The sequence below is a fragment of the Bidens hawaiensis genome, unplaced genomic scaffold, assembly GCF_021521415.1.
Source record: "Bidens hawaiensis isolate Kalapana, Puna unplaced genomic scaffold, B.hawaiensis_p1.1 tig00032814_1, whole genome shotgun sequence".
Taxonomy (NCBI): domain Eukaryota; kingdom Viridiplantae; phylum Streptophyta; class Magnoliopsida; order Asterales; family Asteraceae; genus Bidens; species Bidens hawaiensis.
Window position 1 is genome coordinate 73492 of NW_027495608.1, and position 72089 is coordinate 145580.

At 41.4% G+C, this 72089-nt stretch overlaps 3 protein-coding genes and 3 non-coding genes across 6 annotated transcripts; 3 read left to right on the forward strand and 3 right to left on the reverse strand.

Annotated features, from left to right (window-relative positions):
* Positions 1-8566: 8566 nt before the first annotated feature.
* LOC143584135 (putative WRKY transcription factor 26) lies at positions 8567-23763 on the reverse strand. The gene is made up of 6 exons (XM_077066250.1): positions 23564-23763; positions 22691-22834; positions 22235-22614; positions 21730-21891; positions 8869-8996; positions 8567-8802 (listed from the first exon to the last, which is right to left on the reverse strand). The coding sequence occupies exons 1-6, from the start codon at positions 23732-23734 to the stop codon at positions 8567-8569; spliced, it is 1221 nt and encodes a 406-aa protein (XP_076922365.1). The 5' UTR covers positions 23735-23763.
* A 6175-nt stretch (positions 23764-29938) lies between these two features.
* Positions 29939-31474, reverse strand: LOC143584128 (uncharacterized). The gene is made up of 4 exons (XM_077066244.1): positions 31365-31474; positions 30791-30902; positions 30605-30676; positions 29939-29956 (listed from the first exon to the last, which is right to left on the reverse strand). Exons 1-4 carry the CDS (start codon positions 31472-31474, stop codon positions 29939-29941), a joined length of 312 nt encoding a protein of 103 aa, XP_076922359.1.
* Positions 31475-31749: 275 nt separating this feature from the next.
* LOC143584139 (U6 spliceosomal RNA) lies at positions 31750-31855 on the forward strand. The gene has a single exon (XR_013144304.1). It is a non-coding gene; the product is annotated as a U6 spliceosomal RNA (small nuclear RNA).
* Positions 31856-33818: 1963 nt separating this feature from the next.
* On the forward strand, positions 33819-33921 carry LOC143584141 (U6 spliceosomal RNA). Its single transcript, XR_013144305.1, has one exon. It is a non-coding gene; the product is annotated as a U6 spliceosomal RNA (small nuclear RNA).
* Positions 33922-34315: 394 nt separating this feature from the next.
* Positions 34316-34418, reverse strand: LOC143584138 (U6 spliceosomal RNA). Its single transcript, XR_013144303.1, has one exon. It is a non-coding gene; the product is annotated as a U6 spliceosomal RNA (small nuclear RNA).
* Positions 34419-42867: 8449 nt separating this feature from the next.
* Positions 42868-43299, forward strand: LOC143584130 (uncharacterized). The gene has a single exon (XM_077066245.1). The coding sequence runs from the start codon at positions 42868-42870 to the stop codon at positions 43297-43299; it is 432 nt and encodes a 143-aa protein (XP_076922360.1).
* Positions 43300-72089: the final 28790 nt, after the last annotated feature.

A 72089-nucleotide genomic window follows, 5' to 3' on the forward strand; every position in this document is an offset into this window, starting at 1 on the left:
ATACCTAGAAACCCAACTACACAAACCTACATTTATAAAGGAAAATTTTCGAAATTAAATTTGCACCGAGATTTCCAATCACTCTTGTGCTCTTTAGATTCCAAATTCCACCCGTTTTCCTTTCCTCCCATGCACCTCTGATGTTATAAGATAACATATTCATAGTTTACCCTAAACTCGTGTTCCTCAATAATCATCCCGCGGATTATATCTTCTTGCCCCATAACCAGACAACCTAAAATTTCCCCGACTTCAATCGTTTTCAAGACCTCCCTTTCGATCTCTTCCTTGGATTTCCTTTTATTAATCATAGACTGTTCTTGCAAGCTGTCCGTTTCGCTGCCATCATTAAAATCAAGTCTTGAAATAAGACGAGTTGATGAGATCGATTTGTTAACCCAAAATTTGTCTTTGAGTTTCAACGAAATCGGGTGTGCTTTTCTTTTACTATTCAGCTCTTTAGTCTGCTTCTTTTTTCTTGATGTGTTCGAAACCGATTCGGAGGATACCTCCTTGTTTAGATCAAGTAAAACCTCTTCTCTACCCACATGTTCAATTAATTCCATTAAATTAAACGGGTCACTATCAACTTGCAGTACCGGATCAATCATAATTTGAGCCTTTGGAGTTAGAGGGAGTAGCCCATTTGAATAAAATAATGTACTCAAGGCCCAATCATCCCCTATCAAATCCTCTTGTAACCCATTTGTGTTAGGAGGCCCACCTTTACGTGGAGGAGATGTAAGAAGTGGATCCTCCTCTAGACCACACACATGATCTTCCACATTAACCCTAAGATGGGACCCATCCAACTTAGGTGGTGGGGTCATTCGTATCATTCAAATTTTTTTGGGGTTCCTTCAAGCCATTGACCTTGACAAACCCTGCCCCATTATCTTGAAAAGTCCCATCTTCCTGACTTGACATATCCCCTTTTTCATCAGACGTATCACCTGCCGTAGCTACCAGCTTTTCCGACTTTCCAAGTGCCGAGACCTCTGACTCTACCATCCTTTCATTGACCACAAGATTTACCGGCGAAGCCGACTCCGGTGATAACAACTTCGAAAATACATAAGGAATATTTGAATTCTGAGAGTCAACTTCCTCTCTAGCCTGGTTATCTGACTTCGAGCATGACATGCCACCGGACGAGTCACCAGAACAAGAGGAGACTGTTACCCCAACGAAGTTTGGAAGCCATGATTTTATTTCCTCCACAACCCAAACTGGATGAATCTTCCCATTCCACTTATAAAGACATGGTGTTTAGTGGTGCTTTTTTGTTATGTAATGTTTAATCATGTTTTTAATTTTATGTAAAATGTTGTTTTGGTCAATGAGGTTTGTTCAGAATTGTTGTTTTGGTCGTATTTCTTTCGCCTAAAATACATCGCCTTTTTAATCTCAAGCATTAAGTCCAATGTACAAGATATATGTCTGGCCAAGATATATGTGTCTTGCCTTAGTGTCTATGAAGCGTGAGAGTCACCATGAGTTGTCACATGTACGAAGGAAAATGGTAAAAACATATTATTTATAAAAATTAAAAAATCACGGAATTTTGACTCCCTGTTGTAATTGTAGATGCCCTATTGTATACATAATTTTGGACACGGGACGCCTCATTGTCAAAGATTCTAATGCCCCATTGATTGCACCCGGTACAAACATGCTTAAATTTTTATAAAATTTATAGTAATGCTATAGTTAAATTAACCTTAAATTTTTATAATACATATAGCAACACAATATGTTGATAAAAGTTAACAGTGATAAACTTTTCCATTTTTCCCCTATGTCCTGTTTTGAACGTCCACATCACCTCCAATCAAGCATTCAATCAAGTTAACAACGGCCTTGCTCTTTTGTTTATTTGCACTATTGTTGCAATATATGACATTATACTTTCTATCAAGTTTAACAACGGTCTTGTTCTGTGATTCTTTTGAAAGACGGGTTTATAAAAACATTAGACCTAACAACATGTTAGGACTAGAGAAAAATTACATTTTGCTTCTACGAATATATGAATGGTACATGATAACCTGAAATACAAAATATCGTCATATATCAAATGTTTCTTATGTCTAATTCAGTCTAAATTTCTTGAATGCCACATCGTTCCTTAAATACTAAAGTTCTCAAAACTTTGTTGTATTTTATTTGAATAATTTGTTTTCTTATAAATTTTCAGTTTGATTTGTTTTTATATATTTTGAGATTTTGGACGTATGGTATAATTACAAATTTGACCTTGACTAACGTGTTCACCAAGCTATATTTGACTCATTCAATACCCAAGTTTTCTTTCGTATGTAATCGTACTACGTTAGCAATGACGTAGGTATAATCAATAACTTATCCTCCAAATGTTTTTTTGCCAACAAAGTCAACCACGTGCTGCACACTTCGTGGTCACGTGAGTACAACTTATCAATATATGCCGTTTATTGGAATATCCGCATCATACAACATGACTTGAGACATTGACTTTGTTTTATTGCGTTTTTTTATCAGCTCAGTTAATACAAATTGCAGATAATTTCATAATAAAGGAGGTTTTTTTAACATTTTAATAAGTATTTTGTCCGTGTGTTGCAGGGAGCGGGTTAGATGTATTACAAGTTCAGAAGATAGCTACCGGTAATTGGTATGTAGCGGGAAGTCAACAGGTATCGGTTTGATTTGTTATGTTAAAATTTTGGTAGCAAAAGTTTTATTATTAAAGTAGAAAGCCGAAAAAGTAAATATGCAAGTAGAAATAGCATAATTCTCATTAACAAAGTTGAGAGACCAAAAAAATAAATATGTGAGACTAAAGTTAAGTTAAACTTTTGTGACAACGGTTTAATAAACCAAATTTTGCAATTAAACTTGAGGGTTCAAAAAGTAAACATATGAAAGTTTTGTAAAATTGAAAATTTTAAGAAAGTATAGTTTACAACTTATAGCAAGTATTAGTAACACGTTTAATAAACAATTAAACACCACGCATATTAGTTGAGTTACTAAAATTTTAATTTTAAAAGTTATATAAACCATAAATTGAACCACTATATGACCTTTTTAACATGACAAACAATCAGTTTATGACTTGTTTAACTAACTTACGACCATCCAACTTGTTTGACACAGTCGTTTAGATAAACACGTTATACGTGACTTATCCAGGTTGCATAGCTTAGATGTGTCTAGGTTAAAGCTAATGTCTTTAACACAAATAAATATCTGAGTCGAATTTGAGTTGATAATATCAACATGCAATACGACATAGTTGACCAACCCTATAATAATATACTTTGAACAACTCTTACCAACTTATATGTTATCGGATGATCGAAAAATAGTTTGTTATCAGTTAGTTGACATGGTCCATTTATTTAAAATGATGCTATCAACACGATTTGATAACACAATATATATAAGTTAATAAATTAATGATGTCTTGTTAATATTACATGTAGACTTCATAGTTCATACAGTATATTATTTTTGAAATTGATATTTTTTATATGAAATTTTAAAAGACTTAAAAATTAAAAAAAGGGTTGAAGAGAATAATTTGTCAATTAAAAATGTTAAAGGTAATAAAAGTTTAAAAAGGAATTACGTTTAGACCATGTGTAGTCATAAAGTTCCACATCCAGGGGTTATGCGTCACGTGACGCCCAGTCAGAGTTATGGTTTTGTACAAAAACAGGCTGTAGTCATAACTCTCCACATCCAGAGGTTATGCGCCGCGTGGCGCCCAGTCACTTTTACAGTTTTTGTTTTTAATTTTTAATAAGAATAATCAAATAACAATAATATTTTATTAAATAAATATTACAAGAATAAAAAAAAACTATTCGTCGTTGTTGTCGTCGTCGTCTTCGCCCTCTTCGTCGTCGTCCTCGTCGTCGTTTTCATCGTCTTCGCCATCGTCGTCGTTGTCTTCATCATCGTGTAAGGCCCCGAACCCGGTGACCCTACTTTAGCGTCGGATTTACTCATAAACACAGTTCTTCAAATCAGAGTTTATTAAAACTTTTCGCGGAATATAAAACATCAATCATTTGTTACAAAACATTAAATCTTTTCTTTGATACCATAACACAAAACTTTATATTTAAAACATCTTTACTTCTTTCTTCAGATGCCAGCCGTTCAATCCATGCCGTGTGTCATTCTCATGCTAACTCTATAATCAGCTCACCTGCGTGCATACTAAAAGTCAGCTACGCTGAGTGAGTTCTAGTTAATCAGGCAACATACAATTTTATTCTCATATATTTCTTAACGTATCCAAAGACACATATTTCTACCTTAACCTCGTATAAATATCCATAGGAGGATCATCACGTAATATCTATTAAAAGAACCTTTACCATTACCATACTATATAGAATTTCCATAGGAGGAACACTCTGTATACTTTCCATAGAAGGAACACTTTACTATCCATAGAAGGAACCCTATACTTTCCATAGAAAGAACCCTATACTTTCCATAGAAGGAACCCTATACTTTCCATAGAAGGAACACTATACTTTCCATAGAAGGAACACTATACTTTCCATAGAAGGAACACTATACTTTCCATAGAAGGAACTCTATATATATCCATATAAGGAACACTATCTATAAGTTATTATTTAATATCCATGTAAGGAGCTAATCACTTCCCTTGACGATACGTGCAATATCCGAAGATCGTTCACGTACCGACAAGCTTTCATTCATAATGTTTATACATCATCCTCACATTACATACCATATTAATATCTTTATTTACATCCTGACAGTACGGGCAATATCCGAAGATCGTTCACGTACCGTCATGCAATCAATCACATCTATCACATATATCATACATGACATACACATAAGATTATATCCTTTCATTCATACTTTCTTACTTCCATACTTTCTTACTTTCTTTTGTATTAACTTACTTTCATATCTTACGTTATAAAGAGCATTACGCCCTACATTCCTCGAGTATTATTAGGGCTCGGTACCCTCCTTCCTCGAGTATTATTATGGCTCGGTACCCTCTTTCCTCGAGTATTATTAGGGCTCGGTACCCTCCTTCCTCGAGTATTATTAGGGCTCGGTACCCTCTTTCCTCGAATATTAGTAGGGTTCGGTTCCCTAGTTCTCGAATATTAGTAGGGTTCGATTCCCTCTTCGTTACCATACAACCATACATTATCATTTCTTCCTTTTATTATCTTTATCACGTTCATACACATAAACATACATATCATACTTACCTTACACATAGCGTTACACCCTGACAGTACGTGCAATATCCGAAGATCGTTCACGTACCATCAAGCAATCATTCATACATATCATATCATTCACATAAGGCATACACTTATCTCTTAGGATAAGCGTATTAACAAACATATTGAGTATGCACACAGCCCCGAAAACATAACACATAAATGGGGCTAGAAACTCACCTGAACACGGTTACGTTCTCCGTTGATCGTAATCCCTTTCTTCAGTTGTGCACGGCTGACTGTATATCAAGTATACATATCAATTAACTATCACTTCTCATAATGTATCTCTATCTTTATGTGACCCACAACGAACGGGGGTCCGGGGGCAGCGCCCCTGGCAGCGGGGTCTAGGGGCGGCAGCCCCTAGCAGGGTCCAAGGGGCAGAGCCCCTGGCTGGGGTCGAGCTGCCAGGTCAGCTTGGAAAAATTTTATTTCCATTAACTGTCTTAACACATTTTCCATTAGGTTTTTAATTTATTTTCTAAACGAACTTCACTTCAGGCGAAGTTAAACCTCGGGCGAACTTGGCTTCAGGCGAAGTTAAACCTCGGGCGAACTTGGCTTCAGGCGAAGTTAAACCTTAGGCGAACTTGGCTTCAGGCGAAGTTAAACCTTAGGCGAACTTGGCTTCAGGCGAAGTTATCCTTAGGCGAACTTGGCTTCAGGCGAAGTTATCCTTAGGCGAACTTCAGGCGAAGTTACGCTTGAAGGCGAAGTTACGCTTGAAGGCGAAGTTCATCAGGCGAACTTAATCTTGCAGGCGAAGTTATCGCGCTGCAGATCTGTTTGCCCATAAATCCTTCGTTTCTTAGCCAAATAACTCGATTTTGGTACCCACGGAATCGTATGATCGGCGCCTACAAATCCCAACCATCAAATCGGCCTAAAATCGATGTTTTAGGGGTCCGATTTGGGCAGTTTGGGTTTCGGGTCCGGTTAACCCATCCAATCCTAACCATTTTCAGTAATATTAGCTTTGTTGGATTTGTTCTTACCTTACCAACTCAGATCTATCAACAAAATCTCGGGTCTCGGCTTCGAATCTTGATCGGTTAGAATGTGTGTGTTTTGAGTGTGTGAAGAAATAGATGTAAATGAAGATATTTTTGGGATTTTGGGGGTATTTATATCCCTGAAATCCCATTCTTATTTAACCCATCTCAATTAATCCACGTCCAAGACCCGCTCCTTCCCCGACATTAATCAATTACGCGAAATCACTAAACATAACTTCCTTTATTCATCATTAAAATTTTAGGATGTTACACATCGTCTTCATTGTTACCCTCGTTTTGATCATCGTTTTCACCAGGCAGGGGCCGATACATCCAAAGATGTTGGACCAAATCCTCCTTTGGTGCGTTATGTATCTCTTGACCGCACGGAATCCGAGTTTTTGAGTCGTTGCTCCATACTTGCCGGAGTCCGTGGTGGATCCGGGTCCGGTATGAAAGTTGGACATATTGCTTTTCCCTCGTCCTCGATGATCATGTTATGCATCATGATACACGCATACATAGCACATCTCATTCTTTCTAAAGACCACAGACGACAAGGATTTTTAACATAATGTCATCGTTGTTGAAAAACACCAAAACACCTCTCGATATCCTTTCTCGCAGACTCTTGCACTTTCTTAAAATACTGTCTTTTTTCATCCATCGGGTCTCTGAATGTTTTAACAATTATCGCGAACTCTGGATATATTCCATCACCCAGATAGTACCCATGATCGTAGAAGTTATCGTTAGCCCAAAACGAAGCGACAGGAACGGTCCTAGATATGTAACTCTCCATCACAGGAGACTGCTCTAAGACGGTTATGTCATTGTTGGAACCGGGAACACCAAAGAATGCCGACCAAATCCAAAGGTCGTATGAAGCGATCGATTGAAGGCTGACCGTTGGTCCCTTTTGGTCACCTCGTGTGAATTGACCTCGCCATGCAGTTGGACAATTAGCACATTCCCAATGCATGCAATCTACACTTCCTATCATGCTGGGGAAACCATGCACCCTTGTATGTGCCTCGTAAAGACGTAGATCGTTAACGTTGGGCTCTCTCAGATAATGTGGTCTATATAGTTTAAATATTCCTATATTTTACAAAATTTTTATAAAATAAATGATCACAGTAAACAAGTGATAAACTATTTAAAAAAAAACAAAATGTACTGTAACAAAAATACTCTAAGGTGTCCCGGGTTGTTTTTTCGGCCATCTTTAAATAATCGTCGTTGATGTCGGTCGTGTTTCCGTAGGCGAGCACGCGCACGGCTGACGTAACCTTCTGAATAGCCGTGAATCCTAGCGTCCCTCGAGCGTCAGGCTTTTGCTTAAAGTAATCAAACTCACGCTCCAAATCATTGGTGATGCGCATAAATAAATTTTTAGACATCCGAAAACGGCGCCTAAAGGTCTTCGGGTTCTTGTATCTCGGCGTGTCGCAGAAGTAATCCGCCATCAACCGGTTGTTGGCTTCGGCACGATCTCGTTCGATATATGCTCTTGTTGAAACGGGGGGTGGAGAGCTAATTGCACCCGTAACGGAACTCATACACTGTGTCGCGAGCATAATCGCACTCGTAACCGCCTGTTCCTCCTCCACGTCCTCGGCTTGTTGGTCGGGTCCGAAAAACTGTTTATATATAGATGGAGGATCCATATATAGTGAATTTGGTGTAAAGGAATTTTTATAGAGTTGAAAGAGAATTTTTATAAATTTGATGAGGTTTGATTGGGAATGAAATGGTTTAATATATAGGAAATATTTTTTTTTAATTATCCAACGATCAAATGGTTTAAAAAAAACGGTCAAATTTTGATTTACGTGCCATTCCTCAGCGTTTTATATACAACGCACACAAAATGGAAATCAACATAACGCAGGGGGGGCGGTGTACCCCCCGCGTTTTTCTTCACAACGCTAGGGCCAAAGCCACCACTACGGGTGGTCTTAGTAAGGAGGGGGTACGTTTAATTTACCCCTTCAATTATAAACTAATTAGAATTATAACTTTTATAGTTAGATTAATTTGATAAAACCCTCATAATAGTAAATTATGTAATTTTCTATTATTCTTTTTTTTAATCAAATGAGTATGTGATTATGTGAATAGTCTAGTATTTTAATATATGACTTCAGGGAAAATAAATTTACAAGACTAATAAAAAGATTAATACAATACAATAAACAAAAAATGAAAAGAATCCTACTAATAAATATTTTTAAAAGAGATCCCCCATATATATGAATTTGAACAAGTCAGGCCCATTCAAAGAAATCCATCTCAGTATAGCAAGGATTCCAAAAAGCTATCATCATTTGGTTCATCTTTAGCTATATAAAACATGTTATTTGGTTTTTGATTCTTGTAAGTAGATCGTACTGGGTTCTCAAATCCGGTTAACCCAAAACCTCCTTCGCTTTGCAACATATCTAGTGTGAACTTTGTATCTAATGTTGACAAATTGGAGCCACGAGCTATATTGACCATAGAGTTGTTAGGATGTTGAGAAGACGAGTCTGATGAATTTATTCTCACGATGTTTATGTTGTTGCATGAGTTGGTGGCTTGTGATGACCGAGCACAACGAGCCACAGGCACAACATGGTTGTGCTTTCCTTCATAGGTTGTTAGTACTGATCTTGTGTCATGGGATGCTCGCTCCACATGTTTCCTCATTGAACAACCAGGGGTGGTGCACTTGTAGTAGCTCCTACAAGAATCACACAGTGAGGTCAACTTTTTATATTTTAATAAAATTGCATATGATTATTGAAGAGGTAGGTCCCAGCAGAGACCAGTTGGTCCCGCAAGACTCACCTTGAATAGGGACGTCTGCGCAAAGGCCATCTACTCCCGCAGGACCCACCATGCTCATAGAATCTTACGCGCAGTACGCAAGCTGTACACGCAGGGAAAGCCTCCCAATGGTGAAGTACCCCGCCTGTTCCCGCAGTTGCGGATACAAGCCATCAGGGAAGGCTACCCGCAGACAGCAGGGCTACACGCACAAGGCAATAGCTACTTCAGTAGTCACATGAAGGAATAAGCAAGGCGGGAACAATCCCGCCAAAATGAGCCAGTCCGTATGATTCTGAAAGATCTTTTGTACTATACCTACCAAGGTATGGATAGGACAGACGATCTGACCAGAACAACCCATGAGCCAATCACAGGGTGACAGCTCACCGCAACAGTACGAGGAGGAGCACCCTCTAGTACTGTTTGTCACTATTAGCCGCTGCCTACTCACCAACTCTTACTGAGGGGCGTGCGTAGCCTACAGTTGGTAGAATAGTGTTACTGTTGGCCGTAACCTATTCACCAACCAGCATGGCCTGCGTTTAATCCACAGTAGGTGGGACGTGCATAATCTACAGTTGGTGGAATAGTGCAGCCGACTTTGTTACTGTTGGCCGTAACCTATCCACCAACCAGTATGGCCTGTGCATAATCCACTGTTGGTAGAACAGGAATACTATTCAGCCGGCTGTACCTTCTAGGAAACCTACCTTCGGCTATAAATACTCCAACATCTTGGAATGGTAAGATCATCTGCTATCCAGTTATCTAGCAATCTCTTAATATACACTTATATTCAGAGCAATCTAGTCTGATTCTCACGCCGGAGGGTGGTCACAAGGAGGAACCCCCCCCCCCCTTCTCAGTGACGAGCTTACGGTGTTTGTTTTGCAGGTCTCCTGAAGAACAGCCTTCTCAGCTAGATCTCATCCGTGGGAAACATTACTTAACCCCCAGATTATCTATAATCTGTCCAGGGTTCACTTAGTGTTTCTTCATTGGCGCCATCCGTGCATAAAAGCTAGAACTATTTTAGTTTTTTCACAATTTCTGAAGAAATGGTTAACGTTACTCCGGTCCAAAGGCTAGTAACCGACCAAGAAACCCCGGTAACAACCCCAGCAACTGGGGGGAACACCGGCGGTTATACAATCCTTACGAACACTACCCCGACTACCCAAGCCGGGGCAAGTGCAGTAAATATTCCACTGGGGTTCACCGATACCCAGCTGGAAAAACGAACGAAGGTCCCTCGCCAAACACTAGATCAAGTGAAGGCGTGGGCCGAAGCACGGCAAAGAGAATTCCAAGCCGAATTGGATGAACGCTTGCGTTCAGTTCAACAGGCTGACGAATTCGCCAGTACTCGCCAACACCTCAATATGAGCAGTGACTGCGAGTACTCAGACGACGAGTTGGAGTCCGATACCGACGCAAACCCTCGCCATAAGGCGAAAGGGAAGCGTAAGGAAACGGACGTCCAACCAAAAAGGAATTTTGGGGAAGCTTTTAAACCAATCGCGGAGAGAAACCCGCGTGACTTCTCCAAAACCTTTAGACCAACTGCTACAAATGCAGGAAAGTCAAAATTCGCAAGGGACATTGCGGAAGCAATCGCCCCGAGAAGTGCCAAACAAATGTCCAACATTGGCACTTATGATGGTCTATCCGACCCAGACGACCATTTGAACAGGTTCATTGCGGGGGCTACCGTCAGCAACTGGACGGAACCCACGTGGTGCTACATGTTCCAGATGACTCTGGTCGGAGCGGCCAGGGCATGGTTCGATCGTTTACCGATCCACCACATATATGACTGGGCGGACTTTCAGAACAAGTTCAGCCAGCACTTCAGCCAACAGAGGAAGTACACTGAAGAGAAGTGGACGATCCTCAACTGCGTGAGAGAGGAGGATGAATCTTTACTAGACTTCATCACTCGCTTCAACTCCAAAAAGCTAAGTCTCGGCAACATAAGTGAGGACCTGGTTCGCGCCGCCTTCATCCAAGGCGCCGAATACCCAGAACTTATCCGCACATTGACGGGTAAGGATGGCATGCCATCAACATGGGATGCCATCATGACGGCGGCAAAGCGCTTTGCCGAGACGGAAAAGCAACTGGGAAGGGATCTTCCCCAGAGTACACACCTCTACACGCAGAGGACAAGAGAAAACAATGTCCGGATCGCCCGGCAGAACAAAAAGAGGAGGCTAGGTATTTGGCAGTCAAGGGTAAACTTTGACACCTCATCCAGCTCTCGCCCTCTTGTTGGCGGAAGGGACAACACACACCCTTCAAACCGAAAACACCGGTGGACGCCACTCACGAAGAGCGTCACGGAGATATTTGCCACGGAAAAATTGCCATGGCCAAAAGCCCCATTGATCCGGCAGAAACCTAATGCGGATCAAAGCAAATCCTGTGATTTCCACGGGACAAAGGGTCATGGTACTGAAGAGTGCACATCCTTGAAGGATATTATTGAGACATTTGTCAAGGATGGAAGACTTGCACATCTCGTGGCATCAATCAGGAAGGGAGGAAGGAATGACAACCGGTACAGAGGTAACGGACGAAAGCCCGTCGACATCAGCATCAACATGGTTCATGGCAAGGTCAGAGGAAGAAAAAGACGAGTGACAGAACCATGCGCGTGGAAGGAAGCTGAGGTGCGCTTCCCGCGAGTGCCAGGAGGCCCCAGCAAAGAAGGCCCCATCGTCATCAGAAGCCAGCTGGGGCATTACATCACTTCCCGCACTCTTGCTGACAACGGCGCTTCGTCGACAGTGATGTACAGGCAGTTCTTTGATAAGCTGGATGATGAAGACAAAGAACGCTTGGAAACGGTCTACGCTTCAATGGAAGGGTTTGACGGCAGTACAGAAACCCCCATGGGTATCCTATCTTTCCCCGTTACTCTTACTGATGGGAATCATTCACGCACAGAAGACGTGGATTTTGTCGTGATGAAAAAGCCACACCACACGTACGACATCCTATTCGGAAGAGACGGGATGGCAAGATTCAACGCCGTGGTATCTTCAGTCCACGGCATGATGGGATGGCCAACAGCTGAGGGTGTAGCGATGATCACTGGAATTCCCCAGGTATGCATCGCATCTGTCTCATCTAAACCCAAACCGAAAAAGGCTAAACCAACCATCACCGAACCGGAAAAATGGGCCTTCAATGGCAAATACCCCGACCAGGCCGTTACCATTGGACCAACAATCGTTGATCCCACCCGCACCCTACTCAAACGCTTACTGCAGAAAAACGCTGACATCTTTGCGTGGGCACCAGCTGACATGACTGGTGTACCCCGAAGTAAGGCGGAGCATAAGCTCAAGTGCGATCCGGCTGTTACGCCAGTCGTACAAAAGCGCAGAGTAATGGGGCCTGAACAAACTAACGCGTGTAGAACCCAAGTCAAGGAACTCCTTGACGCAGGCATCGTACGCGTTAGCAGATATCAAACATGGGTTGCAAATCCCGTAATGGTACCGAAGAATGACAAACAATGGCGCATGTGCATATATTTCAAAGATTTGAACAAAGCATGCCCCAAAGATTGTTATCCGTTACCAGAAATTGATCTTAAGGTTGATTCGTTGGTACCATTTCGCCTTAAATGCTTCTTGGATGCGTATAAGGGGTACCATCAAATCCACATGGCCGTAGATGATCAGGACAAAACCGCATTTCGGACGCCCGATGGTACATTTTGTTATAAAATGATGCCATTCGGACTTAAGAATGCAGGGTCCAGGTACCAACGACTGATGGACAAAGAGTTTCATGCCCAAATCGGGAGAAACTTGGAAGTCTATATGGATGATTTGGTCATCAAAAGCCCCGAGCCAGAAGCGATGTTGAAAGACATTGAAGAAACTTTCAACACGCTCAGAAAGATAAACATGAAGCTCAACCCGAGCAAGTGTTCATTTGGGATGGAAGAAGGGAAGTTCTTGGGAGTCATTGTTACTAAAGATGGCTTCAGAGCGAACCCTGAAAAGGTCGAAGCCATTATTAAAATGGAATCACCTACCACCATCAAACAGGCTCAGACACTGAATGGACGACTAGTCGCACTTAATCGCTTTTTGGCAAACCATGCGGATAAGTCGTTTCCTTTCGTGTCAACATTGAGAAACTGCTTAAAGAAAACGCACTTCCGCTGGACACCAGAAGCGGAAGCAGCTTTTCAGGATATTCGGTCACGCCTGATCGAACTCCCAACACTTACAGCACCACAAGCGGGAGAGGAGTTAATCCTATACCTTTCCGCAACAGATAGAGCAACCGGGGCAGTCCTGCTAATAGAACGAAAAGGCATCCAGATGCCAATCTATTATGTTAGCCGTGTACTAACAGACGTAGAAACCCGGTACTCTACCCTCGAAAAATTGGTCTTAGCACTCATACACGCTTCACGCAGGTTAAGACGATATTTCCAGGGCCACCCAATCACCATTCTCACCAACTTCAAACTCTCAAACGTTCTAGGCAAACCCGAATTATCGGGACGTCTAGCCAAATGGGCAATTGAATTGGGAGAATATGCAATTAAGTACAAGCCAAGACCAGCCATAAAGGGCCAGGTCCTGGCCGATTTTATTGCAGAAGTCCCCGCTTCGCGGGAGAAAGAGTGCCAGGAGGAGGCTCAACCCTCCCCAGAACAGGACATCAATGATGTCTGGCGACTCTACACTGATGGAGCAGCCAGTAACGAGGGTTCAGGCGCAGGGTTAAAATTAACCAACCCAGCAGGCCAAGAATATACTTACGCTATTCGGTTGGATTTTCCAAGTACGAATAACGAAGCCGAATATGAAGCATTCTTGGCCGGTTTGAGAATTGCGCGTAAGATGGGAGTGAAAAACTTGGAAGCCCACGTGGATTCCATGCTGGTGGCCAACCAAATAAATGGGACGTACACGGCTGTGAACGACACAATGGCCCTGTACCTCGCCCAGGCAAAAACCCTTATGCGTGATTTTAGTGATTGTAAAGTCATACACGTCAAGCGCAGCGAAAACAAATCTGCGGATGCGTTAAGCAAGCTTGCATCACTAGCCTTCACCCACTTGGGAAAGGACATCCGCATTGAACTCCTCGAAGCACCATCAGTCCCGCACAAGGAAATTTGTGTCATCCAAACCGGTACAGAAACGTGGATGACACCAATAATAAATTACCTTGCAGCAGGAACACTACCAGAGTCAAAAACACAGGCAAGAAAACTACGCTGTAAAGCACTGAATTATCAGCTCGTCAACGACATCCTTTACAGACGTAACTTTCTTGGCCCACTCTTGAGATGCGTGGACAACCAAGATGCTGACTACCTCCTAAGGGAAGTACACGAAGGCATCTGTGGAGTACACGCAGGTCCTCGCGCTGTTGTAGCCAAGCTAAACAACGCGGGATACTTTTGGCCGGGGATGCATACGGATGCACTGGCATACATCAGAAAATGCAGGTCTTGCCAGCTTTACGCACCCAACACGCACCGCCCGAAGAATGAACTTGTTCCAGTCACTTCTTCATGGCCATTTCAGAAGTGGGCCATCGATGTGACAGGCCCATTTCCTACAGCAGCAGGAAATGTTCAGTTCCTAGTGGTAGCCATCGACTACTTCACCAAGTGGATAGAAGCAAAACCTTTAGCCCAAACAACTGCGAAACATATCAAAAAATTTATTTGGGAATTTATTATTTGTCGTTTTGGACTTCCACAGAATTTGGTGAGCGATAACGGCACCAACTTTGCTGACAAGAAGCTACAACAGTGGCTAAAAGAACTTCAAATCACCCACACCTTTACCTCAGTGGCACACCCGCAAGGTAATGGTGAGGTGGAAAGAGCAAATAAGAGCATCGTCGAAGGCATCAAGAAGAGGCTATCGGAACACAGATCCGGCTGGGTGGACGAGCTTCCGCACGTCCTTTGGGCAAACAGAACGCTGAAGAAGGCCAGTACGGGAGAAACCCCGTTCAGCCTCACTTATGGCACTGAAGCCATGGTCCCGGTCGAAATTGGTCTACCCTCGCCAAGGGTCTTGATTCAGCCAGAAGACAATGATGCGGAAAGACGGTTGGATCTTATGCTAACCGAGGAACGCAGAGACTTAGCCGCAGTGCGTGAAGAGAACTACAAACGACAAATGCAAAAGTACTACAACACGCGGGTAAAACTCTGCAACTTCAAGATAGGAGACTACATACTGCGTAACAACGAGGCTTCAAACCAAGAGCGCCCGGGAAAGCTGGCCCCGGTTTGGGAAGGGCCATACATTATCAAAGAAGTCCTGGGAAAGGGCGCATACCGGCTCGAAAGGCTCGATGGCACTCCCATCCCAAGAACATGGAATGGAGCTCAATTACGCAAATGTTATATGTAGATCAATTCCAAAACTTGTAAAGAAAAGGCCTAGAGCCACTTCTAATGGAAATGATTCTCCTTTCATAATGTGTTTACCTTTATACTTATGAACTTCCCACTGATACCGGTATTCACCGCATAAACGGGAAGAAGTAAGTCGTTACGTGTGGAAGGCGGAAAAAACCCGCGTAAACACAACGTTAATAAGGGAAACCTACACGCAGGTATGATGTAAGTAAAGTTTAGCCATCCTTGTAAGTGCAAGTGACGGTCTTACCCGCACAATCACGAACAAGGAAGCAAAACTTCAACCTATCATCTACCACGTTCAAAGGTTATCCTAAAAAAAAAATAAAAAAAAAATAAAAAATAAAAAAGATGAGGAAAACCTACACGCAGGTCAGATATGGGTAAAGTTTAGCCATCCTACTAAGTGCAAGTGACGGTCATACCCGCACAATCACGAAAGAGGAAGCAAAACTTCACACCTATTATCTACCACGTTCAAAGGTTAACTTATCCTCAAATAAGGTAAACCTACACGCAGGTCAGATGGTAAAGTTTAGCCATCCTACTACGTGCAAGTGACGGTCCTACCCGCACAATCACGGAAGAGGAAGCAAAACTTCACACCTATCTACCACGTTCAAAGGTTAACTTATTCTAAACACTTGGAAAATTGCTAATTTAAACTTAAGTATGTAAGTCATATAACGTTTATAAAGCAAGGAATCCAATGAATCAAGCGGTCTTAGCCGCGCAAAGATTTACATTTCATAAATATTCGTTACAAGAATGGCCGGGTAACTACCCGCCTACAAGAAAGTAAATCTATACAAACTAAATCTATCCTAGTAGCGGGAAGGGATCTTCAGGATCAGGCTTCAGGGCCACTTCCACTTGGACCAGCGCCGTCAGTAGAGCGTGGCTGTTCAAGGTAAGCCTTAAGGATAGGTAGCCCGTCATCAGCAGCAGCAATTTCATTCACCTTCTCCACCACCGGATGCGGGAAGGCGGCGTATTGATTTACTGCTTGGTCATATATGGCTTCGGTATCTACATTATACAAAGGGAAGTTGGATGGCGGGACGCCTTTCTCAACAAACCCTAGACCAAGCAGGAAGCCGACCCGTTCCCCATCCTCGTGAGAAGCGTTGAGGGCTGCGCTCATTGCATCGTCGTAGGATGTCTCTGAGAAGACCCGATGCACAACCTACATAAGAAAATATACAAGTGTCAGCACCCTATCTACAAAGAAAAGCGTGAAGACATGAAGATAGACTTACCTGAGACAACGCTTCTCGAAGAAGCCATTCCTTGGCAACCAGAGCTTCTTGAAGGGCGGCTTGAGCTTGGGTGCAGGCGCGTTCGGCTTCGCTTTTGTTAAGATTGGCAAGTAGAACTTCCTTTGCGGCAGCCTCTTCGACGCCCTTAAGCTTCCGCTCGGTATGGTCAAGCACGCCCCTCTGGTCCAAGATCTCCTGGAGCTTCTTGGCATCTTCCATCGCCAAGGCATCATGAGCACGTTGGAGAGCCTCTAATTTGGCCTTGAGCTCCTCATTCTCCACACGCAAAGGCTCAGCAACGGCTTCAGCCTTGGTGGCCCTCTCGGTTGCGTTCCTCGCAGTCTCCTTAGCCAGCCGAAGCTGTTCGTTAACAGCTTGGGCAGCCTTGGAGCGGGCCTCGAGTCGCGCTTGAACCTCAACCTCGAGGGCCTTGAAAGCCTTCTCCTTCTCCGCAGCAGCTGCGGACAGCTTTTGGTTCTCCTCCCGAAGAGCCCGCGCTTGGGATACTTCCTTGGCGCGAGCTGCTTTCAACTTGTCGTTTTCACGACAAAGCAGCTCGACGCGCGGCTGCATCCGGGCTTGGAGAACTCGAAGCTCGTTGGTTAGCCTACCCTCCTGGTAGCTAGCCATGGCTTCCCCCAACGCACCATGGGGAGCAGCGTGGCGAGCCCATTCCACGCACTCCACAGGGGTACGAAGGGTTGTTCCTCGGCGTATGTTCCATCGCGGAACATACACTTCATTGGAATCCGAAACTGCAGAAAACAAAAAGCAGTTAGGAAAAGATGATAAAATATATAAGTGAAAAAGGGCCAAAGGAACCCTACGCACCTGTAGGGTCAATTACAGGCCGATAGCCGCCGAACCCATCACCTGAACCTAATGGAAATCCATCCAAGAGGTCAGGCAGATGGGAAGGTGGCGGAAAGATGCGAGAAGCCCCACGCGTACCTGAGGGACCGGCCGTCGTTGCCGGGGGCATGGTAGCAGCCGCCGTGGTCGCCGCCGCGGTCGCTGCCGCAGAATCCGCGGCAAAAGTAACCGCCGGCTCTGTGAAGGATGCTGTAAAAATCGCACTCACAGCCGGCGGTGACGTCATCTCGGCTGGAACAGTCGGCTCAGAATGAGCAACTGAACCAGCGGAAGCAGGCGCAGGCGCTTGGGTCGACGCCTCAGGTAGGCTGACCAAGCCTACCGTCATTGGCGGAGAGGTAGTACTCGGCCCCTCACCCTGGAATGCGCCAACATCCACACCTGCGTAAAGAAGAAAAGTGTTAAAAAGACTTGAAGATTAAACTACGAAGATAAAAGCTAAGAGAGTTGTACTTACGGGTTTTCTTGAGCTTGAACGTACGGACGGGCGGGGACGAACCCGATAGAGCCGGTCTCTTGATGCCGGTCACCGTCGTCGTCATTGGTTCTCCGGAGGTAACAGTCGTAGCCTCCGGAACAGTGGTCTTCTCACCACCGGGGTTCCCCGCCACCTCTTCACTATCTGACTCAGTGTCAGATAGGAGCACTGGATCGGCTGTGGAGGCCGCCTTCTCCTTCCCTTTCCCGCCGGCAGCCCTCTTCTTCCGCACTAACGGAGGACCATCTGCGGATTCCTCAGAAGAAGACAGGATGTAAGGAATTCCAGCAGCGGGTACAGCACTGAGGGGTGGAGGAGAGAATAACGCCTTACCTGGCCGCCGGTGGCTCAGGATCTCGTGGCCCAGCGGATAGACCTCCACAAACCGATCCGCTGTTTGCTCCAGGATGGGCAACTCGTTCTCGTCAAGAGCACGAGTACCCACCCGCACAGGATCGTCAGCTTCCCGCGGGTACAGGAGCGACTCCAAATTGTTCCCCTCTGAAAGAAAAGAAACAGTTAGAAGACAAACTCATATCAGCAAGAAAGACAAGACATACCATAAGGAGTAGAGTTCAAACCGTATTCGAGAAGGATGGGAACCTGAGACGCCTCCTTCCATACCCGGCTCATCCCCAGCATCACCATCCCGGACTCCGCAAACCGGTAAACCGGAGATTGGACCCGGGATATCTTTGCAAACCATTCCGCCTCCTGGTAGTTGGTGGCGTGGTGGCTCGGAATTGCTTGGCCATTTTTAAACTTCATGGCAATGGGGATGGCGCGGGCAGAAATGTAGAAGAACTCCCGCTTCCACGATCGGAGACTGCGCTCGGTCGCGCAAATCTTCAAACCCTTGATCCGGGTTGTCAGGGTGTACCACCCCTGGATGCACCTCCAAGTATAGAAGGTCATCAGGCGGTCCACATAGGGCTCAATGCCCAGAATCCGGCACACCCACTCGAAATGGCGAATCTTGGCGATCGCCATGGGGTGCAACTCGGTCAGATGAACACCGTGCCTCTCAAGGACACGGTAAACAAACTTTGTCAATGGGAACCTAAGATTCCCATAGACAAAGAATGCTGCATAAACCCCGATCTTGCCTCTGGGGGCATCGTACACGGTCTGATGGGGTTCAGGAAACTCAGGCTCGAAAGGATCGAGCATGAACTTCCTAACAACATACCGGTACTGATCGCCGGGCAGAGCACACTGGCACTCACCAGCAGTACTCCTGTCATCGGTGGTAGACTCGAGATCATGTGAAGACATCTTGCAGAAAGAAAGCGATTTCGGGAAAATGCTTGCCTGAAAAGGGGAGTATTTGCCGGAAATCGCTAAGAAGAAGAGAAGGGTGAAGGTGTGAATTAAAAAGGACCCTCTCCACCTTTATATACTAATCGCAATTAATGCGGTGAATTTAATGCGGAGGAGAGAGAAATCGAGGGTGCAATGAAACTATGACGCGTGGCAAAAAGCAAGCTGGCAACAGCTGTAAAAAGGACGCGTGCCAGAAATTTCGCGGCCACGCGCCCGAAAAATCGCGCCCACGCGCCTGAAAAAGCGTCTGGAATGACCATGTACTGTCACGTCACCATAACTTCCTGCACGTCCTGACACAGTCAGAAGAAACCGTCGCACGACGTTTCAGATGTTTGGACTGTTCTTATCCTCACCAACCTTTCGAATTTCAAAATTCAAAATTCAAAAAGATTCAAAAGTAAGCGGGAAAATACCCCTTACCTTGGCAACCAAGTAACCATAAGACGGATGCGGGTACAGTGTTAAGGAAAAACCCTTCACATACCTAGCACCCGCAGGAAATTGAAGCCAAGAATACCCCGGCAACAAAGTAACTATAAGACGGGTGCGGGTACAGTGTTAAGGCAAAACCCTTCACATACCTAGCACCCGCAGGGAATTGACGCCAGGGGTACCTTGAAAGTAAAGTAACCGTAAGACGAGCGCGGGTACAGTGTTAAGGCAAAACCCTTCACATACCTAGCGCTCCGCAGGGAATTGAAACCAAGAAGGATCTTCTGGGCAATGCTTGCGGAAACGGAAATAACATCCCCGCATAGCGGGAACGTCGAGAACTACATTGTTTGAGGCTCCAGGATGGAATTGGTGGTTTAAACATAATTGATCACTATGTTCAAAACCACTAAAACCTCAAGGAGAATCCACACAAGTGAGACTCAACGCTCCTGACTTGCGAGAAGGTTACATACCTACCCGCATCATACCCAAAGATCAAGCAAAAAAATCGGGAATTTTTGCAAGTGACATTAGGAAACCCGCGGGAAGAATCCCCACGGAGAACCTTAAAACTAAAAACCCTTTTCAAAACCCCTTGCTTAAAGTCCAAAAGTTCACCTCACTTTATTAAACATTCATGAGAAGAACATTGGACTGGGGGGACTTGAAGAGGTAGGTCCCAGCAGAGACCAGTTGGTCCCGCAAGACTCACCTTGAATAGGGACGTCTGCGCAAAGGCCATCTACTCCCGCAGGACCCACCATGCTCATAGAATCTTACGCGCAGTACGCAAGCTGTACACGCAGGGAAAGCCTCCCAATGGTGAAGTACCCCGCCTGTTCCCGCAGTTGCGGATACAAGCCATCAGGGAAGGCTACCCGCAGACAGCAGGGCTACACGCACAAGGCAATAGCTACTTCAGTAGTCACATGAAGGAATGAGCAAGGCGGGAACAATCCCGCCAAAATGAGCCAGTCCGTATGATTCTGAAAGATCTTTTGTACTATACCTACCAAGGTATGGATAGGACAGACGATCTGACCAGAACAACCCATGAGCCAATCACAGGGTGACAGCTCACCGACAACAGTACGAGGAGGAGCACCCTCTAGTACTGTTTGTCACTATTAGCCGCTGCCTACTCACCAACTCTTACTGAGGGGCGTGCGTAGCCTACAGTTGGTAGAATAGTGTTACTGTTGGCCGTAACCTATTCACCAACCAGCATGGCCTGCGTTTAATCCACAGTAGGTGGGACGTGCATAATCTACAGTTGGTGGAATAGTGCAGCCGACTTTGTTACTGTTGGCCGTAACCTATCCACCAACCAGTATGGCCTGTGCATAATCCACTGTTGGTAGAACAGGAATACTATTCAGCCGGCTGTACCTTCTAGGAAACCTACCTTCGGCTATAAATACTCCAACATCTTGGAATGGTAAGATCATCTGCTATCCAGTTATCTAGCAATCTCTTAATATACACTTATATCAGAGCAATCTAGTCTGATTCTCACGCCGGAGGGTGGTCACAAGGAGGAACCCCCCCTTCTCAGTGACGAGCTTACGGTGTTTGTTTTGCAGGTCTCCTGAAGAACAGCCTTCTCAGCTAGATCTCATCCGTGGGAAACATTACTTAACCCCCAGATTATCTATAATCTGTCCAGGGTTCACTTAGTGTTTCTTCAATTATAAACACAAATACAAACACTTAAACGGAAAGAATTCCCCGTCTAGGTTAATTCAAGAAAACTTCACATGAAGTACTATAATTATAAAGTTAGGTTTGTATACGATCCAATATATAGACACACTATGGCAAAATAATAAAAAAGGAGAAAAACATAATTCTTTTTCACCTCGGATTAAGATTCCCTTTGACAACCTTTTGACCATATTTTCTCCATCTATACCCATCATCAAGTATATCAATCTCGCTTACCGTCTGAATCACAACTCTCGACTCTCTTACCGTCCTACTTCTCTTCATTGACATCCCTTCGTTTTCACCCTCAGACTTCCTATAATCAACAAAGTAAAAAAAAAGTTACTCAAAATACACAAGCATCACTTATCCAACTTAAAACTAGAGGTGTGCATGAAATTGGAAATACGAACCAAGCTTTTATATTGACTTTTAAATAATTTATAATAATCTAATACATACTTTTGTTCTAATGTTTAGCTCAAATGTATAGCAATCTATTAATTATTAACTAAATTAGTTTTGGCCAACCTTTTTATGGCCGAAAATTTTCAAGTTAAACGGCAAAACTGAACCTAAACCAAAACCGAATGACTTTAAAAAACCAAAAATTACAGTTTTGAGCCAACAAAACTGTAATATGAACAAGAGGAACTCACAATCTTTTAGCCTGAGCTCCATCTTCAGCAAACTCATCATGTCCAATCGAAACCGATGAACCATAAGACTGATTAACTGGAAGTGAACTGTTTGAAGCCGTTTGTTTAGTTGATTGCGGTTTTGGATGACTATGATTTCCCTTATAAACAATCTCTACAATATCCCCATCCGAAGTTGTTTCCACCTTCTTCCTCATCGAACAATTTCGATAAGTGCATTTGTAATAACTTCTAGGATTTTCACTAGCTTTCACTTGCTTCTGCCCATATTTTCTCCAACTATATCCATCATTGGTTATTGATTTATTATTATTAGAATTCAATTGCATGCTCTGTTTCTGAATTGGGTACTCTGTTTTCCCCAAATTTCCATAAATTTCCTGAAATTTTTATAATTATGTAAAATTGTTGGAATGAAAATCGTTGCTTGATGATGAAATTTGGAGGAAAACTTACTGTTGAAGGATCTGATTGGGATTGAAATTGGAAATCGGTGAAATTGTATTGTTCTGTTTTTATGCTCTGTTCTTGATTTTGATTGTTGGAGTTCCAATTGAAGGCATTGAAATGGAAAGAACCAGTGGTTGGAGATGGTAAATTCTACAAAAATTTACTAAATAAATTTAGATACTTTATTTTGATAAATTTATTATTGAAATTGATAGGAGTGTGCATGAACCAAAATAGCTAAATTGAGAATTCGAACCGAAGCAAAAACCAACATCTTGGTTTTATGTTCGTATTAAAACATAATTTACGGTCTAGTTTTAGTTTTGCATATAATAAAACCAAAATAAAAGAAACGATTCTTTTTTTTTCATATTGTACTTTATACTAATCAGATTTTATTCATAAGATTCTATTTATAAATTATGAAAGTTTTATAAAAAAAAACGAGAAAAAATAAGGGGAAATTACCTAAACTTTAGATTTTCATGTTTTATAATTTATTTTAAATAATTTATAAAAAAAATATTAATCATGCAATTCAAATATTGTACTATTTTAGCTTAATTGTAAAATAATCAATTAGGTATTAGTTAACATAATTATATAGGCTAAAAACCATTACTTTTAAGTCATTTTTCTTTTGGCCCAAATATTAAACTCAAATGGAAAACCAAAAAAACTAAAATCACAAAAAAAAAACTGAAAACGAACGATTTTATAAATTCAAAAACTAAAAGTTTTGTATTTAACACAAAACTAACCCAAACCGAATTATGCACGCCATTAAAAACCGGTGATAAATTAAAAACAGAACTTGTAAGATGTCTTTTTTTATTAATTTCTTGAAAATCCCAGTTGTTTTAGAGCAATAATACTTACATGGGAAGAGGAGAGGAGAAGAGGGGAGTCAAGGAAATCGGTGCCGGAGATATTAAACATGGAGGAGGGTGAAGAGATAGCAAATGAAGGTGGGTGGAGTGATTTGAATTTGGGTACACCGGTGGCGGTGGATGGTGGTGGTGATTCAAAAGTGCTACCGGAAGAAGACATGAGTAGATAGATTGATTAGAGAGGTATACTGTTATTCTGAGGATGTACGGATGTGGGAGGGCATATAAGTCATAAGGTTGAAGTCATGAAGTGTACGGTGTGTACCTTCCTAAGATACAGGAAATTTACACACAATTTCACTTTGACACACTCTACAAGCAACACGTTTTATTTTATTTTATTGGATTAATTATATAGAACTTTTAAATAGTTTATGATGTGATATGGTTTATAAAAACATTATTCAAACATTTATAGTTAATAATGCCCATTGATCTAGAATAATACTATGATTTAGGACACGTTCATTTCAACACAAATAATATGTTAAAAACCGTGTAATCTACTTATACATAACACATAGAAGATACTCTTGACCCGGCCCACGTTGGAAACCTCCTTGACCCGGCCCACGTTGCAAACCTCCTTGACCCGGCCCATGTTGCAAACCTCCTTGACCCGGCCCATGTTGCAAACCTCCTTGACCCGGCCCATGTTGCAAACCTCCTTGACCCATGATCGCGAACTCCAAAACACCTCTCGATATCCTTTCTCGCAGACTCTTGCACTTTCTTAAAATACTGTCTTTTTTCATCCATCGGGTCTCTGAATGTTTTAACAATTATCGCGAACTCTGGATATATTCCATCACCCAGATAGTACCCATGATCGTTGGAAACATCTAGTATAAATATAAAGCTAAGGGATGCCATATTTCAATCCAAGAAGAAATGTTTTACTAGTTCTGTAACAGAATCATTTAAAATTCAATAGTAGAAGATGACACATCACATACTAAATGAGATGTTTAATCTCTACAGCACTTGCAAAGAGATTAGCTAATTTTCAAAACATCCAACTCAAAAAATGTTTATGGCAGTAAATTATCATTTAACTCCAGACTAGCCGGGCTAGCGGTACACCTAGTTACATCAGCAATACAACCAGCCACAGGTACAACTTACACTCGTGGTTGAACTAATCCAAAATGGCCATTCTAAAGAAATGAATAAAATTATGTTATGATTCAATTGTAATTGCGTGTTAGTAACAATGAATTTAATTTAAATTACTTTATTTAGTATAATTCTCTTATAACTCTTATATGCTAATTATATCATTTAGATAATACTATTTCTTTTTAATAAAAATATCAATTGCAAGTTAATAATCCAGTATGCTAACACATGACTTTATTAAATAAAACAATTCCACAAAATAAATGTTACTACAAACAAAAAAAACAGAACTGGTTTTTTCAAAAGAATTGATTTTTTTTGGTAACAAGCATTAAGAGAATCCTATTTCAAACAATCATACCATCATATGTTCTATAGCATGCTGCATATAACGAATGTGTACAAAATCAAGTCTTTACAAAAAGTAATTTCAATACAGCAAGGATAACAAAACGTTATCATTTTTGGGTTCCATCTTTATCTTCAGGGAACATTTGTTGTTGATTCATGTCCGGACCTTGTATCCCAGAACCTCCTTGGCCTGACCCATGTGTAGAACCTCCTTGGTCGGGTCCATGTATAAAACCTCCTCGGCCGGTCCCATGTGCAAAATCTCCTCGGCCAACTCCATGTGTGGAACCCCCTTGGCTCGGCCCATGTGTGAAACCCCCTCGGCCCGGCCCAAGTGTGGGACCCCCTCGACTCGACGCAAGTGTGGGACCCTCTCGGCTTGGCCCAAGTGTGGGACCCCCTCGGCTCGGACCATGTGTAAAACTCCCCGGGCTCAGCCAATGTAAATCTCCCCGGTCTGGCCCAAGAATGAAAGCTCCTTGGCTTGGCCCATGTATGGATACCCCTCGACCAGGCTCATGTATGTAACCCCCTCGACCAGGCTCATGTATGTAACCCCCTTGGCCCGGCGCATGCATGTAACCCCCTTGGGTCAGCGCATGTATGTAACCCCCTTGGCCAGGCCCATGTTGCAAACCTTCTTGACCCGGCACACGTTGGAAACCTCCTTGACCCGGCCCACGTTGCAAACCTCCTTGACCCGGCCCATGTTGCAAACCTCCTTGACCCGGCCCATGTTGCAAACCTCCTTGACTCGGCTCATGTTGCAAACCTCCTTGACCCGGCCCATGTTGAAAACCTCCACGGCCCGGCCCCTGTTGAAAAACTCCTAGGCTTGGCCCATGTATGTAACCCCAAGGATACATCCTATATGTGTAACCCCCTGGACCCGACCAATGCATGGAACCACCTGGGCCTTGCCAATTTATGAAACCTCCTTGGCCCATCTGATGTGTAGATCCTGCTTGGCCCGGTAACAATCCGGGTGGTCTAAACTGTGGATACATTGGTAAATTTGGGCCATGGATCAAATTGTTTGAATGATATTGAGGGAGATATATCGGTGGCATATATGGCATGGTGCTCACATACACCGGACCAACCGGGTTGGTGGTCACGTTGGCGGGTTGCGGTGCCTGAGGACGAGGATCAGGCACAGGATGGTTGTGTTTCCATACATAGGTTGTTATCACTGACTTTATATCATCGGGTGCTCGCACCACATGCTTTTTCACCAGACAACCTTTGGTCTTGCAACAATAGTAACTCCTACATATATATGTTAACATATGTTTTAGTAATTGAAGGGAGGTCTACTTTACGACCAGCTGATATTCTTGTGTTCGGGTGGGCAGGGGGGAAACACGCATGTGTGGATCTTACAGGAGTGTCTCCTCTTGTTGGGCTCAGGGACCGTGGGTTTGTTGTGGGTCAGGCTGCGTTGAAGGCTGAATCGGGCAAAGTTGTTAAACACGAGAAAGCTTGTTTAGATAATCAACATGTCTTTCTACCATTTGCCTTTGATACATTTGGTTTTCTGGCTCCAGAGGCTGTGAAATTTTTGAGTAGGGTTCAGCGCGTCGTACACGGAACCTCTTCAGCTTCTAGGTCCCAAAGCTTCGTCTTTAGCAGGATTGGCTTTGCTATTCAAAAGGGGGTTGCGGCGCAGCTTGTTGCCCGTTTACCTGCCACTTTATTGTAATCGTTTTATAGTAAATTATATAAAACTTCATTTAATAAACATTTGTTTATGTACTTTATATTTATACTTAAAAAAAAAAGAATGTTGATACTTTAGATTAGGATTATCTTTGTTGACTCTTTTACGTATCAGGTACCATTTGTATCCATCGTCAAGTATATCAATATCACTTTCTACTTGAACCGAACATTTATTATCTTCTTTTCTATCACCCTGCGTCTTCCTGTTTAACAAAATAATAATAATAATTATTATACATGAGAACGGAGATTTTTTTGTCAATAGAGTTTACAAACAGTTAAAACCGACTGAACCGTCTAAATGATTATGTTCACGATTCGGTTTAGACAGTTTAACAGTTCAATATGTATCAAAACTCGTTATCTTTTCAAATTTTAAGTACACCATGAAACCAATGATATAGATATATTTGTCAAAGGGATTGGATCGGTTTTGTGCAAAACGAACCAAAAACCGTATGGTTTAGGTTTTTCGGCTTATTTGTTTTGGGTTTGGTTTGGTTTGGTTTTGCCATTTGTGATTAAAAAATTTTGGCCGAATTTTTTTTTCAAAAAATAATGAAGCTAGACCTAAATAACGTTGTTAATTAATAATTAGTTGATTATAATACATTTGACCTTTAAAAAATTGAGTTACATATTTTATTAAATTCTTATAAATTACTAGAAATTAAACGGTGAATATATAAATTTGGTTCGTTTTGGTTTTTATTACATACATAACCAAAACCGAACAGTAAGTTTAGTTTTTACATACGAGAACAATCACCTTTTGGGTTGTTATATCTAACAACAATTTAACCTTCAAAAAGTCAAACCACTAACACGAATAATTAAACAAGTTGACCCATTAACCCATTTATGACCCATTTACCTTTTTGTATAACTCACCCACTCGATTAACATGTTTAATTTCGTGTTCGGGTCAACCAATTCAACCCGACCCAAAACTTATATTTGAATCTTGAATAGATGAATGAATTTGTACAAGAGGAGTTAACTCACAATCTTTTGGCTTGTTGATCAAGGTCATCATCAAGAACAGGATTTGACGAAGAAGATGCTCCGTTATTGGACCAAGGTTTCGGATGATCATGTTTCCCCGTACAGAAGATCCGAGTATACTGGCCATTTGAAGATGTTTCCCTCATCTTCTTCGCCAAACAGTTTTCATCCTTGCACTTATAATATCTTGTTGGATTCGCATCAAAATCTACTGGACCCACCTCCATTCGTTCCCTGCTATATCCATCATCATCACCATTGTTGTTTTGAACTGGTTGCTTTCCTTTACCCACATTTCCGGGTTCTTGAACAATTTCCTTAATTGTTAATCTGAATATTAGTGACCCGTCGGATGCATGGTAATGTTATGACCCGAAGATGTATGAACGTAATTATTTAAAGACTATTAGTTTTGCTATTCAAAAAGGGCTACCGGCTTCTATTTCGATGTAATGTTTATTATTATATTAATTAAGGAAATAGAGAGTGATTTTAAGTTGTTAATCTAATTATTAATGACACCGTCGGTTGGATGCTCTAAGTTACTTAGTCGAGTTCAATAGTTCATGCATAAAAATTTTATGCCCGTTTTGCATTATTATATTTCAATGCAATGTTTATTCCTATTATTATTATTAATAATGATAGTTTGAAGAGTTAAAGAAGTAGAGAGTGATATGAAGTTTACAGTTGAAGGATTTGGTTCTGTATCAAAATCGAAGTCTGTGAGATCAATGGAGTCGATCGGGAACTGGTAGGTGTAAAGTTCGAAACTTGGTTCTTTATTCGTGTCGTCGGCTTCCCAATCCCAGATGCCATCGCATTCGTAAGACTCGGTGACTACTTGTGGTGGAACCTGCAAGAAATTAGTAAAAGAAGAGCTTAAGAACTGCATTAATGGCGAATTAGAGGTTGAAGATGATGAGAAATACTTACTGGAGTGGAAGAGGTGAGAGCATTGGCGGCGGAGGGGCCGCTGGGTCCACTGACGGTAGCTCCGGCAGTGGTGGTGGATGGTGGTGGTGGTGGGTCTGATGGTGATCTGGAGGACATATTGGAAGAAGACACGTGTGTTGAAGTGTTGTAACTGATTGTATCAAGTTAGTTATGTATGACTGACAATAACGGTAATGAGTTGTGTTATTAAGCTTTTAATAAGTGTTGAAATTTCTAGAGGCTCTAAATACGAAATGGGCATCTTATGAGAATGATTAGATTATAGGTTGTTATATTTTATCTATTTAATAGACGTATTGGTTCGGTTGACATGTTTAAATCGTTTAATTTAGCGTGTTATTTTTGACGTGACATGTTAAAACCTTTACCTACACAAGTCGGTTTACGAACTTGTTTAATTAAATGTGTCGCGTGTTACCCATTTATTAAACTCGCCAACACGTTCAACACATTTTGAGTATAGTCCGACTTACCGTTTTACTCGTTTAGATATATTGGTTAAACGAATCATGTTCAAATTACACGAGTTTATTTATTTATATTTGAACGGCACATGATTTTATTTATATGTGGTTTGGATTTGATGTATTTGATATGAATAAATATGTAGGTTGTATTCGGGTTAGGCTAGTTCAACTTGCTAGCCTGAAACCTGTCAATCTGAGAAGGTTTCCGGTAGGGTGTTCATGGCTCGATTTGAAATGCTTTTAGGTTATAAACCTCAATCGAGCCGTTAATATTTAAAATCGAATCAAACTATCACTTTGATTTAAAGTTTATTTTTACAATTTAAGCTTTATTGTGCCTTACAATAAAAAAATCTCATACGTTATAAAAAACAACAATAATCTAAAGGCAATTCAAACTTAAATTTAAAGATACTATATTTTGCACTACAACTTTGTAAATATAGAATTCATACCATCAATATGACCAATTACACTCCTAATTTTCACCTTCTTTATTAATGACCATTCAAAAGAAAAAAACTAATATGATATATAATTAATAAACAAATAGATATAAAAGATAAATGAAGATTATGAATGAATGAACAGTGTTCACCTGCATTACAAGTTAATCACAATGCATACAACTGATTTACAAAATTTTACATGTATCTTGTTCTTATGAATATTTGTCTTAGGAATGGTAATTGTCGCGTCGATGTGGTTCTGCAGCGGGTTGCTGCAGATAGATCTTTGTTGGATCACTCGGATCGACATATCTGCACAAATATAAATATCAAGTTAAATAATGAGCCCGTTAGAGAAGAAACAAAGCTTGGCCCATTCATAAGTAAACGAGTCAAAAATGATACGCGCAGTTCATCATGTCATCAACCGGAGTTTGGGCCGCCCTTAAAGGGTCATGAGTTGTATTTGCAGAATCAAATTGTTGATTATATTGTCTAACCAATTTTATTAAGTTGAAAAATAAGGGCACAAATGTCCCACAACCTCCATGCTTGAACAGAATCTTGAAAGAGTGCGGAGGGTAGTTTGCTCGGTTCTGATCGTATGGTACTACCTGCAATTTAACATGATTCCATAAGTTGACTTTTGAATGGGTCGGGTTGACTTCGGTTGACCCAAATACAAAGTATCATAAAAACTTTAAAAAGGTTTAGGAGATTTTATGCATTATGGATACACTTTGGGCAACTTTCAGTTTGTTCAGCCCGTTTGACCAAATCGACCCGTTCATAGGAGAAGGGTTGAAATTTATTAACTTCTTTAACGTGTCGGATTGGCTTGGGTTGACCAGGATACAAAGTATCATAAAAAGGTTTAGGAGAGTTTATGCATTACATATACACTTTGAGTTGACTTGGGTTGACCCGAATACAAAACATCATATGTTTCGGTCTACTTACAGGCTCTACGCATCCAGATATATTGTTGCAGTGAAAGACGGGTTGGTGAAACTTTTCGTCGTGCACGTAAAGCTGCAAGAGTAAACACAATATTAAAAAAGGGATTAAAAGCATGATCATGTTACTACAATAAACATGTTATTAAATGTATAATTTTCAAGTAATAGGTTGAAAGATTGTTCATACCAGAGGCATGTCAAAAGCTGTAAAAATCTGTGTAGGTTTATCAGAAACCAACACGATGCGAACATTTGATAAAAAGATTCTACCCTTTGCTTTCACAGTTCCTCCATTAGCCCTGAAATATTATTATGAAATTTAGCATTAAGTTCGGTTTAAATTAAATGTATACACAAATATTTCATAATTATGACAATCAAATCATACATGTGTAATCATTGTTGTAGAACTCGCTAGTCGGGTTAGGTTTCACCAAAATTGTTCAAAATTGGTTAAAAATATCTTTAAAAGTATTTAAATGTTATACTTATTACTCCATCCCGGTTAATAAGTTTGAAAAATTGTGCATAAAATTTTGTTTATATATATACATGTATATAGTTTTGAAAAAATACGTATACGTATAATCCTTATTAATTGCTAGTACCGTATGTAAATTGTTCATATGGAAGAAACATCACTTGATTTGGATATTTGATGGGTTAATTTATTATTGATACATTGCTTTTTTGAGAATTTGGTTTAACAACATAACCTTGAATTCAAACAAATTGATAATGATCAATTGGGAGTGACTGACCCGTGGATGTTGTTAATCTCGAAGTCGATTCCATCTCTGATTAAAACGAACATCTCGTTGACGAATGCGACCGGCATGCCGTTACCGTAAAGATGCGGGTTTAGGGCCATCTTCCGATTATTATGAAAATATTACAGGACGTTGAAAGATTTAAAAGAAAACATTAACCGGTTTACTCGGAATATTGAACGTAAATAAAATATGGTGGTTACTTTTGCATGGAACAAAAATAAAGTATTCAAGGGTTGTTTGGCAATTGACATTATTTTAAAAGTAAGTTTATATTGACTTATTATAAAAATGTCATAGGTGTTTGGTATCCTCCTACATCGAACGAAGTACAACTTCCTCCTGGGTTATATAGCGTTGTTTGGGGATGACTGTTGTACCTTTGGGACTTTTGATAAAATTGGAACAATACAGAGAAGATTAGCATGCATGGCCCCTGCATAAGGATGACACGCACAAATCAAGAAATGGTACAAATTTTTTTCGTTTTCGTCTTGTAGAAACTGTGTTTGAAATGAAGATCTATGAAAGTATCTATGTGGATGTTTTTACTAAACTTTTAAACAATTATCAAACTAGTTTTACTCAACACAAATAAACACAAGAATACATGATTAGCATGATCTCTTGACTCTTTAAAACTTAAATATCTTAACTATGGGTCTAATGCTAAATCCAGTTTGGATTCAAATAAAAATCACCAAAAGTTTATAAGTTATTAGTTTCGTCGGTAAATGCACGTTTCATCAGTAAAGACATGTGTTCACTAATTCGTAATAGTTTCAATACATATGGCAATGAAGCAAAACAAGCCACTTTATTCGATTTCTCATTGCTTATTATATTATCATCAGCTCACATAATATGATCACAATTAAGTAGTCGATCTTTGTAACTATATGTTCTAACAGTTAGGGAGAGTGACACCACACTCTCTAGCAACTCGTTGAGCATCCTGACGAGTGACATATTGTCGAAGGGTTGGATTTTGAAGGTATCCACAGAAACAAGCCTTTTGTTCCTTCACCTTAGCACAACAGTCACTCGATGGTGGTTTAGGGGATGTGACCGCAGTAGCACACACCAAAAGCTCCATGTAGTTGCAGTTAGCTGCCACCGAGCCGGGGACTTGGCTCATGAGTACAATCGTGAATGCAGAAATGACAACTACACAACATAAGTTGCCGGATATCTTCATATTTGAAAGTGTTGTGGTATGAGCAATGGGGTGTGACACAATATATAAGGGGCATGAAAGTGAGTAGGTAAGAGTGTTAATGTCAATTTTCTTAAGTTGTGAAAAAGATTGGTACCAATTTAACACACTACCGTCAAGTGGCCATGCTTGCCAATTTAATTTCCTGATAATGCTCTTACTTTCATGAGAACCGTCAATATTTTCTAACCTGTTTAAGATAGGAACACTACTTTAGAAAAGGGATGCTTGTGAACCCTACAATTAAACACTAATGTGTTTAGAGTTACGAATATAAGCTATTTTTGTTTACGGTTATAAATTGATGTCATAAACAAATAGATACATTAGTGTTTAGATAGATAGTGTTTCTTGGTTTCCAATGGATCAACTGGCAGGGAGTCCATTGCTAGTTTAATTATAAAATAAAAAAAATCCATATATTGGGTTATTGAGTTAGTTTTAGTTATAAAAAGTTACATTACATTAGGTCATAACAAGCCTTTTTAATTAGTGTTCAAAACATTGTGGTACGGATGAAAATTTATTAAGAGTAGAATGCATTGGCTTCTACATGTGTTTGAAATGTACTGGTGTAACCATTGTGTTTGCAAATCATAATTATGTGCCATTAGTAGTTAGTTTTCTCAAGGCATAAAGGACCATCAATTGAAGACTTTCATTCTTATGCGAAAGGTATATTTTATAAATAAAAAAATGCGCCAGAGAGGCCAAACAATAACAGGACTAACAACAACTAGTCTAAACCGAACTTACACCGATCCAACCACGATATGGATTTGGAATTAAACCAATTATAAGAAGAGTTTAATGAAGACTATTTGTTTAATTTTGAAAATGAACAAAATCCCTAAATTTTCAGGAACTGATTATTCTAATAATATTGTGAAGGGGTGCGGTTGTTGGTGTGGAGAAGAATCCGACGTGGTGAGGGAACACCGCTGCCGTAACTCCTAGCGCAACATGTGTGGGGTGCAGGACATATGTTGCATATGGCCTTACGGTGCGATTTGTTTGGTTCTAGAACCCGTTGTTTTACTTTTACCATTAGAATTCATTGTCTAAAAACTAATTGATATGTTATAGTTTCTACCTGAATATCAAATCCTACTTGAAAATCTGATAGAAAGAGTGAATTAAGTTCATATAAAGAGATTTAGTTCGTCCCACATCGAACTAAAGAAGAAATAATACCTATGTTAAATAGCTGAGACTGGCGTCAATTGTTTGTCCCTTCGGGACATCCGATAAAATTGGAACGATACAGAGAAGATCATCCTTGGCCCCTGCGCAAGGATGACACGGACAAATCGAGAAATGGTCCAAATTTTTTTTATTTTTGTTTCCTTCGTTCCGACTTCTTCGCATAATGTTTCGTTCCGACTTCGTGATACTATCTTAATGAATCTGGTTAATATATATATTGACCACAGTAATCTTGAATGCCTATTAACTGTTTGTTTGTTAAAAGCGTGTTATAGAAGTCCGCATATTTCTCCCACTCTCTGTTTGTTATGCGGTTTAGAAAAAGGAGACGGGGAACACCTTTTCATCCGCTGCCCATATGCTAAAGGTAGCGTTGCTTCTTCTTACTCGGTCACCAGCATCATGTCAAAAAAAAGGACCATATATTGAGATGCATGCAGCTAATAAGTAATAACTGACCAGATTCATAAGGATAACCTTGTTATGAATTTAAAGTTTTAGCGAAAGAAACGAAAACGAAAAAAATTTGGACCATTTCTCGATTTGTGCGTGTCATCCTTGCGCAGGGGCCATGCTAATCTTCTCTGTATCGTTCCAATTTTATCGGATGTCCCCGAAGGGACGATCATCAACTCCCACCTCAGCTACTTCAAGTGGCTCTTATTTAATCTCTTGGCCGATGTGGGACGAACCGAATGAGCATGGTCTTATCATTTGAACTTAATTTTAGTCAAAGAAACAGATTTATTTCAAAGTATCTCTTTACACCAACTAATTCACTGGTTTACTTTCTTTTCTTCTTATTTTCCATTTAAAAAATGATTGATATAATTATAGTTTTATTGAATTGATACAAAACTTATTGCCTTTAGCAGCCATTCTATTATTCTATTTGTGTATACTTGTATTCTAATTTAGTAGTTTTATTCTTCAGTTCTTGTTGAAACTTTAACTCAAATGTAAAAGACTAAATAATAAACATAATCCTTTTCTACGGTCCTTGCACGCCTCGTTTCAAACTGGCCGACTTATGTTTTCAAGCTTGAGCCTCGGCTAATAAACAGTTATTGCTCAAGACAAACCAGCTTCTTACCTTTTGGACAACTTGATAACAATTTAAAAATATTAAAATTAAAAAAAAAACACTAATGCCATTATCAATTTCAAACAACACTTTGTTTGAATAACTTAACATAATTAACAAACCCATAACTAACAAAACATTATTTGCTCTTGTGTTTCATATTCAAGAACAACTGGAAGTCTATTATGATGAAGACGTGTTTAATGACTTCATGAATCGACACCCGGTTTCAGTAAATGTGGTGATTTAAGGGGAGGGGGAGCGATATGTGCACCCCCTCAGTCTTGAGCAGCTCGGATACCGCACAATACCTTTGCTCCTGAACTCAAGCAACCATGTAAAGAATTTGTTTCGGAACATCGGTTGTGGATGACTCTATTGTGGCGACGCTTTGTGGAGCTAGAAAACTGTCATAAACAAAACCTTGATCTTTATTCAAATAATCCCCAAATACAAATTGTCTCTTCTGATCAACACAACCAGGAGACTAATACAAACCAAGAACAATAGATCTCTCAAGAGAACAAAGAAGTCACAAACTAGTCCTAGATCTGAAATGAAGAGATCATCGGTGTGAAACTTTTAGAGAGAGAGCCTTTTTTTGATTTGAATGAATTCTACCAAGAAAATATCTCAAGAAAATATCTCCAGATGCAAAGATGTATCCAACGGCTTCATCCTCCATCAAATGGGCTTCAAATAAAGGAGTGGCCAGAATTCCAGCCCAAGAGTCCAACATATCCAGCCCAATATCAAAACCTCATAAATGAAATATAAAATATTATGACCAGATCAAATATAAAAGATAAAATATTGAATTGACCAACTCTAAAACTAGCATACCTTTTAACCCCCCCCCCCCCCCCCCACAATTCAATATTTAAACACATCAACTAAACCTAACAAATCACAAATTTTATTATGATGAGAGGGAAACAAACCTTTGGTAAAAATGTCAGCTGGTTGATCATTTGAACCTATTTTCTGAATCTTAATAGTACCAGCAGCCACCCTTTCTCTTAAATAAAAGAGACCCACTTCAAAATGTTTCGTTCGGTCATGGAAAACCGGATTAGAAGCTATTGAAATGGCTGCAGAGTTATCACACACCATTTTTACAGGCAACTTAACTTGCACTCCTAATTCCTTCATCAGATTTAATAACCGGATTACCTCACCAGCAGCTGAACACATTGCTCGATATTCAGCTTCAGCTGAAGACCGAGAGACGGTACTTTGTTTTTTACTTTTCCATGAAATCAAAGATTTTCCAAGAAACACACAATATCCGGTCACCGATCTCCGAGTGATCAAGCACTTGGCCCAATCTGAATCCGTAAAGACAGAAATGTCTAGATTATCACTTGCAGTGATTAAAACACCCTTTCATGGTGATTTCTTTAAATACCTTAGCAGCCTTAGAGCAAGCCTCAAGTGAACACTTGTAGGACTATGCATAAACTGACTAAGATATTGTACAGCATATGCAATATCAGGTCTAGTATGGGAAAGGTAAATTAATTTCCCAATTAATTTTTGAAACTCGGAAATATTCATTAACAATTCACCTGAATCTTTGTTCAAAACAAAATTTTGTTCCAAGGGAACATTAACTGGTTTAGATCCAGTTAAACCAAATTCTTTCAAAAGTTCGACACAATATTTTCTTTGAGAAAGACTATCCAAAATCAGTTTTTAAGACTTCAATTCCCAAAAAATCTTTTAGTAAACCCAAATCCTTAATCAGAAACTTTGTTTTTAACAAACTTTTAACAGATTCAATTTCAGTATCACTATTACCAGTGATGACTATATCATCAACATACACAAGCAGCACAATAAAAACATCATTTGTACTTTTAACAAACAAAGAGTAATCACTTTTACTTTGACTAAACCCTTATATCTAACAAGACACTAACTAACTTTTCATTCCACATTCTTGGTGCTTGTTTAAGACCATATAGAGATTTTTTCAACTTACAAACTTTGGACTCATTTCTAGAAAAGTAACCTTCAAGTAACGTCATATACACATCTTCATTTAAATCACCATAAAGGAAAGCATTATTAATATCCAGCTGATATAATGACCAGTTTTTAGAAGTAGCAAGACTAATTATACATCTAACAATTATCATTTTGACAACAGGAGAGAATGTCTCATCAAAATCGATTCCTTCTCTCTGACTAAATCCTTTAGCTACAAGTCTAGCCTTATACCTCTCAACCTCTCCTGTGGATGTATATTTTATTTATACACCCACTTACAACCTATAGGCTTTCTACCACTTGGAAGATCAACCAATTCCCAAGTATTATTCCTGTTCAAGGCTGTCATTTCCTCATTCATTTTTATAACCCAATTAGTATCACTAACTGCTTCAGTGTAATTCTTAGGTTCAAAACTTTTGTTTAACATATAAACAAGACAAAAATTTTCCTTATTTAAGTTGGAATAGTTTAGAACCTTTTCTAAGCCATACTTAACTTTGCCCTCAATTATAAAATCATGCAACTTTTTTGGTAAACTAGAACTCCTGCAACTTTCAGAGTTGTTAAAAGAAAATGCATTTTTTTTCTTCCATCTTCTGAATTCCTGTCCCTCAAATTTCTCAAGTTTTAAAAATTTGCCAGGCATATCCTTAATCGATTCCCCAGCCATTAAATCTGAATTGAATTATATCAATTTCAATTAACAACTGAATTCATTAAATATCAAATAAATGAATTAACTATGTTGAATGCCAAATTAATTCACATTCAGATCGATATAGATATCCCAGGTAACATCAATGTTCCATTCACCAAAAATTACTTTGGTGAAAATCAATTGATTTCGATATCAATTTATTCAAAAATTGAAATCTGAATTGAATTGAATTAAAATTCAAGTTAAATTAATTTCAATATCAATTCAATCAATCGAATACAATATTGATAAACTGAATTCAATGAATGTAATGCCAATAAATAAATTGGATGCAACTTAAACACACTTTCAATCAAAACTGTTTAACCCCACTGTGTCGATGTTCCAGAACCAAAAAGTGAAGTTAATAATAAATTGATTTCAAAGTTAATTGTATCTGAATTGAAACAATTAATTCTTTGATTAATAAATTGAAATCAATTTATTTAATCACACAATTACCATCGACAACAATATCCGTAATAACCAAAACCTTAATCAAATGGTTTAATATGCATTAATGGTTTAATCTTTGTTGAAACTAGAGGGAAAACTATACTAATTTATCAAACCCTAATTTGATAAAGAACTTGAAATTGAAATTAAATAAATAGGATGTTCTTTAAATCAATTACTCTTTCAGATTAAACCATTTGCGCACTTACAATTGATTTAATCGGATAAGATCAAGAAGATAAAAACAAGAACCTGAATTGAATTAATGAAGAACCAGTGCTTTACAAAATCCTTTGTACATCTAAGTGTGTTTTTCTGTGTTTTTGGTTTGCAATATGAATTGCATGTATTATTCCAAAAAACCGTTGATCATAATAACATATTCACTTTACATCCCTTGAGTTTATTCCATGTTTAATTATCAGCCTAAAACTTAACTAATAGGTTTTATCTATAATATATTAACAAGAATATGTATAAGCCATATTACTAAAATTCCAAAAACTTATGTCATCATGAGTTTGTCTCATGTTAACAAACAACCCAAACAATATAAATATACAAATTGAAGTGATATTCTAATCTCCCTGATTTCACAAATATAATGGTTCAATTTAGATACGAATCATTGATTAATTTAATTTATTCTATAGATGAAATAGAATATAATCTCATGGATTGCATTGAGTTTGTAATTGGTGTTTTAGTTATTAGAGATTCCATAAAACGATGTAAAACCCTTCTACGTGCTCAACTATATTAAAATACAACTATGCAAGTACATATATTACAAATTCTTAAATTGAGTCACGGAAATTTATGATTGTACGTCTATGCCATACGTATTATTTGTAACACAAAATCCTAAACTTAATTTAAACGTTCATACAAGTACATGTATATATGTATAATGTATGTTTTTATTTTTGAGCATATATATGGCGACCCAACGGCCGGTTGGTCATTGCATCATTGGCTTATGACGATCATCTACAACACATATAGCGACATGGTGATTGTGCAATGAATCGGAAAAGAATAAAATTAGCTTTAATAACAAAAAGAATGGTACCTAGTTTAATATGCATGGTTTTCAATTTATGGTTTATATTTTCAAAATCAATTGTTATTAAATCTGTATTACAAATGGTGACTTTGAAACTACTTAATTGTAATTTGAATTCAGTTCATAAAATGTAAATCACACACACACACACACAAAACAGAGAAAAAAGAAAGAAGATGAAGACGCATGTGAGGCATATATTTCAAAATCATGCATGTTAAACGATCCTAATTGCGTATCTTATCGAAACATTAATCCATCCATTAATTATATAACAACACGTACACTGAACTTCACCGTTAAAATAATTAAAGAAACTAGGATCATTATTTTTTATATGTTAATACAACATCACTATTATTGATTAACTGGTTTTTCTACCTAGCGCGTTGCGCCGGAGCAGCTGGCAAAACCCCTGCGTTGAAACCCCGACGTTGGTAAAACTCGAGCGTTACGACAATTAGTTGACACGAATTCGGTCGGTACCGGCTGCGTACGTTAAGATATGACACCATTGGTAAAACATGAGGGTTAAATCTCTAAAAATTAATTCGTCAAATTAACATATAAAAACATTAACATATAAGAAAACACAACATTTAAGACGATGTTTGTTTGGTTGGCAAACCCGGTCGGTGGTTAAACCCAAGTGCTGTCGGTTCTGGGTATTGAGCGATAACTTGACACGAATTCAGTCGGTTATGATTATGTACCTTATGGTACCAGAACTAAAAAACGAAAAAAATATTAAACTTGAGTTGGACCAAGGACCAATGGGGGGGGGGGTCGGTAGAGTTGTCGGTCATGGGCTTTAAATAAGGTCGTGAGTTTGCGCGAACTTGGTTGGTTTCTTTCACAAATTTACCGGCTAATACGGTGCCGTCAAGTGGGCCAATAGGCCACTTGCGGCACCAAACTTTCTAATTATATATAGTAGTAATTTCACTTTGTATAATGTAAGTAACCATAAATTATATTGCAAGAGTGATATGATTGAGTTTGTAGCAAATGTTTGATTCCAAATACCACCATCTAACAACACTTTTGTTATGAACGAGACAAAAGCTTCACAGTTAAGTACATGTTTATAGAAGAATGAGAGTAGTATCAAGTATCAACACGGGTGGCCTCATAAGCAGTTTAGTTTCTATTAGGAGCAAAATACGAAGTTGGTGGGTATGAGATTTCCAGCATTACAAGTTATATAAAAGCAACTTCATTGTTGTTTGAATGATGTGAAACCTCGTCTAGAGCAATGACGGCTAAGAAGGGTGGTGTCACAACTCTAAAGAAGAAACTTAAATTTTGAGAAATATGTTGGTCAAATTTTAATTTCTAAAAACAAAATTGAATTATAAAAAATCAAAAATAACAAGAAACAATTATTTGCAATGTTGCTACGAACATGCCTGTTAACTAATAATAGACGTGAATAAACAAATAACGTATTAATTTCCTTTTAAGAGAAAATTAAAATTAAAGATACCCTTTAAATAAATAATTATAAGCAAATAATTTTTCTAGAACTTAATGATTAAATGCTTAAAGAGCATTTTATTAAATTAAATTAATTGAAGTTTCCACCTTGGATCTAGAATGTAGACAGAGTCTCACAAGATATTAAATTGATTTCTTTTTTGTCGTTTATCATCTTAGATTATTGAACCCCTCGTGCGTTTTGGTATCAGAATCGTATTTCAATTTTTTAACTCAAAAATCATATTAATTTAATGTATTAAAATAATGATAAACATAAAATAAAAGTGAAAAACATATTATTGATTGATAAAGAGTTGGGCAACGAATCATAACGTGTTTGAGTTGATCTTTTTGACATATATAAAATATTAATAGTTATTATATGAATATAGTGTAAGAGAAAGATTGTTGATGTGTATTATTTATTTAACTTAAAATCAAGATAAAACTCAAATATTTACAAAATTTAAGTCTCATTTGTTACTAATTTAAGTCTCATTTGTTACTAATTAACGCATTATTGTGACCTTCTGATAATGCCCTTTCACTACTTTGTGTGATCTGATAGTTAGTGATAGCTGAAACGGTCATAAACCCTTTAGTAACCTTATTACAAAAGGACTTAGAAATGGCTTATAAATAAAGCCATACCTTTAAGCCGCGAACCACATATGAGATATGTATGTCGTAACCACACACCTTCTCATGGCTACCAAGTATCATCGCTAAGTGCTCACTTTTCAAAGTCACAACAACTACACAAGTTGCTAGTGGCTAACATATTGACATAATCGAATAATGATAAGACAAATTATTGTTAAACGATAAGTTCACTGATACAGACTTTACCAACACAGTAATAACTAATAGGCGTATTAACATAATCAAAGTTTAACAATACATCAAATTGTCACTCAAAGACGTGTTGACAAAACTTGTGTTTTCGTTTATATATGTGATTGCAACATATTAGATTATTAAATGTCAAGGGAAGTCACATAGTTAAAACTCCCATTTTCTTATCTAGTTTGCTTGACAATCATGCTAGCTAGGATCTTTAAGCAAAATTTTTGGTTCTTAAAATCTTTGATGCCTCCATAAGTTCAATCAACATATATTCATGAGACACAATGTCTATAAGGGAAAAGATGACTCTACATGAAACCCGACACAATGTTCTCTTTAGCGGATGGATGGATTTGTTCTAAGGATATAAATTACTTGTTTTGATGGAGTAAGTACTAAGTAGTATACTACGATGACGTTATATCATATATAATCAATGGATTGGATTCAGTAGTTTACCATATAAACTCGTTAAAGTTTTGTAAAAGAAAACATAGATGAATTATGATAACACGTGATTACTAGTAATTCAATATGTTATATAAATATACATATATATGTGGAGTATATTGTAAATATTTGAACATGAAATGGATGGTTTCAACAAATATATTTTGCGTTGTCTAAACATACAAGGGTTCTACTTATGAAAACTTACACAATAAATCAAGCTATCATGGGAATGGTCGGTCTCTAAAACTTACACAGATTAAGGCTTCCTTGTTACTTACAACAACATCATTAAGTACATAAGCAGTAATCTACCAAATTGGATGATGATGATTGATCTATGCAAATTACTTCTAAAGGGGTGTTGTGAAGTTGCAACTACTAAGTACTAACAAGTAATTAAGAAGACGGCTGATATATATTTATATATGGATGAGTAAACAATAAGCATTACTTAATTAAGATTTAAACGTTAATTGATTAATAGGTGAACATTAGTTAACAATGCTAAGTGCAAACAAGAAATAGAAAAGTATGTGGACCGAGATCGAAGCCGCTTCTTTTTATGTTTTTATTGTTTTCAGTTGGACCATTTGATTTGCTTTCGCTCCGATTGTGAGAGAGTATTGGGATATTATTATGGTTTAGTTACGTTAAGTTAGCCCACAAAGCAAATTAAATTTTAAAATTTATAGTCTCTGATATTAAGTAATTTTTAATGTTTAAAATATCCAAACGTGCTACAATATCAAAAATAAACTAAGTAAAATAAAATTTAAAATACACTCTTCCAAAGATTACAACTACAAAAATGTACAATCCAAGAAACATGCAAAACTACGGCCATGATATCTTCATAATTTCACTCCACGTCCACCCTCAATATAATAATAATACTCCATCTCCACGCCCATATTATTATTTGCACGCTCTCTTTCCCTATATTAATACTCCCCACGAACACCTTCAAACCACCAACTCACATATTCCAAACTCACCATGGGAAACACCTTAAGGCCTTGCTTATCATGTCTAATTCCTTTCGGGTCCCTAGACTTGATCCGAATCGTTCATTTAAACGGTGTAGTTGACGAGATCACACACCCGATCACCGTGGGTGAGGTTCTTACCAAGTACCCAAAATATGTGCTAAGCAAACCGACTACACACGGTGTCGTGAGGCGGATAGTGATATTGTCTAGTAGTTCGGAACTCAAGAGAGGTGGTATTTATTTTTTGATACCGGCTTCTTCTGTTCCGGAAAATAAGAGAAAGAGGAGGGAAAATGTGGACAAGAGTGTGAAGATCAAGACGGTGTGTGTTTCAGGTGGTGGTGTGGCGGAGAAGAAGGTTAGAAGGCAGAGAAGTCGCCGGAGTGTTGATGGTGGAGATTGGAGGCCTTGTCTTGAGAGTATATGTGAAGAACAATAGTTATTTGAACATTATTGGGGTTTTTATTTTTCTTTTTTTTATTGTGGATAGTGGTTTTTATTCTTTTTTTAAAGAAATATATACTTTTTTTTTATAAGTAAAGTTATACCAAGACCATGTTACTTGATTACTTGTTAATATATAGCTTTGTAAACTTTTTTTTGATTATTCTTGAAACTAAAGTTAAAATAGTATTTGTACATTCTTTAAAAGCAAAGAAAAAATTAAGTTATCTTGAGCTCTTTGATGTTCGATAAAGCTAAACAAAGTACTCCAACATGTCTTGCAAATCCTATGTTCCTAAACTAGCAATAAAATGTCAACACTCATTTTGATGTATCATGTTTGTCATAAGGTCTACGCTGAGATTTTGGATCCGGTTTTCGACTAGTAAAAGTGGGTCCTTAAAATATCAACTTATAATAAATTCAACATAATTTTAAATTTCATCATCATCATCATCATCATCATCATCGTACTCACTATATCCACCAATAGCAAATCTATGACAGGATATGAGATAATTTTAAATTTGATTCTAAAATTTATCTAAAGACTTTGTTAACAAAATAAAACGTTTGAAAAATAACTAACTTCGGGTTTGAGATGATAGAATGAGATGGGAGTTGACTGTTGAGATGAATCGGATTGCGTTGAACTGGATTTGTTGATTTCGATTTATGAGCTCTAACCGATTTGTGAATGAATAAGCGGACATTGAATTGTCCCACGTTCAGTCATTTTAAAGGATCAAGATATGACATTTGCAGCTATTGTGATTTTAGATTAAATATTAGTTAGGTTTTATTTATAATTAGAAGGTTAATTAGCTTTGGTTGGACTAAATACTTTTAATTGGTTTTACATATGTTGAATGTTTTGAAAAGATTATTGGGTTGAATTTTGGGCCCTCAATGTTTTGGACCCTTTGCTATCACCCACCTGACAGACGGAGTCGACCATGCCTACAATGATCTTTAAACATGTATTGCCATTAGCCTTGTTAGGATGCGTATTTCGTGACCCAACTCTGACGTTAAAGGACGTAAAGCGTTGTTAGCGAGTGCATCAAAGAAAAAGGAGAGTTATGAGAGTATTCAAAAGGCTTACTCCCAAGAACGTGTCTTCTATGTGTAGTCGTTTATAAGGACTTTAATTACATCGATCCTTGTATACGGATATTATGTGTTCTAACAAGTTGTGTAATTTTGTAATCTATAAAGGTACTATACCAAGTGCCAATTTACATTGTAAAGGTTTTTTTTGCATAAAAGGGATACTCTTTCTTTTATCAGCTTTTGGCTAAGTGACTGTGTGTTATTAATTTTCTGGACCAAAGTTGTTTCAGATAATAAATCGAATTTGTTTGGATGTCTGGATCACATATTTGTTTTAGATGTTCGTTCCGGTTGTAAATATGAGTATTTATGAAATGTTTGATCCAACCCATTTGTCACCTTAATTACATAATATAAAGATATTGATCAATCATTACTAACGTGCATCGAACATGACCAAAGGTCCAAAGGAGTACGTACAAAAGTGTTTGTCTATTGTATGAAATGGGAAAGCATTGATTGCTAGTTTGTTTAGTCATTATTAAGAAAAAGTACATTTGCATTGACATAAAGACCCCCAATAATTTGTATTACTAATCATAGCGAAAGTTTTCATTAGCTTGATGATCATTTTACAAAAGCCTAAAAAAAACAAAACCCCAATAATTTGAATATCTTGGGGAAAACACAAACAAAAACAAAACCAATGTGTACATTCAAAAACAAATAAGATAGAGTTGATAAGTTTCATATATTTGGTAAAAATGAGTCGATTTAAGTTATGTAAAAAAAAATAAGTGAATGGAAATCGGGTTGTATTTGTTTAAAATTGTCCCATAACTAGTTTTAGTTTATAAAACCTAGATTTTATTATGATTTAGACTATCAGTAACGCATTAATTGCGTATAAATGTTGAATTGCGGGTCAATATGATGTGACCCAACCTTAAGTCCTAACTCTAAAACCCGTACAAAAAATGAACCTTTTAAACCATAAACTTGTTCATTTTGATGCCTCTGTCCTCTCTGCCTGTTTCTAAACTGATTTACAAATCAAACACCAAGACTTAAAACTCAAAAGATAAGCAACAACGTTAATAATTAATTAAATTTTAAATCAAACAATGGCACTGGGGCTAGGACAAGTATTTGATGTATAGTCCAAAACCAACCGCACCCAAAACTTTTTTGGTCACTTAGGTTTGTTCAGATTTGTTGTTTTGATTATTTTTTCACCTGAAACACATCGCGTTTTTCATTTCATGCATTAAGTCCAATGTACAAGATATGCATGTGTGGCCGAGATATATGTGTCTTGCCTAACGCTCTGTTCCCTAGTTCACTTAATGAGAGAAAAGAAAAGAAATAAAAATTTTTGTTTTGATTTCTTTTCTTTTTTATTTTCATTTCCTTTCTTTCTATTTCTTTTCAAATCGGAAAGAAAACATATTCTTCTAATTTGCTATTTATTTCTCATTGTTTTCCTTCAATTTGTTTTCTTTTCCTTTATTCAATAAACTAGAAACACAATTTACTCTAAATTCCTTTTTTTTCTTTCTTTAAAAAAACCCTCTGAAAAAAATAATATTTTTATTTTCATTCATTTCATTTTCACCCTTAAATTAACTCGGGAACATAGCGTAAGTGTCTATGACACATGACAAGTCATCATGAGTTGTCACTTGTATGAAGGAAAAGCCGTAAAAACGTATTATTTTTATAAATATTATAAATAAAAAATCCGAACAATATTTTGACTACTTGTTTTATACATTTGGACACGGGACGCCTCATCGTCAACAATTCTGACGCTCCGTTGATTGCACCCGGTACAAACATGCTTAAATTTTTACAAATCAACACCATAGTCAAAGTAAGTTTTACAATATATGTTTATATGCTGATAAAAGTTAACAATGATAATTGATAAACCTCCAATCAAACTTTAGAGTCTTGTTCTTTTGTTAATTTGCACTATTGTTGCAATATATTAGGCCCAATTTGTCTTATAAAATTTTTAGCCCATTGGGCTTCAAAAACAAGCTGGTAATTGGTAACAATGGTATATAAAAAAATTAGGCCCAATTTGTCTTAACACCCTAATTCTTCTACCCCGTCTCCTCTCAGATCTCGTAGCCGTTCGAACTCCGGCGACCGTATGCCGGCGGTGGTGCTTACACCAATGAAAGATGATACTAGCATTGGTAGCTCACATACACCGGAGAGAAATGTAGAGGTTGGTTTGTTTTTTTAATAATAAAACCTCCAATTCCACCCGTTTTCCTTTCCTCCCATGCACCTCTGATGTTATAAGATAACATATTCATAGTTTACCCGTAAACTCGTGTTCCTCAATAATCATCCCGCGGATTATATCTTCTTGCCCCATAAACAGACAACCTAAAATTTCCCCGACTTCAATCGTTTTCAAGACCTCCCTTTCGATCTCTTCCTTGGATTTCCTTTTATTAATCATAGACTGTTCTTGCAAGCTGTCCGTTTCGCTGCCATCATTAAAATCAAGTCTTGAAATAAGACGAGTTGATGAGATCGATTTGTTAACCCAAAATTTGTCTTTGAGTTTCAACGAAATCGGGTGTGCTTTTCTTTTACTATTCAGCTCTTTAGTCTGCTTCTTTTTTCTTGATGTGTTCGAAACCGATTCGGAGGATACCTCCTTGTTTAGATCAAGTAAAACCTCTTCTCTACCCACATGTTCAATTAATTCCATTAAATTAAACGGGTCACTATCAACTCGCGGTACCGGATCAATCATAATTTGAGCCTTTGGAGTTAGAGGGAGTAGCCCATTTGAATAAAATAATGTACTCAAGGCCCAATCATCCCCTATCAAATCCTCTTGTAACCCATTTGTGTTAGGAGGCCCACCTTTACGTGGAGGAGATGTAAGAAGTGGATCCTCCTCTAGACCACACACATGATCTTCCACATTAACCCTAAGATGGGACCCATCCAACTTAGGTGGTGGGGTCATTCGTATCATTCAAATTTTTTTGGGGTTCCTTCAAGCCATTGACCTTGACAAACTCTGCCCCATTATCTTGAAAAGTCCCATCTTCCTGACTTGACATATCCCCTTTTTCATCAGACGTATCACCTGCCGTAGCTACCAGCTTTTCCGACTTTCCAAGTGCCGAGACCTCTGACTCTACCATCCTTTCATTGACCACAAGATTTACCGGCGAAGCCTACTCCGGTGATAACAACTTCGAAAATACATAAGGAATATTTGAATTCTGAGAGTCAACTTCCTCTCTAGCCTGGTTATCTGACTTCGGGCATGACATGCCACCGGACGAGTCACCAGAACAAGAGGAGACTGTTACCCCAACGAAGTTTGGAAGCCATGATTTTATTTCCTCCACAACCCAAACTGGATGAATCTTCCCATTCCACTTAAAAAGACATGGTGTTTAGTGGTGCTTTTTTGTTATGTAATGTTTAATCATGTTTTTAATTTTATGTAAAATGTTGTTTTGGTCAATGAGGTTTGTTCAGAATTGTTGTTTTGGTCGTATTTCTTTCGCCTAAAATACATCGCCTTTTTAATTTCAAGCATTAAGTCCAATGTACAAGATATATGTCTGGCCAAGATATATGTGTTTTGCCTTAGTGTCTATGAAGCGTGAGAGTCACCATGAGTTGTCACATGTACGAAGGAAAATGGTAAAAACATATTATTTATAAAAATTAAAAAATCACGGAATTTTGACTCCCTGTTGTAATTGTAGATGCCCTATTGTATACATAATTTTGGACACGGGACGCCTCATTGTCAAAGATTCTAATGCCCCATTGATTGCACCCGGTACAAACATGCTTAAATTTTTATAAAATTTATAGTAATGCTATAGTTAAATTAACCTTAAATTTTTATAATACATATAGCAACACAATATGTTGATAAAAGTTAACAGTGATAAACTTTTCCATTTTTCCCCTATGTCCTGTTTTGAACGTCCACATCACCTCCAATCAAGCATTCAATCAAGTTAACAACGGCCTTGCTCTTTTGTTTATTTGCACTATTGTTGCAATATATGACATTATACTTTCTATCAAGTTTAACAACGGTCTTGTTCTGTAATTCTTTTGAAAGACGGGTTTATAAAAACATTAGACCTAACAACATGTTAGGACTAGAGAAAAATTACATTTTGCTTCTACGAATATATGAATGGTACATGATAACCTGAAATACAAAATATCGTCATATATCAAATGTTTCTTATGTCTAATTCAGTCTAAATTTCTTGAATGCCACATCGTTCCTTAAATACTAAAGTTCTCAAAACTTTGTTGTATTTTATTTGAATAATTTGTTTTCTTATAAATCTTCAGTTTGATTTGTTTTTATATATTTTGAGATTTTGGACGTATGGTATAATTACAAATTTGACCTTGACTAACGTGTTCACCAAGCTATATTTGACTCATTCAATACCCAAGTTTTCTTTCGTATGTAATCGTACTACGTTAGCAATGACGTAGGTATAATCAATAACTTATCCTCCAAATGTTTTTTTGCCAACAAAGTCAACCACGTGCTGCACACTTCGTGGTCACGTGAGTACAACTTATCAATATATGCCGTTTATTGGAATATCCGCATCATACAACATGACTTGAGACATTGACTTTGTTTTATTGCGTTTTTTTATCAGCTCAGTTAATACAAATTGCAGATAATTTCATAATAAAGGAGGTTTTTTTTACATTTTAATAAGTATTTTGTCCGTGTATTGCAGGGAGCGGGTTAGATGTATTACAAGTTCAGAAGATAGCTACCGGTGAAGAAACGTGGATCTACTCACTGGTAGCAGATCTACTTTCCTCGGGTATGATTAAACTGTTTCACCGATGGTTCCTTTGAATCCGTGTTCTTCCACCTACAAAATGAACAGCGCCGTTACTTACCCCTCAGAAAGGGACAGAGGGGTCCTCTTTGGGGTAACCCTCCGGCGTGAGAATCAGTATCTTTGTGGAGAAGATAATAAAGTGAGAGTCAGTGAAATCCCAAGAGTATTGCTGAATCGCTGAATCCTCTTGATTGTGTGACTGTGTGTTTTCTGTAACTGACTGTGAGTGAATATAATTCAATATGATTGAATGTGATATCACTGCTTGTAACTGTCAATGATTGAGTGTGAATGAATGTGTCATCAAAGTGGAGTTGACGCTGTATTTATAGTGCTAGGGTTTCCACTGGCTGGGCTCAGCCTCGTTGGCCTCCTCCAATCGCACTGCGCCACGTGTCCTCTGGGACACCTGGCGCTTTCTCGTTGGTTGTAATCATGTGGTAGCACATGTGTCATGCTGAGTTGTCGACCTTTCATTTGGCAGCTGTCAACATCAGCATATTCTTACTCCTTAAAAAGATGCCTTCTAGAAGAGTGTCTGACGTGCACAATCAAGGTTGCCCTGATCCTGATTTGGATAAGGACGAGGTTGATTATGTGTACGTGTGATATGCGCCCATCCTGAGAATGCGCGAAGTCTTCTTTTTATTCTCACGCGCAGATATTTCATGCGCAGGTGTGATATGCACGAGCGTGTGATATGCACCGCGCGCTGGTGCGCCACGCGCATATGTGACGCGCGAGCATATGTGATGTGCAAGAGCATGCGATATGCGCCGCGCGCATATGTGATGCGCGAGCATATGATGCCTGAGCATGTTTTGTATGCGCGATGCGCCTGGGTTTTGGCTTTGTGCCTTCATAATGTCTTTATCTTGTGGGTTGACCCGCCTTGCTTGGTGTTGAGGCGGGTACATACCTCTTCAAGCCCCCCCAGTCTAATGTGTGTCTTATCTTGCGCGAGCGTGGTAAGATAGATATTAGACTCACTGAATTGTCCTTTTATAGGGGGTTTTGTCGTTTTCTTGGTTGTTTCCATCGTCGCGCGAAGTTCTATCCATTTGGGTGAAAACGAAAGGTCCAAACACGTGGTTGGTTGGTGATGACGTGCGCCGTAAACGTGTCAGACGTTTCGTGTGCTCGAGGTGCTACAGTTGCCTTTCACGTCCCCTCACACAGCTGTCTTGAACACGTGTCGCACTCGCATTGGTTAGTACCTGGGAGTGGGGGCGCGTCTCTGTTCCGTGGCAGGTCGGTTACATCTTTTTGTCCCTTCACACAGCTGTTAGGGACACGTGTCGCGCCTTCGTTGGCTTGCCCCTGCGAGTGGGGGCGCGTGAAATCCGATCAGCTGCCACATTTCTCTCTCCTGGGCCTATAAAAGCAGGCCCTTAGGAAATTTTTATCTTCATCTTCATTGTTGCTAAAATTCAAATTTCTGCTTTCACATTCTGATTTGAGTGTTTACATCGATTCGAATCCTCGATTATCGGCTATTACAGTTGTATGTCTGATAGTTCATACTCGTCTAGCCCTTCAATCACCTCCGTTGCCTCTCGAAGACGCCGTGTGAAATCTGTGGTGATGTCGACATTGAAGCAAAAGGGGAAGGGGAAGAAGGTTGTTGAGACCACATCGGAGGAAGTAGGGAGGACCAAGGCCACCAAAAGGTGGAATGAAATCCCCTGCAAATTGAAGCAGTCAGATCTCGACAACCTGATCACCTCTCAGGGCTTTCCCACCCTGTTTGGCTGCATGTTGCCTAGGTCCGGGCAAACGGCGGCTGACCCGCCTGCCGGCTATATATCCCTATATAGCCACTTTTTCACCCACTGCAACCTTCGTCTCCCGATGACAAGGTTTGTGGGTGCACTGTTGAAGTTCTATGGGATTCACATATCCCAAGTCCATCCGTTTGGACTCGTGCGCGTGACTCACTTTGAGTTCATGTGCAAATCCCAGCGCGAGGAACCCACTCCTCGGCGCTTTCAATATTTTTATAAGGCCAAGATCCAAGACAATTGGATCTCTTTTATTCCTCGCAGTCAGAAGGTGAAGTGTTCCACTGTTTCATTCAAGAGCCTTCATGACTGGTCTGAGAGGTTTTTTTACATTAAGGCCGGTGTGATCCCCCTCCGTATGACCATGCGCTCTATCACTTCTGCGCCTGCGGATGAGGATGTCCTCAAGAACCCAACTGGCGCATGGGTTAAGAAACTGACCGCCGAACCATCCCCCGCGAAGAAAATTTGCGAGGAGGCGCTGGTTGGGGTCGGCATGAGCAGGCTCTGGGCCGACAGCGCGCTTGAGCCCGTTATCCAAGTCGACGGGTTGTGTAAGTTTTTTTTTTTTTTTTTTTTTTTTTTTTTTTTTTTTATATTTGCGCGAACATCGTTCTTTTGTTGATATCATTTAACTTGGCTTTGCGCAGTCACCAAGGATTACATCCTTGCCGCTTATGATGAACATGTGGAGGGCGGCTCCGTCGAACTTGGCGCTGGGGAGGTTGGTTTCCCGGATCGCTTCGATGACCTGTTCATCCCAGTAGATCTGGAATTTGACTTTGACGGTGACGCGCCTGGTAAGCCTTCGCACTTCTGCTCATTCCTTTAGAATACCCAAGTTTATTAACATTTCTGTCGCTTGTTTTTGTAGATGCGCTTGAAAACTACGAGCTAGAGCTCGCGGAAGAGGAGGAGGAGGAAGAGGAGGCGCCTCTACTAAAGCGCAAAGCTAAGGGGAAATCTGGCGCAGGGGCCAGTAAGAAACAGAAGAAAGAGGACACCCCTGTCGCTCATCCCCATGCTCAAACGAAGGGACCTAAGGAAACCCAGGTGTTTACCACAAAGGTTTCTTTAGCTTCTCTGCCTGTGAGAGTGGGCAGACCTCCTGTCCACTTGAGGTATGGTGGCGTCGCCTCCTCCTTTCGCGCGGCTGAAGAGAGAAGCAGTGCCGCGCCTGCAACAGGTATACTTTATTTATCTTCATCTGGCTGAATTGTTATTAAACCTTTGCTCCTTTAAATGTTTGCAGAGGCAGCGACGGTAACAGATCAGCCGCAGGCGCCACAAGGTGCCACGGCTGCGCCGGGGACTCCATCGAAGTCCCCTGTTCTACCCTCTGAAAAGGGTAGAATGGATTTTATGGCGATGTTCGATGCGCGAACAGAATTGCGCCAAGGTAAGTTTTGCACATATGTCTTCTAAATTTTTCCCTTTGGAGTCAGTCATAAACAATTTTTCCTTGTTTATTTGTTCATAGGAGTTGTAGCTGGCGCAACAGTTGCTGGTGATACTCCTGGCGGCACTTCCGGCGCCGCTGGTTCTGGTCCTGCTCCTGCTAGTGCTGAATCTCCCCTTATTGGGATTACCAAGGAGCAGGAAACCGTATTGCGCGCCGAACTGGCGGCGTCGAGACCTCCCTCGCCTCCTCCTGCACACAGCCCTCCCCGCGAGGCTGGTTTGGAGCCTTCCAGGTCGCAGGAGAAGAGGCCTGTTGAAGAAGACGAGGAGGACGAGGGGGTTCAAGTTGAAGACTCCTTGGGAGACCGCGCCAGCCCTGCGATGCCGCAAGTGTTCGCAGCGCAGACCTCTGGTGGGGCTGGCGCTGACTTTCCTGCTTCATCCCCGCAGGTATGTATTGATTTGTTGGTCCGCTGCGCGTATCTCCATATAAGTATGTTTTATGACTTAGAACTTTTCTTGTGTTTTGCAGGAAGGTGTCCACGTTTACCGCCCGAGATGGAATATTAATGAAGAGAGTTCCTTTCAATCCATGGGCGTATGCGAGGACTTCTGGGCTCATGCCGTGCCTCCTACTGAAAGGAGGTATCAGGAGGAGCGCACCCGCGCGGACTTGCTGAACGACCATGTTTTCGCTGGGTCGGCTTTCTTCGCTGCTTCCCAAGAGCTTCGTCGTGATTATGTTAAAGTACGCGACGCTCTTGTGGAAGCCCAGCGAGAGGCTAAGGTGGCCGCCTGGAACCTGTCTGATGCTCGCGCGCGAGCTGAGAAACTCCAGGCGGAGCTCAGTGAAAACAGAGCAAGTGCCAACACCGCATACATCAAGCGCGGGCATGAGCTCCAAGCTGCGCGGGAGAAGCAGCAGTTGGCGGAGGCCGAAGTTGCCAAGTACGCGCGCAGAGTGCGTGTCTTGGAACAGCAGGCCGAGGCGCGTGACCAAGCTATCATCCAGAGTATCACTGAGAAATCATCACTGGAGAGCGAGGTTGCGCGCCTGAAAAGGGATTTGGCGGCCGCGCAGGCCGATAGAGATGAGGCCTTGGCCACGGCGGCGTCTAGCCAGGAAGCACTTGGTGCTGCGCAGGCGGAGAAAGAAAAAATTTTGGCGGCAGCAGCGTCTGATAAGGAGGAACTAAAAAAGGCTAAGGAAACTGTTGAGTTACTAAACTCTCAGGTTCCTGCCCTCGAGACGTCTGTTGCTGGCCTCGCGCAGGATCGCCAATGGCTGGTGTCACAGGGCATGGCTCGCTGCGCTTTGGCGATGAAATATTCCGCCGAGTTTCAAGCCCTTGTGATGGACTGCAATGCCGCCGCGCGTTTGGTGGGCCGAGCTGAAGGGTTTACGGATGGGTATGAGTATGGCATGTTGAGGAAGAACCCATCCGAGTACCCTTACAAGAGCGATGCGGCCTGCGCGGACATGGCCGCGGTGGGGGAAAAATATATGAATACTCCCATCCCCATCCTTATGCAGGTACCTTGATCTTAATGAGTTTTACTTTACTAACTTTTCTAAGTGTTTTGTACTCATTACTTTTCTAATGATTTACAGATAGCTGCGCTTGCTGACCAGCCCGACCTCGGCGCGCTAAAGAAGTTGCTTGATGATTGCGAGAGGGCTGGTGGCGATGATGGTGGCGCGGGGGATGTTGCCCCTGCCAGCGGCTCTGGCGCGGCGAAAGAATCTGCTCGTGACACCGTTGTGATCGAAGACTCCAATGAGGAGGAAGAACTTGACTATGGTCAGTTCGGGGATGAGGAGCAGACCGCGCCAGATGCTGCGGGAGATGATGAGGGTGATGAAGCGGCTGACGTCGACGTGGAGACTTGAGAAGCCCTTCATCAAATTTTGTATATTTATTTTTTATACTTGTAATTTGTAACTCATCATACTTGTAAATTTCGATCCAATGGAATGAAACTTGTTCTCTCGTTTTCATATCTTGCGCATTTCCATTCATCTCTTCATGTTTGGTTGTATAGATATAAGATATGCTTGCACGTTAAAATAAGAACAAGGTTGTATGGAAATTATTCACTTAACCTCTGTTCTATTTTGTTTGTGGTTCTCGCAGTATCTTGCTCATGCTGACATGCGCGCTAACTTTTCGTTATTTTCTTTTTCGCGCGTCGTTGTCGCGCGGTATGGAAGTATGAGTTTAGCCATTACATGTCAGCTTGTGTTACTCAGATATCCACTATGATTCCGCGCGCGGCCTCGACCTGAGACCTTAACATGATATGGCATGTACTTTGCCTTAGTTGTGTTTAAGGATTTTTATGATCAGGCTGCGCGGGATGTAAGATGGATGTTTGTGAGTGTTTTGAGCTAAGGCTCTTTGTTTTGGGCTAAGGCCCTGACGTTTTTAGAGTTAAGACTCATTAACGTGTTTGAGCTAAGGCTCGTAAGTTTGGGCTAAGGCCCTGACGTTTTAGAGTTAAGACTCGTTAACGCGTTTGAGCTAAGGCTCGCGCATGTATGTTTTACTTCGCTTTATTTTGTTTTGAAGTCAATATAGTGTTGTCATATTGTTCCAATTTAATAAAGGAAGTGTGAAACATGTATGCAAAGGTAATAGAACAAATATTGAAAGATAGCGCGACAAATATTGAAAGATAGCGCGAATCATCATTCATGATGGCTTAAAAGCCTTGATTACAAATTTGAACTTTTACATGAAGCATTTTCTAAGTTGTGCCGCGTTCCACGAGCGCGGTATCTTTTTTCCATTCAAATCTTTTAAAGCGTACGCGCCTTTCCCCAAATCTTCTGAAATTTGATAAGGTCCCTCCCAATTGGGGGACATTTTTCCTGGGGGTATTGCGCGACTAGCTTCATTGTTTCGGAGGACAAAATCATTTTTCTTGAAGTGGCATTCTTTAACGCGCTGATTATAATATTTTTCCAGCTTTTTCTTGTATCTGGCTTCATTAATGATAGCCGCTTCTCTGCGCCCTTCAAGCAAGTTAAGGTCCAATCTTCTTTCGCGCTCGTTATCAGTTTTGCTCATCATGAGTACCCTATGGGATGGGCATCCAATTTCTGCTGGGATCATAGCCTCTGTCCCATAGGTTAGGCTGAACGGGGATTCGCCATTGCTAGTTTTGCTTAATGTCCTGTGCGCCCACAGGACATTAGGTAACTCTTCGACCCAAGAATGGGATTCTCCCTCCAACCTTTTCTTCAGCCCATTTAACAAACTTTGATTCGCGCGCTCCACTTGACCATTCCCCTGAGGGTGGTAGACGGATGTGAAGATTTGGTTGATGTGCAATTCTCTGAGCCAGCTTGATATCTTCCTGTCAGTGAATTGTTTGCCATTGTCGCTCACAATTTCCATGGGAAGGCCAAAACGGCAAATGATGTGGCTCCAGATAAATTGCTTCATCGCCTCAGCTGTGATTTTTGCTAGTGGCTTGGCCTCAACCCATTTTGTGAAATAGTCTATCGCCACTACCAAAAATTTCACTCGCCCTTGCGCTTGCGGCAGGGGCCCTACAATATCAATGGCCCATTTGTGGAAAGGCCATGCGGAGGTGACTGGAATCAAGTTGTTCTTTGGACGCATGGTGTTTGGCGCGTAGCTCTGACATGCCTTGCATTTTTGGATTTCTTTTAGCGCATCCAAGTACATGCCTGGCCAATAGTAGCCTGAGCTCATCGCCTTGGCAACCACCATGCGCGGGCCAGCGTGAATTCCACAGATTCCTTCATGAATCTCCCTAATCACATAGGTTGCTTCTTCAGCATCCAGGCACTTCATGAGCGGTCCAAGATAAGAGCGCCGATATAATGTACCATCAAGTAATTCATAGTTCTGTGCCTTGTGTCTTATCTTTCTCGCCTGTGCGCGATCGTCCGGTAACTTCCCCTTCATCAGGAATTCTGTTATTGGAGTTATCCAGGATGAAGGGGTTGTATGAATTACAAGGACCGATTGCGTTTGCACTGACGGGCTGCTCATTACCTCCACCCTGACATCTTTGCCAAAGTGATCAAAATTAGTTGATGCCATTTTACTCAACGCGTCAGCGGACTTGTTTTCGCTGCGCGAGATGTGTATGATTCTGAAGAAGTCAAACTGCTCAACGAGCTTTTTTGCCTGCTCTAGATACAGAGGCATTGTGTTCTCCTTGGCGTCATATAGGCCGTTGACCTGAGCAGCTACCAAGTAAGAATCAACATGCGCCTCTAGTCTTTTAACCCCAAACTTGCGCGCGATGCGCAGACCAGCCAGCGGGGCTTCATACTCAGCCTCATTGTTGGTACTCTTGAAGTCCAACCTGATAGCATAAGTATATTCACGATTATCAGGGTCCATCAGTTTGAGGCCTGCGCCGGACCCTTCGCTGTTGGAGGCTCCATCAGTGAATAGCCTCCAAACATCTTCTTCATCATTTGCTCGCGGAGGATCTACCTCGCGCTGAGCTTCTTCAATCTTTCCGTCTGGGATTTCCGTGATGAAATCCGCCAAAACTTGACCCTTTATCGCTGGACGGGGCTTATAAGTGATCGTGTGTTCACCTAATTCCAGCGCCCACTTTGTCAGCCTTCCGGAGAGCGCGGGGCGTCGCAAGACTTGCTGGATGTTGTAACCAGTCAGAACTTCAATAGGATGACCATTGAAGTATCTATGGAGCTTGCGCGACGCGTGTGTTAGTGACAAAACTAACTTTTCCATTATGGAATAGCGCGTCTCAGGGTCTGTGAGCACCCGACTCACATAGTATATCGGCGTTTGTATCCCCTTGCGATCCACCAATAATACTGCGCCGATCGCGCGGTCTCTAGCTGACAGGTACAATGTAAGGGTCTCGCCAGGAAGTGGAGCTGTGAGCGCTGGCAATTTAATGAGACATTCTTTTATCTCAGTGAAAGCTTGCTCAGCCTCAGGCGTCCACTTGAATTGGCTCTTCTTCAAACAGTTCCTCAAGGTGTTAACGAATGGAGTAGATTTGCTGGCGTGGTTCGCTAGGAACCTGTTGATTGACACCAATCTACCATTCAGCTTCTGAACCTCTTTCATGGTGGATGGTGAAGGCATGTCAAGGATGGCTTCCACCTTTTCAGGGTTCACCTTGAAACCATCCTTAGTGACCATTACACCAAGAAATTTCCCCTCTTCTGCGCCGAAAGTACATTTGCTCGGGTTGAGCTTCATGTTAACCTCCGTTAGGCGCTGAAGGGTTTCCTCGATGTCTTTGAGCATTTGTCTCTCCTCCCTACTCTTGATTACCAAATCATCGACGTAGACTTCTAGATTTCTTCCGATTTGTTCACTGAAAACCGAATCCATAAGTCTCTGATAGGTTGCGCCCGCATTTTTTAAACCAAATGGCATTTTTGTGTAACAAAAAACACCATTGTCGGTTCTGAAGGCCGTCTTGTCTTCATCCTGTGGTGCCATTTGAATCTGGTGATAGCCTTTGTAGGCATCCAGGAAACATTTGAGCTTGAATGGCGCCACGGAGTCCACCTTTGCGTCGATGTTTGGGAGGGGGTAACAATCTTTCGGACATGCTTTGTTGAGGTCCTTGAAGTCAATACACATTCTCCATGACCCGTTGCTTTTCTTTACCATCACAGGATTGGCTACCCATGTCTGTTATCGAATTGGGCGGATGATGTTTGCGCGCAACAGGTCCTCCACTTGCTCATTCATGGCCTTCGCCTTTTCATCCCCCATGATTCTCTTTTTCTGTGCAATTGGCTCCACCGACTTAAACGTGTTAAGAGAATGTTGCGCCAAGTCTCGCGGGACCCCCGTCATATCGGAGTGTTGCCACGCGAAAACCGACGTGTATTTTGTAAGCAACTTTTTCATTCTCAATCTCGTTTCGTCTGAAATGGTAGCGCCAATTGTGACCGTTTGATCTGGGAATTTTGGGTTTAAAATCCACTTCTCTGGCGCATTGTCAGCCATTGTAAGTTTCATTCTCCCTTCCCGCGGCGTGCTTGTCACTGCGCACAAATGATCGCGGTAAACAAATGCTACGCCTGTTGGTGTAGGGATCCCCAATGCGCCGTGCGCTGGCGACGGTACAGCATTAAATTGGGCAATCGTTCCCCTACCCAGGATCATATTGTGGCATGACGTGGTGGGCAAGACCAAGAAGTTGACAACTTCGGCTCGCTTGTGCTCATCATCCCCCATAGTTAGTTCAAACTGAATCTGGCCTAGGGGATGTATGATTTCATTTGAGACACCACAGATTGGTGCGTTCACAATTTCTAGCCGCGCTTGGTCTGCCGGGTCTAACTTTCTGAAACACTGCTCATACATAATGTCAGATTCACTTCCAGTGTCCACCAGGACCTTTGACACTTCGTAATGAGCAATGTGTGTGGTAATGACGAGAGGACTGCTTATTGAAGGGCCTCCCCTGATTCTTGGGAAGATGACTTGCTGCTCGCGCCAATCTCCGTGGATTTGCGCGCTTCTCTTTCTTGACGTCTGCCCTTGTCGTCCCCCCTCAGCCACACAGATTCTTTTGTACTTCTTGCTGGCAGAGGCTCCCTCCGGTTGCTCATCTTCTATTCTTTGGTTTTTTACCAAGTGAGCCAGCCTGCCCGACTTTACATCCTTCTCGATCGCATCCTTTAAATGATGGCATGCGTCGGTGTTGTGGCCCGGGGACCTGTGAAATTCACAATATTTGCCACTGTTTTGCGGTCCCTTGTAGTGTAGTTGTTTGGGGGGCTTGAATTGGACATTCTCAGTACTTAACACCTGTGAAGGTGTTTTAGTGAGGGGCGTCCATATTCTTGGCAAAGGTCTGCTAGGATCTCTGCCGCCCTCCCTCTTGTCACCGTCCCCGCGATTACGAACTTCTTTTTGGGGCTGTGGTGAGGTTGGTTGCGCTTGTTTTTCCGCGGAAGAAAAACTTGTTGGCTGCAACCTGGACCATACAGAGTTCTGTTTGGCCCTCTTATCTTTGCTGCGCGGTGATTCTGCCTGTTGCGCTCTTTCTCTTGCCCTATCTTGGGCAATCTGTTTCTCATTTCTCGCGAAAACTCGCGATGCCTCCATTAACTTGGCCCACGTGGTGGGCATACCATCTTTGCTTACAAGAGCCCGGCGGAGTTGGTCACTGCGCGCGCCTTGTATAAAGGCCACGCGCAGGAGCTGCTCAGTTATGCCCCCGATTGCCAGGGATTCCTGATTGAAACGAGTGATGTAATCTTCAATCGTTTCATCATTCCTGCGTATGCAGTGCATGATGTCATCAGGATCGCGCGTGTGCCTGCGCTGCTGTACGAAGTGGGCTTGGAACTTTTCTAATAGTTCCTCGAACCCATCAATTTGCCCTGTCGGCAAGCTCTCGAACCATACCCGCGCTGCGCCCGTGAGGCAGCGAGCAAACATATGACACCATGTTGGCATCGTCCAGCTCTCTAGGTTTCCCGTGTTATAGAAACCTTGCAAAAAGTCATCTGGATCTGTTGTGCCATCATATTTGCCCAGACCACTTGGCATCTTTGTCTTGTGCTGGATGGGAGCCTGCGCGATGCGCGCAGTAAACTTTGAGTGTTTTACCAGGATGGCTGGTCTATAGGGCGTGGTTACGTCCACTTGCCCTCTGATCGGTGGGCTGTACGGCATGTGCAGATCCAGATCTGCTCTGGCTCCAGGCGCCATGTTCACAGGCGCGCGAAGCTGTGAGCCTCCTGCATGAGTATCCCGTGTCTTCCTCATGCTATGCACTTCTTCATCACTGAACTCAGTGTGTGCAGTGTGAACAGAATGTCCCTCTTCCGGCGCGCGCGGCCTCTTTGTAGTCTGCTTATCAAAAGCTTGCCTTTGTGCTTGGTCGGCTAGCTTCTTCTGCTTGACCATGTCGTTGTACTTTTCAATCAGACGCCGCTGCTCGTTTATGAGCCATTCATTCGGATCATTTGCTTCATCTTCTGGACCCATTGGTCCTTTCAGCTTCGCGCCGGCCATATTTTGTAACGTGTGATCGTCTGGAGGAGTTTCAGTCTGGCCGTGAGGGGTTGTGACGAAGGGACGGTTGCTGGTGGTACGCGTAGAATCACGCGGAACCCTCAGAACCTGCTGTCCGTCGTTAACACCCTCACGTTCAATATCCTCCAGAGCTTGATCAACGTTACGAACTCCAGAAACCATGGTGATTGATTTTTTTTTTTTTTGTAGATCTGGATGAGATCTGATTGCCGTTTGTAACAGTGGATGGCGCCAATGAAGAAACGTGGATCTACTCACTGGTAGCAGATCTACTTTCCTCGGGTATGATTAAACTGTTTCACCGATGGTTCCTTTGAATCCGTGTTCTTCCACCTACAAAATGAACAGCGCCGTTACTTACCCCTCAGAAAGGGACAGAGGGGTCCTCTTTGGGGTAACCCTCCGGCGTGAGAATCAGTATCTTTGTGGAGAAGATAATAAAGTGAGAGTCAGTGAAATCCCAAGAGTATTGCTGAATCGCTGAATCCTCTTGATTGTGTGACTGTGTGTTTTCTGTAACTGACTGTGAGTGAATATAATTCAATATGATTGAATGTGATATCACTGCTTGTAACTGTCAATGATTGAGTGTGAATGAATGTGTCATCAAAGTGGAGTTGATGCTGTATTTATAGTGCTAGGGTTTCCACTGGCTGGGCTCAGCCTCGTTGGCCTCCTCCAATCGCACTGCGCCACGTGTCCTCTGGGACACCTGGCGCTTTCTCGTTGGTTGTAATCATGTGGTAGCACATGTGTCATGCTGAGTTGTCGACCTTTCATTTGGCAGCTGTCAACATCAGCATATTCTTACTCCTTAAAAAGATGCCTTCTAGAAGAGTGTCTGACGTGCACAATCAAGGTTGCCCTGATCCTGATTTGGATAAGGACGAGGTTGATTATGTGTACGTGTGATATGCGCCCATCCTGAGAATGCGCGAAGTCTTCTTTTTATTCTCACGCGCAGATATTTCATGCGCAGGTGTGATATGCACGAGCGTGTGATATGCGCCGCGCGCTGGTGCGCCACGCGCATATGTGACGCGCGAGCATATGTGATGTGCAAGAGCATGCGATATGCGCCGCGCGCATATGTGATGCGCGAGCATATGATGCCTGAGCATGTTTTGTATGCGCGATGCGCCTGGGTTTTGGCTTTGTGCCTTCATAATGTCTTTATCTTGTGGGTTGACCCGCCTTGCTTGGTGTTGAGGCGGGTACATACCTCTTCAACCGGTAATTGGTATGTAGCGGGAAGTCAACAGGTATCGGTTCGATTTGTTATGTTAAAATTTTGGTAGCAAAAGTTTTATTATTAAAGTAGAAAGCCGAAAAAGTAAATATGCAAGTAGAAATAGCATAATTCTCATTAACAAAGTTGAGAGACCAAAAAAATAAATATGTGAGACTAAAGTTAAGTTTAACTTTTGTGACAACGGTTTAATAAACCAAATTTTGCAATTAAACTTGAGGGTTCAAAAAGTAAACATATGAAAGTTTTGTAAAATTGAAAATTTTAAGAAAGTATAGTTTACAACTTATAGCAAGTATTAGTAACACGTTTAATAAACAATTAAACACCACGCATATTAGTTGAGTTACTAAACGTTTAATTTTAAAAGTTATATAAACCATAAATTGAACCACTATATGACCTTTTTAACATGACAAACAATCAGTTTATGACTTGTTTAACTAACTTACGATCATCCAACTTGTTTGACACAGTCGTTTAGATAAACACGTTATACGTGACTTATCCAGGTTGCATAGTGTAGGGGTATGGTACTAAAACCCGGTTCTACGACCCTAAATCTATTATGTTGGGCTTATTTTATTACATGGACTAATACAATGTTATTGGGCTGAGGGGGTTTTGTGGAGGTAACCCTAATTGGGCTAGGCCCATTAGGGTACCATGATGGTGGCCATGAGACTCTCTATATAAGGAGGTCTCCACCTCCTTATTAGAGGTGATGCTCAATAAGAGCCACCACCACTTTTTTGTGTCTGTAAACAAGAGATCCTCAGGATTTCTTAGCAGTCACCTCCACACCCCCGAAAAACCATTGCAGGTCTCAAGCAACCGGAGAAGAAGATCAAGACGTGGTTCGTTCATCTCGTAAATCCGTGGAAACATCGTCATGGATCAGGTCAGATTCATTTCGTGCTTCGACATTGGCGCCATCCGTGGGACGGGAACGAACTACCCTTCGATCTTCATCTCGGCTGTCAGATCTCTCCCAGGAAAAACCCAGATCTGGAAGTTTTACAGAAAAAGGCTTCAAGGCTTGTTCTATTAAAGCTCAAAAAGATCCATAGATCTAAAAGAGGCTTCCAGATCTGTGCAAAAAGAAACGGCCTGATTCGAATGATCAGGTCTCCGGATCTGTGATGGTTTTAAATCTGCTCCGGGCTTCAGATCTGTCCAGATCCGATTTACAGATCTAGGACTAGATTACAGACATGGATTTTAGGTCTAAAGTTGCAGATCTGACTCTAAAATTGCAGATCCAGAAAGTACCAGACTTCCGCCGCCATGTACGCGCGCCCGCGGATTCTCACTCCACAGCCGTGCATGTGCCGCCGCGGAAACCACCATCTGGGCTTTGCGCAAGAGACCTCCGCCATGCACGCGCACACACGAGTCACCACTCCATCGCCGTGCATGTGCGCATCAGGCCTCGCGCCAAACTTCAAGGTTGGGAATCCTCATAATATCCCATATGGCTACGCGCCAAACTTCAAGGTTGGGAATCCTCATAATATCCCATATGGCTACGCGCCAAACTTCAAGGTTGGGAATCCTCATAATATCCCATATGGCTACGCGCCAAACTTCAAGGTTGGGAATCCTCATAATATCCCATATGGCTACACGCCAAACTTCAAGGTTGGGAATCCTCATAATATCCCGTATGGCTACGCGCCAAACTTCAAGGTTGGGAATCCTCATAATATCCCGTATGGCTACGCGCCAAACTTCAAGGTTGGGAATCCTCATAATATCCCATATGGCTACGCGCCAAACTTAAAGGATGGGAATCCTCATAATATCCCACATGGCTACGCGCCAAACTTAAAGGATGGGAATCCTCATAATATCCCACATGGCTACGCGCCAAACTTAAAGGATGGGAATCCTCATAATATCCCACATGGCTACGCGCCAAACTTAAAGGATGGGAATCCTCATAATATCCCATATGGCTACGCGCCAAACTTAAAGGATGGGAATCCTCATACCACATGCTAACGCATCACATATGCTCACGCATATTACGCATGCTTACACATCACATGCTCACGCATATCACAGTCTACGCGCACGCGCATGCAACATCTGCGCGTGGCGCGGGACATAAAGTAGCTCGTAAGCCGCCTCACGCGCAAGCTCCACTATTATTACAGCTCATAAGACGCCTCGCGCGCAAGCTGTTATTATTCATACAGCTCATAAGACGCCTCTCGCGCGCAAGCTTTATTATTCTTAGCTCGTAAGTCGCCTCTCGCGCGCAGGCTTTATTATTCTTAGCTCGTAAGACGCCTCACGCGCAGGCTTTATTATGCTACAGCTCGTAAGACGCCCCTCGCGCGCAGGCTTTATTATTCTCAGCTCGTAAGTCGCCCCGCGCGCCAGCTTAATTATTATTCTCAAAGCTCATAAGACGCCTCTCACGCGCAGGCTTTATTATTCATACAGCTCATAAGACGCCTCGCGCGCAAGCTGTCATTATTCTTTTAGCTCGTAAGACGCCTCGCGCGCAAGCTCTATTATTATAGCTCGTAAGCCGCTTCACGCGCAAGCTTCATTATTCTTACAGCCCGTAAGTCGCCTTACGCGCAGGCTTTTATTATTCATACAGCTCATAAGACGCCTCGCGCGCAAGCTGTTATAATTCTTTTAGCTCGTAAGACGCCTCGCGCGCAAGCTCTATTATTATTCTCAAAGCTCATAAGACGCCTCTCGCGCGCAAGCTTATTACTCACAGCTCGTAAGCCGCCTCACGCGCCAGCTCAATTATTATTCTCAAAGCTCATAAGACACCTCTCGCGCGCGAGCTTTATTACTCACAGCTCGTAAGCCGCCTCACGCGCCAGCTCAATTATTATTCTCAAAGCTCATAAGACGCCTCTCGCGCGCAAGCTTTATTACTCACAGCTCGTAAGCCGCCTCACGCGCCAGCTCAATTATTATTCTCAAAGCTCATAAGACGCCTCTCGCGCGCAAGCTTTATTACTCACAGCTCGTAAGCCGCCTCACGCGCCAGCTCAATTATTATTCTCAAAGCTCACAAGATGCCTCTCGCGCGCAAGCTTTATTACTCTCACAGCTCGTAAGCCGCCTCACGTGCCAGCTCAATTATTATTCTCAAAGCTCATAAGACGCCTCTCGCGCGCAAGCTTTATTATTCTTAGCTCGTAAGTCGCCTCTCGCGCGCAGGCTTTATTATTCTTAGCTCGTAAGACGCCTCACGCGCAGGCTTTATTATACTACAGCTCGTAAGACGCCCCTCGCGCGCAGGCTTTATTATTCTCAGCTCGTAAGTCGCCCCGCGCGCCAGCTTAATTATTATTCTCAAAGCTCATAAGACGCCTCTCACGCGCAGGCTTTACTATTCTCATAGCTCGTAAGGCGCCTCACGCGCAGGCTATATCATTCTCAGCTCGTAAGACGCCTCTCGCGCGCAGGCTTTATTATTCTTAGCTCGTAAGTCGCCTCTCGCGCGCAGGCATTATTATTCTCATAGCTCGCAAGTCGCCTCACGCTCAAGCTTCATTATTATTACAGCTCGTAAGCCGCAACTCGCGCAGGCTCTATTATTATAACTCGTAAGCCGTCTCACGCGCAGGCTTCATTATTTTTACAGCTCGTCACCATCATGAAGAAAATCTCCCGAAACTCAAAGACAATAAAGACAAGGCCAAAGAACAGGGAAAAAACCGTCTCATAGCCTAACACACCTCATAAAGTCCAGCGCTCCACCTAGACGCTTGCGCGTCCAGGAGCAACACTGGACTTGGGGGGGCTTGTAGGGGTATGGTACTAAAACCCGGTTCTACGACCCTAAATCTATTATGTTGGGCTTATTTTATTACATGGACTAATACAATGTTATTGGGCTGAGGGGGTTTTGTGGAGGTAACCCTAATTGGGCTAGGCCCATTAGGGTACCATGATGGTGGCCATGAGACTCTCTATATAAGGATGTCTCCACCTCCTTATTAGAGGTGATGCTCAATAAGAGCCACCACCACTTTTTTGTGTCTGTAAACAAGAGATCCTCAGGATTTCTTAGCAGTCACCTCCACACCCCCGAAAAACCATTGCAGGTCTCAAGCAACCGGAGAAGAAGATCAAGACGTGGTTCGTTCATCTCGAAAATCCGTGGAAACATCGTCATGGATCAGGTCTGATTCATTTCGTGCTTCGACACTGGAAGTCCTCCACTTAGCATCGTGTCTTTCCTTTCTTTACTTTATTTTCACCTTTGTTGATTCTAGCCACACAACTTAGACGTATTTGTATACTAACTTGTTTCAAATACAAATTGGATTGGGGCTCTAAAACTTTATTTTCAATTCAATTGTGAATTCAAATTTCACCGGCCCACTATTGTTGGAATATCCACCAACCTTTTAATTCTTTGAATCAAATTTATTAGTTTTGAATATATTATTCAAAACATAATTTATCTCCAAATTCAAATACCAACTTACTCGACCCAATCAATGTTAATCCACTTACGAATAATTAATTTACCTCGTCACAAAGAAACACTATGTGGCTTCAGCTACTTCTTTTAATGATAAAGTCTACGATATTAACTTTTCAAACTTGGGGAAAAGAAAACCTCCTTACACTTTCTTTATCTTTTCTTGATGGCACACAAACAATAAAACGGTGGGGATCTTGACTACCACGCTCCGATCAAACAACGAGCTTAAGCTTTGATACCAATTGTTGGCCTAGGCGGATCAAACAATCGAATCAAACGAACTTATCAAACAAACAAACACGCGATATTGGGGTGACAACCCTCGACTCTTTTCATATATCAAACGAACATAACAAACGAACTTCACGAACTTCTCAAACGTACATGGAGATGAGACTCCTTGACTATCTCTTAACTCTCTCTCAACTAAAACTAATAATCTAGACCCTATTTATAAACCTACCAAACTTGCTATTCAAGACATACTTTTCCTAAACCTACTACAATTCAAATAACTAAATTAAAACATAATTAAGTATACCCTCAACTTTAATAATAATTCAAGATTAATCCTTCAATCCTAATTCCTAATCATACTTGATTTTAACACTTTAAAACATGAAATTTAACTCTTATAATTAATCTGAATGTCATGAATAACTAGTTTGGTTTAATAGGTTTTGAATTTTGAGATACTACATCACGAAAATTACGTTTCGTAACCAAATAACTAATGAAATATGAAGTACGTCATTATTTTGTAAGCTACAACATGTCTACGACTTTATCAAACACTATTCACAAAACTAATCTAATAATACTTCGTTATGATTTGTGAACATGATTTGACCATATTATTGATAATAAAGTGAGTGTGAGACTAGTTCTTTGAAAGTAACAAGAAACGCAATAGGTGATTAGTTTACAAGAGGATAATGTATCATTCATTATATAGAAGGCCAAATGAACACAATATCCATATAAAAAAAAATTAATTCTAATGACAATTAATTCATTTATGCTAAATAACTTTATAACCTAATTTTCTTGTTCATTTTATGTTCAGATTTATTCAAATAATATTATAAGCACCGTATATTTATTTTTCTGGTGTGGAGTGTTTCTTCAATATTTAAAAAATGACAATCAAATTTTTAGTACTTAGTCTGTTTGGTATGGGGTAATGGAATGGACGACGGAATGGAATAGACGTGGTAATGGAATGGACAAAGGAATTGAATGGTTATTACCATTCCAATGAAATGTTTGGTTACCACATTAGAATGAAATGAATCATTACTTTGTATTGTTGGTAGGTAAGAAAAAATTAACAAAAAAAAAATTAAAATGGTAGTGAGTGGTGGTGGTGGGAGCGGTGGCGGTAACGGTGGAGGTGGTGGTGGCGGTAACAGTGGAGGTGGTGGTGGGTTGACAACCAAGATGCCGACTACCTCATAAGGGAAGTACACGAAGGGATCTGTGGAGTACACGTAGGTCCACGCGCAGTTGTAGCTAAGCTAAACAACGCGGGATACTTTTGGCCGGGGATGCATACGGATGCGCTGGCCTACATCAGAAAATGTAGGTCCTGCCAGCTCTACGCACCCAACACGCATCGCCCAAAGAACGAACTTGTTCTAGTCACTTCTTCATGGCCATTTCAGAAGTGGGCCATCGATGTGACAGGCCCATTTCCCACAGCAGCAGGGAACGTTCAGTTCCTAGTGGTAGCCATCGACTACTTCACCAAGTGGATAGAAGCAAAACCCTTAGCCCAAACAACCGCAAAACATATCAAAAAATTTATTTGGGAATTTATTATTTGTCGTTTTAGACTTCCACAAAATTTGGTGAGCGATAACGGCACCAACTTTGCTGACCAGAAGCTACAAAAGTGGCTAAAAGAACTTCAAATCACCCACACCTTTACCTCAGTGGCACACCCGCAGGGTAATGGTGAGGTGGAAAGAGCAAACAAGAGCATCGTCGACGGAATAAAGAAAAGACTCTTGGAGCATAGATCCGGCTGGGTGAACGAAGTTCCACATGTCCTTTGGGCGAACAGAACGCTAAAAAAGGCAAGCACGGGCGAAACCCCGTTCAGCCTCACCTATGGCACTGAAGCCATGGTCCCGGTCGAAATTGGTCTACCCTCACCAAGAGTCATAACTCAACCGGAAGACAATGATGCGGAAAGACGGTTAGACCTTATGCTAACTGAAGAACGCAAAGACTTAGCCGCAGCGCGTGAAGAGAACTACAAGCGACAAATGCAAAAATACTACAACACGCGGGTAAAACTCTGCAACTTCAATGTCGGAGACTACATACTGCGTAACAACGAGGCTTCGAACCAAGAGCGCCCAGGAAAGCTGGCCCCGGTCTGGGAAGGGCCGTACATTATTAAAGAAATTTTGGGAAAGGGCGCATACCGGCTCGAAAGGCTCGATGGCACCCCATCCCAAGAACATGGAATGGAGCTCAATTACGCAAATGTTACATGTAGATCAATTCCAAACTTGTAAAGAAAAGGCCTAGAGCCACTTCTAATGGAAATGATTCTCCTTTATCACATTGTGTTGATAGCCTTACCTTTATACTTATGAACTGACCACACTGATATGCCGGTATTCACCGCATAAATAAGTGTGGGAGGAAGTAAGTCGTTGCGTGAGGAAAAGCTTCACGCAGGTCAGATATAGGTAAAGTTTGGTCATCCTACTAAGTGAAAGTGACGGTTATACCCGCACAATCATGAAAGAGGAAACAGAACATTAACCTATTATCCAACACGCGTCGAAAGGTTAACTTATTCAAAGCACTTAGAAAATTGCTCTTAGAAAATTGCTAAGAGCAAATCATATAATGTTTACAAGGCAAGGCATTAACAAAATATTTATATTCACAATAAAAATTCAAACATTACAAGAATGGCTAGGTATCTACCCGCCTACAAAAATACAAATCTATCCTAACGGTTGGAAGGGATCTCAAGGTTCAAACTTCGGGACCACTCCCTCCAAACCCACTTGAACCTGCACCATCAGTTGGCTGTGGCGGTTCAAGGAAAGCTTAGAGAACAGCTAGCCCGTCATCAGCAGCCGCAATTTCGTTCACCTTCTCTACAACCGGATGCGGGAAGGCAGCATACTAGTTCACAGCTTGGTCGTAGGCGGCTTCAGTGTCTACATCGTGTAAAGGAAAGTTGGAAGGCGGGACGCCCTTCTCAGCAAACCCTAGACCAAGCAGGAAACCAGCTTTCTCCCCATCCTCATGAGAAGCGTTGAGAGCTGCACTCATGGCATCGTCATAGGATGTGTTCGCAAAAATCCGATGCACAACCTACAAAAAAAAATATATATATATCAAAAACTTTTCTAAGTATAAAGAAAAGCGTAAAACAAAGAAATCATGAAGTTATGCATACCTGAGGCAACGCTTCTCGCAGAAGCCACTCCTTATTTGTCAGAGCCTCTTGAATGGTAGCTTGAGCTTGATCGCGGGCGCGTTCGGCTTCATTCTTGTTGAGGTTGGCAAGCAACACATCCTTAGCAGCAGCCTCTTCAACGCCCTTAAGCTTGCGCTCAGTGCGATCAAGCATACCCTTCTGATCCAGGAGCTCTTGGAGCTTCTTGGCATCTTCTAAAGCCAAAGCATCATGAGCCTGCTGAAGCTTCTCTAGTTTGGGTTTGAGCTCTTCGTTCTCAGTGCGCAGAGGCTCAGCAACGGCTTCAGCTTTGGTGGCCCTCTCGGTCGCATTACGCGCAGTTTCCTTGGCCAACCTAAGATGTTCGTTAACAGCTTGGGCAGCCTTGGAACGGGCCTCATGCCTGGCCTGAATCTCGACCTCGAGGTCCTTGAAGGTCTTCTCCTTCTCCGCAGCGGTGGCAGCAAGCCTCTTGTTCTCCTCCCGCAATGCTCGCGCTTGAGCCACTTCCAAGCTACGGGCAGTCTTTAACTTGTCATTTTCACGACAACGTAGCTCGACGCGTGGCTGCATCCGGGCAAGGAGGATTCGGAGCTCATTGGACAGCCTACCCTCCTGGTAGCTGGCCATTGCCTCCCCCAACGCGCCGCATGGGGCGGCATGGCGCGCCCAATCGACGCAGTCCGCAGCCGTTCGGAGGGTCGTTCCCCGGCGGATATTCCACCGTGGAGCGTACACCTCATTAGAATCCGAAACTGCAAAAACAAAAACAGTTAGGAAAAAAATGACAAAAATGGATAATAGGCCAAAACAACCCCACGCACCTGTAGGGTCGGTAACATGCCGGTAGCCGCCAAACCCATCACCCGAACCTAGAGGATATCCATCCAAAAGGTCAAGGAGATGGGAAGGAGGCAAAGATTGGACCCCCCTCATCAACAGAGGTAAGTCCAGGGGTCCCAACCCCAAACATACCTGAAGAACCGGCCATGGACGAGGTAGTCGCTGACACCGGAAGGGGCATGGTAGAAGCCACCGTGGTAGAGACCATCGGAGGTGAACTCATTGGAGATGAACTCACAACCGTGGTCGCCGCTGCGGATGAACTCACAGAAAAAGTCACCGCCGGCCCAGTGAAGGATGCGGTAAAGATGGCACTGACGGCCGGCGGAGATGACATCATAACCGGAACAGTTGACTCAACAGTATGAGCAACTGAACCAGCACTGGAAACAAGCGTAGCCGCCTGGGTTATCGCCTCGGATAGGTTGACCAAACCTATCGTCGTGGGTCCTGAACTGCTTCCTCCCACACCGCTCTGGAAAGCGGATACATCCACTCTTGCGTGAAGACAACAAAAGATTAAAAACAATGGCGGAAAGAAATACGGAAAAGGTACACAAAATATACTTACTGGCTTTCTTGATCCTGAAAGACCTAACAGGTGGAGATAGACCCGATGGGACTGGCCTCTTCACACCAATCTCCGTCGCAACGCTTGGTTGCTCGGAGGTGACAGCCGTCTCAACCTCCGAGACAATGGTCTCGCCACCACCAGTCTCGGAATCAGAATGATTCCCCAGGTCGACGACGGAAGCGACCTTCGTCTTGCCCTTCCCGCCAGCAGCCTTCTTCTTCCTCACAAAGAAGGGCCCGTCTGCGGATTCCTCATCAGAAGATGAAAAAATAAGAGGAATTCCAGCAGAAGTTTGAGCATGAAGAGGACGAAGATTGAAGAACTTATTACCTGGCCGAGTGGCGCTTAGGATCTCATGACCTGCCGGATAGACTTCTACGAACCTATCCGCAGTTTGCTCCAAGATGGGCAACTCGTTCTCGTCAAGATCACGAGTACCCAACCGTGCGGGACCACCAGTCTCCCGCGGATGCAGGAGCGATTGTAAGTCGTTCCCTTCTGAAATAAGAAAAACAGTGTTAGTAGAAAAACCCTAAACCAACACAAAAAATGGAGCATACCGTAAGGAATAGAGCTCAAACCGTATTCGAGGACAATGGGTATTTGCGGCGTCCTAGACCCGACATCCTTCCACACGCGGCTCATGCCGAGCATCACCATCCCAGACTCCGCGAAGCGATAAACCGGAGTCTGGATCTGGGAGATTTTGGCGAACCATTCCGCCTCCTGGCAATTGGAGGCGTGAAGGTTAGGGAGCGCCCTCCCGTTCTTGAACGTCATCGCGATGGGGACGACGCGAGCGGAGATGAAGAAAAACTCCCGCTTCCAAGAACGAAGACTACGTTCGGTAGCGCAGATCTTCAACCCCATGATTCGAGTAACCAGGGTATACCAACCCTGGATGCACCTCCAGGAGTAAAAGGTCATCAGGCGGTCGACGCGGGGCTCGAGGCCCAGAATACGGCACACCCATTCAAAATGGCGAACCTTAGCAATCGCCATCGGGTGCACCTCCGTCAAATGCACACCGTGTTTCTCCAAAACACGGTATACGAATTTCGTTAATGGGAATCTGAGATTCC

What these genes read in the sequence shown, in the direction of transcription:
- LOC143584135 (XM_077066250.1), bottom strand. Translation starts at nt 23,734, where the DNA reads ATGTCTTCTTCCGGTAGCACTTTTGAATCACCACCACCATCCACCGCC. An exon ending in TTCTCCTCTCCTCTTCCCAT is followed by an intron (nt 22,835 to 23,563) that starts GTAAGTATTATT and finishes AAATTTTTGTAG; the next exon opens with AATTTACCATCTCCAACCAC. An exon ending in CCCAATCAGATCCTTCAACA is followed by an intron (nt 22,615 to 22,690) that starts GTAAGTTTTCCT and finishes TAAAAATTTCAG; the next exon opens with GAAATTTATGGAAATTTGGG.
- LOC143584128 (XM_077066244.1), bottom strand. Translation starts at nt 31,474, where the DNA reads ATGGCCCTAAACCCGCATCTTTACGGTAACGGCATGCCGGTCGCATTC. An exon ending in GAGATTAACAACATCCACGG is followed by an intron (nt 30,903 to 31,364) that starts GTCAGTCACTCC and finishes ATAATATTTCAG; the next exon opens with GGCTAATGGAGGAACTGTGA. An exon ending in CAGCTTTTGACATGCCTCTG is followed by an intron (nt 30,677 to 30,790) that starts GTATGAACAATC and finishes TTACTCTTGCAG; the next exon opens with CTTTACGTGCACGACGAAAA.
- LOC143584130 (XM_077066245.1), top strand. Translation starts at nt 42,868, where the DNA reads ATGGGAAACACCTTAAGGCCTTGCTTATCATGTCTAATTCCTTTCGGG.